General features: G+C 35.4%; 1 protein-coding gene and 1 non-coding gene across 2 annotated transcripts; both read left to right on the top strand.

The window, feature by feature from the left end:
- Window positions 1–2,989: 2,989 nt before the first annotated feature.
- LOC114578875 lies at window positions 2,990–3,096 on the top strand. The gene has a single exon (XR_003699798.1). It is a non-coding gene; the product is annotated as a small nucleolar RNA R71 (small nucleolar RNA).
- A 23,341-nt stretch (window positions 3,097–26,437) lies between these two features.
- On the top strand, window positions 26,438–55,664 carry LOC110094123 (DNA polymerase epsilon subunit 3). The gene is made up of 3 exons (XM_020819285.2): window positions 26,438–26,720; window positions 26,947–27,065; window positions 55,233–55,664. Exons 1-3 carry the CDS (start codon window positions 26,479–26,481, stop codon window positions 55,361–55,363), a joined length of 492 nt encoding a protein of 163 aa, XP_020674944.1. The 5' UTR covers window positions 26,438–26,478; the 3' UTR covers window positions 55,364–55,664.
- The last annotated feature ends 16,425 nt before the right edge of the window (window positions 55,665–72,089 follow it).

Here is a 72,089-nt window from a genome sequence, read left to right on the forward strand (position 1 = left end):
CCTATTTGTTATAGAAGAAGAAGTGTAAACCAGATACATTGATCCTTCTAGGTGATATCACAATCTTATATTTTTTATCTTCCATGCTTTTAATGAAAATGAGTTTGCTTATCTTTTCTTCCATATCTTGTTAATTCTTTAGTTTTGGATAGATGATGTAAATAATACATTAAATACTAATGATGATTCTTATGTTATAAATTTAAATGATATTTTACATATTTTTCCACTCTTTATTTAATTCACATAGTGGCCATATGTGCTGTTAAAACCTAATGTTATATATAGCCTCGACAGAGGAATGCAAGAACAACCAGGAATATTAAATTATTATCTTTGCATAACTAACATAAAATGTAAAATATGATAGGTTCTTATGGAGATGATATAACTTTAGGAGGTTCATAAATATCATTTTCACCCCCATAAGCTCGATAGAGATCTGGAGATATATATGCTATAAATCATTTATATATATAAGAATTCCATTATGAATAAAATACAATTTATACTCATTAATACAAAAAAAAAACTTTTTTTTAAAAATAGTATATCAATTAGATTTATTATTTCATTCTATGACTTGATCTCCACAACTAACTTTTTTATTTTTAGGAGGATAGGTTTACAATTAGAGTAAATGATATTAGTTGATTGCTAGAAATCATACTCCCGCATGGGTTCTACACTCTACTCTATTACTTTATTACTTTAGTTGTCAAATATACTTGCATATATTAAGTGAGATTTATTATTATTTTTATACCAAAGAAAACCTAAGCATTGTTTAGCGGAGATAGAGTCTTAAGTATTTTAACAATTCAAAAAGGCACTCCATATCCACCATCAAGAGAAAAATATTAGGAAGTGCTACTACTCCCCAAGATCACCCAACACACCAATGAAGACACATAAATTGTAAACTAATGTGAGGTGTCTTATTTAAATAGAAATGGAACCTCTAATCATATATATTGAAATAGTGAATAAGTTTCGCAACATTTATTGAGTGACTCACTTGAATAGTAAAGTTGAGAAGGGCCTGATCTTTGGTCACCTCATAATTTTTTGGCCATATTAATTTTCTAAGGATCTTCTGAGGGTCAATACTTTATAAAATCACATATGTTATGGTACTTAAGACAAAAAATCTATTATATTACATGACCTATTATTATGGCACCAGTTTAATTTAGCACCAATCTTTTAATTCTTAGGAAAAAAACAATCAAGAATCAGAACCATAACACATGTGCTGACAATAATCAAACACATAGAATCTAAATATGACTATAATAAACTAAATACAAACTAACACAAACTTGAATCTTACATAAAATAATACAAAATTGAATTAATTTGCCTCCCAAGTAGAACTAAGTTTTCATTTATTAGCTAGAATATATTGAGATATCATTTTGGATGAGCTAGATCATCAATGTTCCTAAGTTGAATGGCTTTAAAGTGCTCCTTTTCATTCTCCTTAGGATTAACTTTGGTGGTACTAGGCAAAACTCCCATGGGTCTACTATTAACTACATTGTCTAGTTTCTCTAATTAGGTTTCAAAGTTTTGAATGGAAGCAACCAGGCTCATTAATTGGGCTTCCATCTGCAATACTAATTCGTCCAAAGATGGTTTCTTACTCTTAGGATGATTATTAGAATTAAAACTTTGGTAAAATTGAGCCTACAATTTCCAAATCATTGTTAAGAAGGGTACAAAGATTCTACAAGGTTTAGCTAATTAGGATTCCCATGAATTCCACCATTATTAGTATTATTCAAAAATTTGGGTGGTTCCTCGAACCTAAATTTTATATATTACAATAGGGGTAACTTTATATACTAATAATAATTTTAATTTATGCCCCTTAGACTTTATGATCAATAGACGGATTGAATAGATTCTAACCTATTGGAATAGATGATCAAAAGGTAGAACTAACTCAAAGATTATCCCATTTCTTAGCCATGGCTACTACTTTGTCAGTCAAAATGGAAAAGCACTAGACTTATAAACACTAACTATCCTTTTAGGATTCACCATAGCTAAATTCCAATAAAATTTATTGGTTATCATGATTAAAGTGTAAGATTCATTTAAAAAGTTTTGGCATTGATGACCCTCCCACAGCTACATCGATGATAGATCTACCATAGTAGAAGGAAGTCTAGTCCGAGATGACATAAACCAAAAAAGTCTGCCGGTTTGGGTGAATGGGCAAGAAAGAAGAACTTCTGAGAGTGCCATCATTGATGGACAAACCTTCTCCTCTTGATATAGTAGTAGAATCTCATGAGTGAGCTACTATCGTTTCTCTTAGATCTTAGATTATGAAAGAAGCAACACGTCGGGAAACTGAACTAATTGAATTGAGAAGCACATGCCCAATAGGTGAAGGATCAGATCGGGATAGAAAGGAAACAGATCGGGCATACTCCTCTTCATCAGATCATTTCTTAGCCTTTTCAGCATCAGCCAAGTAAGGGGAAAAGAGGCACGGGGTTCAACTGCTTGAAAGAGGGCGGAAAATTGCTCTGAAAGCACTGTGGTAGAGTCGTAAGATAATGAGCTCTTTCTCTTAGGGAAGCAAGAAACTTAGAGTTTAGTCACTTTCGAAAAGAGACGGGTCAAGGATAAGTTCAGGGAGAAAGATAGCTTTTAGATAGAACAAGCCTACTCTTAAAAATCTCAATTTTTAGCCTGCGAACATCACTTCAGATATTGTCCGACCTTCTGAACCTGAAGTGAAGGCTTCATTTCTGCTTTCAGGCAATTAGTGGTCTCAGCGGGATGGCAAGCGAGAGAGAGAGAAGTGAGTGTAAAGCAACTTTACCGAAAACTTTAGGAGAAAAAAGGTCAATAACCATTCAAACACTCAAAGGGTTATATGATATATCAGGTGTAGAAGTAGGCCAAAATTTATATTGGCAAAATAAATCATACCAATCCATTATAAAAGGTCTGAATAACCAACTTGCTTGGTATGGCATGATGAGGGCACTTCCTAAGCATCTCTTTAAATATTTCCTATACTTCATATATTGACTCTCCATAAATTTGGGAAAATGAAGATATTTCGTTCCTAAGCTTTATTATTTTTAAGGATGGAAGTACTTAAATAGGAATTTATGGGCCAGATCATTCCTTGTGGTTAAAGAAGCTAGGGGTAAGAAATTTAACAACACTATTGTCTTATCTTGTAAAAAAAAGGGGAAACAAATAAAGTCTAATAGATTGAATGCTTTGTTGAATTCCAATGTTAAAAAGATCTTTATGAAACTATCTAAATATAGGTTAGGATACTCAATAGATGTTCGCTCGAACTATGAGATCTTAACTATTTGGATAATAGTGAGCTAAAGATCTGTGTTATTTGCTTGGATTTTTGACCTATAGATGCTCTTATAAATACCTTCTACCAAGGTATTATTATGCTCTTTAAGACATTTAGGCGAATCATGCTCTAGGTTTAGTTTGTCCATTACTAAAGCTTGGTTCTTTCTGTGTTTTCTAATTTTTAAAAGGATCCTCTCTATCTCTAAGTCAAACAATGTGGTTCCCTTACTAGGATCTATAATGTAAGCACAACAATAAAATAAGAATTCAAAATGATATGTGCTACAAAATTAAAAATACATAAATTTGAACATAATTTAAAAGACTTCATAATTTTATAACTAGTTCACACAAAAAAAATTGAAGCAAAAAAACAAAATGACATGACTAAATATAAAATTATTGGAACAACATAAAACTAATAATAGTATAATCAAAAGATTTCCAATATTGTTCTAATATAGATGCTAAATGAAATTATTTAGAAAATTTAATTACTTTTAAACTTATGATGGTGGTAACCATAATGTTTTCCTATGTTGCCTCTTCATATTTATTATGAATCAAAAAATATGCACTCTTAGATCTTTGTATAGCTTATAAGAGTTTAAAGTAAAATTTTCAAATTACTAAAATTGTTAAATCTCAATAGATCCCGAAAACCTAACCACCCAATGGTAGCATAGTTGTTCTCTATTCCAAGACTCCTAATTATTCCATCATTCCTTTATCAAGGCAATGAATTACACCATATTTTATATTAGAGCATGGTTATTAAACTAACAAGATAAAGTATAGGAGTAATTTAAAATAATATTCAATATTTTATGTTTAGGAGTCTACTTAACTTAAACATACACTATATCATAATATAAGTCATAAATAATACGTTTAGACATCCATGTAATGATATTCACATAAAATAGGGTTCATTTACTCAAAAATAACAAAATACAAGAGTGTGTTATTCAAGATATCATTGGAATCATTTTTTTTAAGAACAAACATATACTGGGGATTTCAAGAATGATTAACTTAAAGGAAATACTCTCCTTCCATTTTACTCTTACGCACACACTTTTTTTTACTAAAAAAGGCCCTATTACAAATTGAAGATTAAAACTATTTATGCTGCGACATCGAACTATTATAAATTTTATAAAGGTATGCATCGCAACACTACTAATAAAATTAACAATACGGCACTCGTTGAGGTTGACTAATATGTTGTTGGGTTGAATCAATGTGATGCTATAGTTGTAAACCACTTCAACTTCCTCATCATCGAACTACATGAGACTCAATACTGGGGTTCTCTAGAAGATGTTGTGCTGGTGTTAAATTATTTATGTATTTTCCCAAATTGAGTGGTGCAATAATACTCCAATTTATATAGTTGTGGCATTACGGATGCTACAATGCTTTAAGCTTTGGTGCTAGGGAATTAAGTTAATTTGTGAAATTCCTAAACATAGTTGATCCTAGGTGCATTAATGCTGCATTGGGGTATTACTGAAATTGTGGCATAAATTGTATAAGTGTTGCACCGCATGAGCTAAATTTCTATTTTGATGACTTTTTTCAAAATTTTACAACACACATCAACCAAAATAAACATTTTTACATTAAAATATGCAAAAAAAATATTAGCATAATTTTCACTTAGCAATAACCTTGGGATGAGTTTATAAAAGGTATAAGAATGATTTTGAATACTTGGAATTAAAATCCATATTTTAGGTGACTAAGTTGACAAAGGGTTTGAAGTGGAAAAGATTTAAGGACAAAAAAAATCATTTTGAATTTTATGTTCAAACTCTATTAACCAATTTTGACCAATGGTCTTGGATGAGTTAAAATACATTAGGAATGAGTTTAGGTTGGTTTGGTTTAGCTTGTAGGTTCTCGGTTTAGGTCTAGCTTGAAATGCCTCTATGAGTGGAATTTATGGTGATCAATGGGTAAATTGAGTTTTTCATTAGATTTAGGTTTTAGTTTTAATCTTGGATTGAAATTGAAGACTTCTTAAGGCTAGTAAAAGTTATTTAAAGGAAAATCTAGGTCATCTAAATTTTTCCAAGACCAAGTCCTTGAGTCTCTCCTGGGGTTCCTCTAGGCTAGGTCTTCACTTAAGTAAAGGATCCATATATAATAAAAGTACATGGTAGAAGGGCTTTGACCTTATTCAATAACAAGGTCAACAATTTAATTTTTTTTTTCAACATTTAAGTCTAAATATTACATGTACGCCTCTATACGTACAGCTGGAATAAAATTTTTTGATAAATTATGTATTACTAATAAATGTGCTAACGAGGTTAAGCAATTATGTTTCAATATTTACTCCCTGACTATGAAAATTTTTGTATGCAACCTAATGTAACAATATATGGCATGTATACCTATTAAACAAAAAATATTAACTCTTTTTCATTCTAAAGAAAATTGGCAACATAGAAAAGGTAAATAAAATTCTAAGATGCTTGCCTGAATCTTAAGATGATAAGGTGATGGTGATTTATAAATCTAAAGATTTAACTACTTATTCTATAAATAACTTGCTTGGTTCTTCAATATAATATAAATAAAAGGTTAGGACAAGATTGCTAGTGTAGGTAATAAGAGAAAGGAAAAGACTACAGTGTTGAAAGCTAATAATTTTGATAATAATTATTATAAAAGGTATTGCGGATTAGTTTTTATGAATTAGAATTTTGATGATAGCTAAAATTCATGATTTTCTACAACTGCCTTGCCTACTAACTTTGCAGGTCCACAAGATCGAGTGCAACTCAAGCCAGCTCAAGATTGGGTAGATTAAGTCTGAGTTAGTTTGTATTTTTTTCCCTTTCTTGAGTCTACTTTAAATAATGTGGTTCCTGATGCTAAGTAACCTTGCACCCACACACCTTACGAGAATTTCTGACTGTTTCTTAGAGTTTATTGTTTTTGGTAACATTGTCAAGGATGATATTTATATTGGCTTGTACGATCGGTTCAAAAATAGAAACACTAATTAGGGCATACTTATTAAGGCAGATGTCATTAAGCACATCGTCCTAGATGATTTTGTATCAACCAGGATGATAGGCTCAAATCAGAAAGAATCATCCGTCAAATCTATTTTGGTATTACTTATTTTTGGACATCGTCCCGAGCATCGACCTAGCCGATCCAGCATAATTTTTCCTAAATTAATCTGGTATATATGGAAAGTAATTAAGGCTTATTGCACGATCACATTGGTTGGGCCAATCGCAGGATTGTCCAGGACGATGTAACTAAAAAATTGCCTAATCATCCCAAACCGACCAGGCTGATTAAGCAAAATTTATACTGATCAACCAAGTCAATATTCATATCAGCCTGGAGGATAATGTCAGTTTTGAAAATCTATTTAAAGACCTCTTTCTTTATCATGAAAAGTGTCTTTGGCAGACATTATAGCTTTGCTCTTTTGGTGGGAACTTGAAAAGAGAACTTGAAATGGAGAGAGGAAAGGGTGGAGTTTGAGAGAGGGAGAGTATCCTTAGAGGGTGTTTTAAAGGAGTGTGAGGGGGATTCCATACAGTTGTTTCGATGAGCTTGCATTTTAGTACCATAGGATTCAAGGCTTGTCTTGAAGGAAGTTCTGGGAAGAATAAGATCTCTTTGGTGTCAAAGGACCTCCGAGGAGTGGACATAGGTCAAGGTTTGACCAAACCATTATAAATCTCGTGTGTTTTTTCCTTTATTATTTTCGTATTTAATTCCTGCATTTTGGTTTTCTTTGTGGTGAATCTTGGTTGTGATTGTGTTTTGATTGTTGAAAGATTTTATTTATTATATCAGTTCACCTCTCTCTTGGTTAGCCTTTGGACTAGTTCATAAGGGCTTAACATCCCTAACAAACTTTCAAGTGGTATCAGAGCAGGATTCATAAAAACTAACTTTGAAAACTTTTTAAATTTTGATTCATGGCTAATTTTTATAATCGTAATATTGCGGAAGGTTTTTTAATCACCAGACCACCTTTATTTGAAAATATTACTTTTGATTTTTGGAAAATCCGCATGTCTACTTTCTTGCAATCATATGAATTTTGAATATGGCAAATGACTTTAACTTGTTATTATGTACCGTCGCGTACTATAGATAGAATAAAAACTGAGATTTCTTTTAATCAATGGAGTAAGGAAGAACTAATCAATGCTCAATTGAATGCAAAATCATTAAACTATTTATTTTGTGCTTTTATTTCTAAAGACTTTATATTTGTTTTCACGTGCACTACTAGTAAGAAAATTTTAGATAAATTACACACTTTATATGAAGGCACTAGTGAAATCAAGCAATTCAGATTGAATATTTTAATGCATGGTTATGAATTCTTATGCATGAACCTTATGAGGCGATCTTAGATATGTATACTATGTTTATTCAAATTGTGACATCATTGTATGCCTTAGGTAAAGAATTTTCAAACTTTGAAAAAGTTAATAAAATTTTATGTTGTCTACTTGATAAGTTTGATGCTAAAGTTGTTACTATTTATGAATCAAAAAATTTGAATGAGTATTCTATTGATAATTTGATTGGCTCACTCATTGCCTACAAGCAAAGTTTGGGTCAAAGACTTTTGGATGCAGGTGAAATAATAGTGTTAAAAGCTAAAGACACATAGAAAGGTAGCTTAATTAGTGAGGAAAATGATAACTTAACAAGTAAATTAGAAAGCTCGCTAAAACATAAGCATCAATAAAAGTGGGATAAAGGTAAAGAATGTTAAGATTTCATCTGATGTTATTTGCTTTGGATGTAGAAAATCTGGACATATGAAAAATCAGTGCCTTAATTTGAGAACTCTTCCTGCAAAGAAAAGGGTAAAGCTAAGCAAATTATAAAAAAGGAAAATAATGAAGAGCAAAACATCTCCTAGGCAGACCTAGCTTCTGAATCATCAGACCAAGAGCAAGATGATGTTTAAACCATTATTTGTGTGCTTTATTTTTCTGTGTTTGTATATTTTGTTCATTTTTGTGCGTTTTTTGTGTTTTTTTATTTATTCTTTTTTTTCATTAAAATTTTTAATTTTGTCTTTATTTTTTTTTCTTTTTATGTAATATTTTCTCTGATTAATACACACATCACCATCATTTTAAAAATAAATAAAATAAAAAAAAAATATTAAAAATGAAAAATCAACCTCCTATTTTTTTAAAATTCTTATGTAAGTTATGGTTGACTTCACTAAAAACAGTCAAAGGAATGAAACTCATGATTTTGACTATCAATCTCTGTTTCCTAAAAGAGGTTATTCTACTTTTGATTTAAAATCTTCATCATATTTTAAATTAGATTTTGAAACTAAACTTTTTCATCTCCTTATTTTTTATTTATCGCATAGGAATCTTTTGCAAGTTTTGAATCTACCTTATAATTTTCTTAATCAAGTATTTCACTGTGTCAATAGAATGGGTTTACTTGTATTTTCAAAATTTCAAAAAGGTAACATATTTAAAAAAAAAATTTGGCCAATGACGCCAAATCAAAAAAAGTGACTAATGATGTCAAATCAAAAGATGCACAATGATGCCAAATTGAGAAAGATACATAAAGTGTATCAAAAAGTAAAAGATGCACAAAGTGCGCCAAAAATTGATAAGAGGCATAAAATGAGCCCACAAAGAGTATGCTTAGTTTTTCTGTTTTACTTAAAGCTTAAGAAAACCCTTGATATTTTTTATACTTGATCTTGAAAATCATGATTCTTGATTCACCAATTTTTGTATTAATCTTCTATTAGATATGTTTCATGAAAGGAGTTTTGAAAAATTAGCGTTTCTTTTTCTAATTTATTCTTTGATTTAGATATTGGATTAAAAAGTTTTTGAGTCTTTAAAAGAACTTGAGCTTGGATTAACAATTTCTGAATTTCTTACATTTACTGGATTATGCATTGTCAATCCATTCCTTACAAAGTTTTTGAATAAAATATGAGGTAACTTTTTCTTTTTTAAGACTTTTTTGTCGTGCCTCTTCTCTTTTTGATAATGTCAAAGGGGGAGAACGTACTATTGTATTTGTATCTTTTTTTATAAAAATTAAAAACAACAAAAAATTTGATTTTCCCTATTTTTTAAAGTTTTATTTTAGTAAGGGGGAGATTAGGAGAAAATCTTCTCATTTTAGCAAATTCAACTAGTAATGTTTGTCATCATCAAAAAGAAGGAGATTATTGCGGATCTTTTTTCATGGATTAGAATTTTGCTGATAGCAAACATTCATGATTTTCTACGACTACCTTGCTTGCTAACTTTTCAAGTCCACAAGATCGAGTGCAACTCAAGCCAGCTCAAGATTAGGTAGGTTAAGTCTGAGTCAGTTTTTATTTTTTTCCTTTCTTGAGTCTATTGTAAATAATATGGTTCTTGATGCTAAGTAACCTTCCACACATACACCTTGGGAGAATTTTTGACTGTTTCCTAGAATTTACTATTTTTGGTAGCATCGTCTGGGATGATATTTATATCGGCCTGGACGATCAGTTCAAAAATAGAAACCCTAATTAGGGCATCCTTATTAAGGCAACTGTCATTAAGCACATCATTCTGGATAATTTTGTATCAACCAGGATGATAGGCTCAAATCAGAATGAATCAGCCACCAGATATATTTAGGTATTACTTATTTTTTGTCATCCTCCTCGACATCATCTCGGGAATCAGCCTGGCTGATCCAGCATAATTTTTTCTAAATTAATTTGGTATTTAATGAAAATAATTAAGGCTGATTGCACTACAATATCGGTCGGGCCAATCGCAAGATCGATCGGGATGATATGACTAAAAAATTGTCTAATTATCCCAAATCGACCAGGCTGATTAAGCAAAATTTACGCTGATCGTCCAGGCCGATATTCATATCGGCCTGGACAATAATGTTAGTTTTGCAAATCTATTTAAATACCTCATTCTTTCTCATGAAGAGTGTTTTTGGCAGCCATTGTAACTTCATTCTTTTGGAGGGAACTTCAAGAGAGATCTTGAAAGGGAGAGAGAAAAGGGTGGAGTTTTAGAGATGGAGAAGATCCTTGGAGGGGGTTTCAAGGGAGTGTGGACGGGGATTCAACACGGTTGCTCCAGTAAGCTTGCATCTTAGTACCATCGAATTTAAGGCTTATCTTGAGGGAAGTTCTGGAAAGAAGAAGATCACTTTGGTGTCAAAGGACTCGGCTACTCCGTAGCACCAGGGAAGGTGGAAGTGATTTTGTAAGGGCTTCTCCACTTAGCTGTGGGGGCTAAAGGAGAGACACTGAGTTTAGTGCAATACTCAGAGGGTGCCCCCGAGGAGTGGACATAGGTCAAGGTTTGACCGAACTACTATAAATCTGGTGTGTTATTTCCTTTATTATTCCCACATTTAATTTCCACACTTTGGTTTTCTTTGTGGTGAATCTTGGTTGTGATTGTGTTTTGATTGTTGAAATATTTTATTTATTATACCAATTCACCTCTCTTTTAGGTAGCCTTGGGGCTAGTTCATAAGGGCTTAACATCCCTAACAAACTTTCAAAAGGAGGTGAGGAAGATGATATAAGCTTAATGACCAAGCACTTCAAAAGTTTTCTTAGTAAAACATAGGGAGGCAGAATGATAAGTTGATAAGCAAACATAAAAGGTTTAATAAAGTTACCATTAACCTAATTTGTTTTGAATTTAAAAAATAATAAATTCACATAAAGTTTGTTTGCCCTATTGCAAATATGGATTCAAGTATTATAATTTTAATGATAGTAAATATTTCTGGCTATTATGTTTCTCTACTATTATTCTACCTACTAACATTAAAAGTTTATAAGGTCAACTGTAAATCAAGCTAGCTCGAGATTAGGTAGATTAAGATTGAGTCATTTTGTAAGTGTAATTCCAATGCTTTTACCTTTTCTTAAGTCAAATATAATAATATGGATCCTGATTCTAAATAACTTTTCACACATACACTCAGCGGGAGAAATTCTATAGGCTTAAGAGTTTTTCTATTTTTGATCATATCATATATAATGATCAAAAATCATCCTTGATGATCAATTAAAAATAAAAACCTTAATTAGGTCATCCTTGTTAAGATAGCTAAATTAAGTAAATCATCCTAAAAGATATTAACTTCATCCTTGACATAGGCTCAAGTTAGAAAGAATCAGCCACCATCCCTTTTAGTCATATTATTATTTTTGGACATCATACAGGATGATCCCATATCATCCTGTAGAATTCATTATAATTATGCCTAAATTAGTCTGGTGATTAAAAAAAGTAATTAAGATTTGATTGATCAATTATATCATCCTATATGATTGCAAGATAGTCCTTGATGATCAGTGAGAAAAACCTTAGTTTCTTCTTGAGTCATCCAGAACGAACAGAATGATATGCTTGATGATATTTATTATTTTAAACTAATCATATGATTAGTTATTATTTCATCATCCAACATGTAATTCCTGGATAAATAGAATGATATTTTGGATGACATTATTATTTTGAACTAATCGTATAGGAAAATCCAATAATTGTCTTAGATGATATATTATTTTTTCATTATCCAAATAAATAAGTTTTGGATGACATAATGATGTTCTAGATAATAGTTATTATTTTGAACTAATTATACATCATCTGGGCAATCAAAAAAATAAGGCTTCCAATCGTTTAGCCCTCCAAAATTGTCCTGATGAATGAGCTAAAAATATACTGATCGTACATGATCTGTCGATCATCATGGACGATCCTTGATGGTTAGTTACAAATTAGGGCAAATTTTAATCCCTTCTATATAAGATCTCTTATTTATTCAATAAGGGATCTTTTGTTGTTGTCCTGACCTGAGAGAGCCAAGAGAAGGAGAGGGAGATATTGGGAGAGAGAGAGAGGTTCTTGTGAGGGGGAGGTTATGAGGGGTTCACAAGGTTGCTCCAAGTAAGGATCTGAGTCATCTTCTCTAGTCATCATCCCTAGTTCCTTGAGGACTCTAGAGAGGTCCTCTTCAGGGATCGATCAAGGTTCTCTGTCTACTTCAGGAGGAAGAAAAGGAGGTCGAGGTTCTCTACCTACTTCGGGAAAAAGAAACAGGTGGTCAGGTTCTTTGCCTCACCGGAGTCAGTGGAAAGGAGTTTGTAAATGCTTCTCTACCTTGCTATGGGAGTAAAAGGAGAGTCACTATATTTTAGTGCAATACTAGGAGGAGAGGCTCTAAGGAGTGGACATAGGTCATGTTGATTGAACCATTATAAAATCTTATGTGCTCTTTCTTATTATGTTTCTACATTTTAATTTATGCACTTTATTTTATGTGGGTGCTCGAATGATTCGATATTTTAAAATATTTCAAAAGATCATGATTTTTGTTTAAGACTTTTTTAAAACTACCAATTCAACCCCCCCCCCCCAACTCTTAGTTAGCCTCGGGATAGTTCATAAGGGCTTAACAACCCTAACAAACAAGAGGTATCAGAGTGGGATTCATAAAATCTAGTTTTTAAAAACTTTTGAATTTTTATCCATGGTTACTTTAGTAACCAAAATACTATGGAAGGGTATTCCATTACCTGACCACTATTATTTGATAATATACCTTTTAATTTCTGGAAAACTCGCATGTCCACATTTTTATAATATATTGACTAGGCATATGGATGCTTATTAAAGAAGGTTATTCTCCACCAACTCGTGAAGTCAATGGCATAAAATTTAAACTTCCGTTTACTGAATGGACTTTTGATGATAGCGATCTAGTACAACTTAATGAAAAATGCTTAAAATATTTTTTTTTGTGCCTTCAAATCTAAAGATTACATGCGTGCCTCAACTTGTGCTAATGGTAAAGAAATATGTGATAGATTATGTATCACTTATGAAGCACAAGCAAAGTTAAACAATCTAGATTAAATATTTTGTTTCATGACTATGAACTATATTTTACATGAAATTTAGTGAATCGATATCTAAAAAGTATACTAAGTTTACACAAATTGTCACCTCCTTGCATGCCGTAGGAAGAGTGCTCACTAATTACAAGAAAGTTAATAAAATTTTGAGAAATTGTTCTTCTTCTTTTGATGCTAAGATAACTGTAATATTTGATTCCAAGGATTTGAATACTTATTCTATTGATAACTTACTTGGATCACTCATTGCTTACGAGCAAGGAGTGAACAAAATATAACTTGATGTAGGTGAGAAAATGAAGTAGAAAACTATGCCATTGAAGGATAATAATACAGATATTGACCCCTCTGGTTCTAAAAGTGATAATGTTGCCTTAATTACTAGGAAATTCAAAAGCTTTTAGAGAAAGAATTAAAAGAACAATTATAAGTGGAATAAAGGTAAAAGTAGTAAAAATTCTAAAGGATCTTCTTATATAATTTGTTTTGGATGGAGGAAGTTGGGATATATTAAAGCTGATTTTCCTACACTTAAGGCTTAACCATGTAAGGAGAAGGGTGAGGAGAAATCCAAGTTCAGGAAGGACAAGAAGCGAATTCAAAAGGCTTTCTCAGTAGATTCTGCATCGGACTCCTCTGAGATATAAGCTGAAGAGGAGACTATAAACTTATTTTTTATGGCGGATAATCATCTTGGTCAGGATGGCTAAGAAGATGTATGTGAACTAACCTACGATTAATTACTTGAAGTTTTTGAAAAAATTCATGCATCTTATAGGAAACTTAAGAAATTACATACTAGCCTGAAATTGGAATTTTTAAATTTATAAAAAGAGCATGAAGTTTTATTTAAAGATCACACTACACTTGATAGCAATCACATGTCATTTCTTAATGAGTTTGATGAGTTAAATAAAAAACATTCTGAGTTGATCATTGAGCATGATTCATTGAAACCATCCCATACTGCACTTGAAAATGATTTTAAAACATTTATAGATGACTCAGGGAGTAGGGAGCACTATTTAAAAGTTGATAATGCTATTTTTGAAAGTGCTAACTCATTTTTTAAAGTTGGATTAAAATCACTCGAGGAAAATAGGATTCCACCCTCACTTAAATAAGTTTTTAAGCCAGATCTAAAGCTAAAAGTTCTGAAACCTAGGAAAAGGTTCTATAACCCTAATAGATTAGTAAACCCATTTCTTGGTGTTAGATATTTTTCATTTTACATGATAGTACACATCTCTCATAGTTACATTATTCACCGAAGTATATATTGGGTATGGAGACCAAAATTACATGATTCAAAATATAACACACATGCATTGCACTCTTTTTTCCATTAGAAGGGACCTAAACTTATTTGGGTTACTAAATTTGAAGTTTGATGATATTATAGGTGTGCTCTCATACAATACCATGTTAAAGCATGTGGTATATATACAGTAGATTCTCATGACACGTGATTGGAGGCACCAATCAATTCATTTCATTGGAGGCCAGGAAAAGAGGTAAGGTCACTCTTGGAGACAACACTACTAGGAAAGTGGTGAGTGTAGGTATAATTGAAAACTCCAAGAACCTTTCGATTGAAAATATTTTACTTGTAGATGAATTGAAACACAACTTGCTTAGTATTAGTAAACTATGTGACAAAAGTTTAAGCATTAAATTTTTCTCAAACACATGCATCATTAGTTTAATAACAACATAGTTTTACAGGGAAAGAGGATCAACAATATTTACATGCTTGATTTAAATAATATTCAATATGCTGCTTCATTTTGCTTAAAACTACTATTGATGAGTTGTGGCTATGGCATATGAGGTTGTGTCATGCCAGCATGAAAACTCTTAGGAGAGTGACCCAAAAGGACCTATTTAGAGGTTTCCCCAAGCTTAAGTTCACTAAGGATCATATGTGTGATGCCTGTCAACTAAGAAAGCAAGTCCAATCCTCTTTTTTATTCCATTAAGGACATTAGCATCTCTAGACCTTTAAAATTCCTTTAGATGGATTTATTTGGACCCATTAGCACTTCCAGATTATGGGGAAAAGTCTATAGATTTTTTATTATCGATAACTACTCGAGGTTCACTTGGATTAGATTTTTGTCATATAAAAGTGAGTCTTTTGATAAATTTAAATCCTTCTCCACTTGGATTCAGAGAAAGCTAGGTTGTGAGATCTTGACCATAGTGACCATGGTAGAGAGTTTGAAAATGAGAAATTTGGAAACTTATGTGATGAATAAGAGATTAGTCATAAATTCTCAGCTCTTAGGTCCCCTCAGCATAACGGGGTAGTTGAAAGAAAGAATAGGACCTAAGTATAACTGCTAGAGCCATGTTTGCTAAGTATTCACTTCCAAAATACTTTTAGGCTGAAGCGGTAAACACAACTTGTTATGTATTGAATATGGTGAATGTTAAATACAAATTCGATAAGACACCCTATGAGATCATTAAGGGAAGGACACCCAACCTTTCCCACCTTCATGTCTTTGGTTGTAGGATTTTCATTCTTAATAATGAGAAGACTCTTAAGAAAATTTGACCCAAAATTTTATGATTGAGTGTTCTTAGGATATTCAAGTGTGGGAGAATCCTTTAGGGTGTTTAACAAGAGGGCATTATTGGTAGAGAAAACTACTCATGTAGTGTTTAATGAATCTGATCCTAAGAAGTCAAGACTTAAGGAAGAAGATGAAGTGGAAAATTATCCAAGGAGTAAAAACTACAGATATGGAGAAAAGGGTAGAATCTCAAAACATTGATGGAGTAGGTGAGATTACCCAAGGAGTAGAAAATGTAAATCTGGAGAAATGGTTAGAACCTCAAAACAACTTGCCTAGAGATTAGAGATACTCTTCAAGCCATCCTATAGAATTGATCTTAGGAGACCCTTCTGAACATGTTAGAACTAGGCATAGACTTAGGAAGGAAGTAAACTGCTCTAACATAATCTCAATGACTGAACTCAACTTAGCACATTCCTACTAGAGATGGATATTGTTAAGGGGAGCGTAGATACCAATCTTTTTCTAAGAAAAGTAGGAGATGAGTTACTCATTATTCATATCTGTATTAATGATATATTTTTTAAATCTTATGATAAAAAGTTATGAGATGATTTTTCTAAAATAATGAGTAAGGAATTTTAGATGAGTATAATGGAAGAATTATCCTACTTTTTGTGGTTTAGCATAAGATAAATGGATGATGGAACCTTTCTTAATCAATCAAAGTACATTAAGGACATCTTGAAAAAATATGAAATGCATAAAGCAAAGCCAATAAACACTCCCATGAGCTCCAGTGTTCAGTTGGATAAGGATTCAAATGGAAAATCTATTGATAAAATAAGTATAGAGGAATAATTAGATCACTGATTTACTTGACTGCTAGCCAACCTAATATAGTGTTTAGTATTTGTCTCTATACTAGATTTTAAGCTGATCTTAAAGAATCCCACCTGATAGCAGTTAAGAGAATCCTTAGATATCTCTTAGCGATCTAAAACTTAGGAATCTGGTATCCTAGACACAACACTTCTTTTGAGATTATTGAATATTCGGATTCTGATTTTGCAGGGTGTAGGGTGGATAGAAAGATCAGTTTTAGAACTTGCCAACTCATAAGATGGTATTTAGTCTCTTGGTCTAGAAGAAAATAAAACTCTGTTGCACTTTCTACTGTTGAAGCTGAGTATATTACCTTAGGAAGTTATATGGCCCAAGTCCTTTGGTTGATGCAATAAATTCAAGATTTAAGATTACCCGTATGAACAATTTTAATTCTATGTAACAATTCTAGCGCCGTCTACATCTCTAAAAATCCTATCCAACATTCAAGTACAAAAAAAATTAACATAAGGCATCACTTTATCATGGATCATGTTACCAAAGAAGACATTGTGTTACATCATATAGCAATTGAAAAATAACTAGCTGACATTTTTACTAAACCACTAGCCTTTGACACATTTAGTACCTTAAGAATCAGATTGGGTGTGACTGACATAAACTTATTGAAGTCTGAACTTTATATTTTTTAAATTTTTGTTTATTTTTCTTTTTTTGATATTTCCTTTATTTTTTTATTTTAATTATTGATTTTTTATTTATTTAATGTTTTTTTGTGGTTTCATTTTTTATATTTTTATTTTCTTTCAAATTTTTTTTGGTCACTACTGAAATGGTATTTTATGCCTTATTTTTATTTTTAAAATTTGTAATCAATGATTCACATCCCTAAATTAGTTAAAGGGAGAAACACCATTGATTATTTCCCTTCCTTTAACTCCTTTTAATGTTGTACTCTTCTTTTATAAACAAAAATCTATCTCGAATTAAAAGCTGGACTGTGCCATTGAGGTCTTTTCTATCTTGTTACAATAATCTATCATATAAAAATAATGCTTAAAGTCATTAAGCAACTTTTTAGCTTTCTTAATTTTGTTGTTGTATTTATCATATGAATTTGATTCTTCTTTGTGGTTTACTCTTTCTTATATTAGAGTGTAAGTTTTTCTTCTCTAATATCTGAAATATATTCTCACAATTGAAATTATTTAAAAGTTTTGAAAGGGAGCTTGCTTACAAAAATAATAAGAGGCATAAATGATCCCAAAAAGAAAAACTTAAAAGATGCCCCATGATCACAAAAAAATAAAAAATACACAAAATGTATCAAAAATCAAAAGATGCACAAAGTGTGCCAACCAATTGATAAGATGTATAAAATGAGCCAACAAGAAAGCAAGCTTCATTCTCTTCCAAACATTTAAATCTTAGAAGAATTCATGCATCACTTGATACATTCAAAAACTTGATTTTGAAAATCATGATTGTGGCTAATTACTTTGCTATATATTTTATAAGATATTTTTCTGGATCAAAGTTTTGAATGGATCACTTTTTCTTATCTAATTATTTTTTCTGAGTTAGATCTTTATTTTTTAAAAGATGATTTGTCCTGTAAGAAGTTCGAGCTAGGGTTAACAAAATTGATTGTTCAACCATTTTGCTTAATGGAGTATTCACAGCAGTAGAGAAATATAAAGTTTGATGTCTTAACATTGTACGAAAATTTGGCACGCATACAAATAAAGAAAGAGGATGTGTCATCCACTAGAGATCCCAAGATTTTTATGTGGAAAACTCCTGAAAAGGGGGAAAAATCATGGGGCCTAGCCCAGTTTGAATGAATCCACTATTATTTGCGATTGATTACAATTGAGGCCCTTCCTTAGGGGGAAGACCTTTGCTTGATGTACATTATATGAAATATATAATGAGAATACAAAGAGTCACTGTTGACTTATTTTTTTCGTCACAAGGACCATAGTTGATGGGCGACGTAAGTCGGCAAATTGTAGTTGGCGGGTGACGGAGGTCGGAAAGACTGTAGTCGGTGGGTGACGTAAGTCAGAAGGACCGTAGTCAATGGACGATGGAGGTCAGAAGGACTGTAGTATGTGGGCGACGTAAGTCAAAAGGACTGTAGTCAATGGGCGACGGAGGTCAGAAGGACTGTAGTCGATGGGCGACGCAAGTTAGAAGGACAGCAGTCGGCAGGCGATAATGGTCGGAAGAATTGAGTCAGGTAGAAATCTAGAAATTGATAGAAATCAAATAAAAAGCAAGAAGTTTGGCATCGGATGGAAATCTACTGAAGAGAGAAGGTCCGACGTATGGTAGAAGTCCGACGTTAGTCGACGGCCAGGGAGAACTCCAGCATTAGATGATATTCAGATAAAACTCCAGAGTCACTTGGAGATCGCACAGAACTCCGATGTCACTTGAAAGTCGGGAGGAATTCTAGCATCACTTTGGCGTCCTATAAAAGTCAGGCAGAATTTCAGCGTTACTATAGATGTTAGATAGAATTCTAGCATCTTGTGGAAGTCAGGTAGAATTTTGGCATCACTGTGGAAGTCGGTTATAATTCTGGCATCTCGTGGAAGTTAGGAAGAATCCCAGCGGTGGTTTAGGAGTTTCTTCCTTCCTATCTTCCTTCTCTTATCTTCTCCTTCTTCTCTTCTTCATCTTGCTTCTTCCTCTTCCCCCCCCCCTCTTTCTTCTTCCCCCCCCCCCCCCCAATCCCCCCCTCTCAATGGAAATGAGAGGTCTATTTATAGTTTTTTTTAGGATGGTGTGACTCATAAATAGGAAGAGGATCAAGGGAAAATGTGAAGTGGTTCATATGGATGGTCGAAATTGAATCCCTTGATCATGGACCATTCGTCAGACATTTGGAGGTATTAATCATATTGGAATTTGGTAATCATGGGCTCATTAGATTTGTCTCGTCAGGCCGCTCCATTCAACTATAAGTATGTCATGTTTGGAAACCATTTGGTAATCTAAATTATGGTTTAAACCTTACAACAATGCTTCGAGTCTTTGATTCAAACTCATTTGGGCTTAGATTGAGTTGAATTTGGTGTCGTTGGGTTCGTCTTTTCGAGATGATCAGTTCGATTATAAGTTTGTTAAAATTAGAGATCATATGATCCCAAATTTAATTTTTGAAGTTCCCAATTTGATTTTTGCCTCGAGATTCATGTCCAATCAAGATAATTTTTTGATGATATATAAGTTCCCCCCTATTTTCGGACGTTGATGCTCCAGAAGTCTGAAAATGCTTGTGTCAAAATTTTACTTTGGTCAAATTACAAAAAATTGCATTTCAAAAAATAAAAGTTTGCTCAAACTTGATTATAGAGGCCTTGTCGAGCTCCGAAAGTATTAAAATTGAGTCCAGAACGTCAAAAAATGTGTCTAGGGACCCCAAAAATGTCCGATTTTAATCGTCCGAGGACCTAAAATAATTAAAAAATAAATAAAATAAATTCAAAAAATTTTGAAAATTCTGGAAACTACTCTCTGCCCCCAAAAAACTCTGTAATAGCTGACAAGGCTAGGGGAAACTTGCACCTTCTCCTTTTCTCCTTCTGGCTTTCTTACAGTGGAGGCATTCCGCTATTTTATGTAGGTTACTTTCCCTATTAAATTTAGCTCCTCTCCTCTTGAATAGATGTTAGATTTTTCTTTTCTTTTTTCCTTCTTTCTCTCCCATTTTTCTTCATGCTCTAGAGGTTTCCACTATTTTTAATAGGTGACTTTCCCTACTTAAATTGACGCTCCTCTTCAGTGTAAAAAACTTTTTTTTTCCTTCCACTATCTTCTTACAGTTGAGGCATTCTGTTGTTTTTCGTAGGTGACTTTCCCTACTTAAATTGGCACACCTCTTTAGTGCAGAAGAAAATTTTTGCAACCTTTTCTTTTCTTTCTCCTCTAGCATTCTAACTTTCTAACAAATGAGGAATTCCACTATTTTTTGTAGGTAACTTTTCCTACGCAAAATCAGTGCCCCTCTCCATGTGTAGAGGTTGAAATTTTTGCAACTGTTTATTTTCTTCTCCTATAGTCTTCTTCTTACATTGGAGGCATTTCACTGTCCATGATATGTGACATTCTCCTATCGAGCTTTAGTGCCCTCTCTTATGCAGAAGGAGATATTTTTTCTTCTTATTCTTCACTTGTGTTCTTGTTCTTGCATTTGAGGCATTCCACTGTCGAAGATAGGCAACATTCCCCTATCAAGTTTTAGTGCCCCTCTATTATGTAGGAAAAGTCATGATGAGAGGCTATCTTCTTAATATATAACCCTTGATAAAATAAGTTCCATTGCTGCTTGTATTCGAGGGTGATTTGAGAAGATCTAGCAATACTTGTATTCGAGAGGAGAACCAAAAATGATGAGTAGACAGTGAGAATTTTGAAGCTGCTTGAGCAAAAGTTTGTTGGTGATGGAAAATCGAGCTAAAGTTTACTAGCAATCAATAGTCGAGTGGAGAGCTGAAGGAGAAAGTTCGAGGATGCGCTGCAAGTAGCAATCGAGCAATAATCAGATGATGGCAGAAGTAAAGGATCACCGGCAGATATCAGATGAAGGACTGATAATGGCAGATGTTCAATGGTATTTTGCTAAGGCAATATACATCCATATTGAAAAGTACGAACATCAAATATCCCGTATGAAGTGGCGTACACTATAAGCATTCTAGAGATAGACTAATAGTGTCAATTGAGTTGAGGCATGATGAAGATCAAATTATAATCTTTCATTGAAAAAGAAATTATAGGAGATTCATTTATATGTAGTAGAGAAGAAATCACTTATTTTTTTTAAAATCCACTAAGGATAGTTTACTGTTTTGAAGTTGCTTGTTGCTTGATGATTATAACTTATACGATTGATGCCAATGTACTTTTTAATTTCAACTTCTGATGAGAAGCAAATATACACATGAATATAATATATTAATGAATTATATATATATATATATATATATATATATATATATAACTTCATTCATATTATATAAGAAGTTGAGAACTTGTTCATCAGAGCAAGCTAAATTATGATTGCATCTTTGAGGCATGCTTTGTTATATTGCCCCCACCCCCCTAATTTTATAAGGGTATTTTAGACTACTAAAATCTTTATATGAGTGATGAATTTATTAACCACTTGCTTTCATGAAATCTTTATAGAAAGAATATTATTTACTAAGAGCATTGCTCGATGATGTTGATCTATATGAAAGAGGTTAAGAGAATCCACCAATGATGTAGGACCTTATCCGAGATTCTATGTAAGAACCTTTATTCGATGACATTAACCTATTTGGATGAGGCCGAGAGAATTCACCAATGATGTGAGACCTATCCGAGGTTGTATGTCAGGGCACTACTCATTGACATTAACATATATGGAAGAGATCAAAAGAATCCACCAAGGATGTAAGACCTATCTGAGGTTGTATATTAGAGCACCACTCGATGACGTTAACATATGTGAAAGAGGTCAAGAGAATCCACCAAGGATGTGAGACCTATCCGAAGTTATATATTGGAGCTCCGTTCGATGATGTTAACCTATGTGGAAGAGGTTGAGAGAATCCACCAAGGATGTGAGACCTATATGAGATTGTATGTTAGAGCACTGCTCGATGACGTTAACTTATGTGAAAGAGGTCAATAGAATCCATAAAAGATGTGAAACCTATCCAAAATTATATATCAGAGTACTGCTCGATGACGTTAACATGTGTGAAAGAGGTCGAGAGAATCCACCAAGGATATAAGACCTATGTAAGGTTTTACATTAGAGCACCACTCGATGATGTTAACATATATGTAAGAGGTCGAGAGAATCTGCCAAGGTTGTAAGACCTATCCGATGTTATATGTCAGAGCACCGCTCGATGACGTTAACCTATGTAGAAGAGTTTGAGATAATCCACCAAGGATGTGAGACTTATCCAAGGTTATATGTTAGAGCACCGCTCAATGACGTTAACATATATGGAAGAGGTCAAGAGAATCCACCAAAGATGTAAGTCCTATATGAGGTTGTATGTCGATGCCTTTGATCGACGACGTTAACATGTGTGGAAGACGTCGAGAGAATCCACCAAGGATGTAAGACATATCCGAGGTTGTATGTCGGAGCCTTTGCTCGACGATGTTAACCTGTGTGGAAGAGGTCGAGAGAATCCACCAAGGATATAAGACCTATCCGAGGTTATATGTCAGAGTACTACTCGATGACATTAACATATATGGAAGAGGTTAAGAGAATCCACCAAGAATGTGAGACATATTCGAGGTTGTATATTAGAGCACCGCTTGATTATGTTAACCTATTTGGAAGAGGTCAAGAGAATCCACCAAGGATGTAAGACCTATCTGAGGTTATATGTCGTAGCATTTTCTTGACGACATTAACATATGTGGAAGAGGTCGAGAGAATCCAGCAAAGATGTAAGACCTATCCGAGGTTATATGTCCGAGCATTTGCTCGATGATGATAACCTGTGTGGAAAAGGTTGTAAGAATCCACCAAGGATGTAAGACCTATCCAAGCTTACATAACAGAGCCTTTGCTCGACGACGTTAACCTGTATGGAAGAGGTCGAGAGAATCCACCAAGGATATAAGACCTACTTGAGGTTGTATGTCAGAGCCCTTCTTAATGATGTTAACCTGTATGGAATAGGTCAAATCGAATCCCCATGAGTTTGATTTTGCCTTGATTGGGATGGGGAGAATGTCATATGTATCCCGAATCAAATGTAGAGAATGTCCTATCTGTAGACTGTTACTGCCTTTTTGAGGTCAAGATTAAGACCATGTCTAAAGAGTAGAAGTCCAGTAAGGGATTGTATATGGTTTGAAATTTATTGGAAGCATCCTTACATTTGCTGGGAGTTTCCTTATATATTGTCTTGGTTTCAAAAGTTTTGGAGGGATCTTCTTGACTAAAATTGTAGTTAAGGTTGCCCTCAATTCTAGATCTGATTCCCATGAAATTGATGCATTAATAGAAGTTGAAAACTTTTTAAGGTTGGAGTAATAATTGCCCGTCAGTCGGGAATCACTTTCTCACATACGACGCTAAACTGTTGTGTCCTGGAGTATTCGCGGCAGTAGAGAAATATAAAGTTTAATGTCTTAACTTTGTATGAAAATATGACATGCATACAGATAAAGAAAGACAATGCGTCATTCACTAAAAATACCATGATTTTAATGTGGAAAACCCCTGAAAATGGGGAAAAACCACAGGGCCTAGCCCAATTTGAATGAATCCACTATTATTTTTGGTTGATTACAATTGAGGCCCTTCCTTAGGGGGAAGGCCTTGGCTTGATGTACATTATATGAAGTACATCATGAGAAAACAAAGAGTCACTATTGACGTGTTTGTTAGGTCAGAAGGACCGTAGTCGATGGGCGATGCAAGTTGGCAGATCATAGACGGCGGGTGACGGAGGTCAGAAGGACTATAATCTGTGGGTGATGTAAGTTAGAAGGACCGTAGTCGGTGGGCAACGGAGGTCAGAAGGACTATGGTCGGTGGGCGACGTAAGTCAAAAGGACCGTAGTTGGCGGGCAACGAAGGTCGGAAGGACTGTAGTCGGTGGGCGACGTAGGTCATCGTAGTTGGCGGGCGACAGAGGTCGGAAGAACTGTGTCAAGTAGAAGTTCAACAATTGACAGAAATCCAACAACTGGCAGAAGTCCGACGTCGGATGGAAATCTAGTGACGAGTGGAGGTCCGACATCGGGTAGAAGTCTGACGTAAGTCGGTGGACGAGGAGAACTCTGATATTAGATGGTGTTCGGACAAAAAGCCAAAGTCACTTGGAGATCGGACAGAACTTCGGCTTCACTTGAAAGTCGGGCAGAATTCTAGCGTCACTTTGGGAGTCAGACGGAATTTCGGCGTCTCGTGGAAGTCATACAGAAATTTGGCGTCTCGTAGAAGTTGAGGAAAAATTTCACGTTATTGTAGAAGTCGGATAGAATTCTTGCGTGCTATGGAAGTCGAGCAGAATTTCAGCGTCACTGTGGAAGTCGGATAGAATTCCGGCATCCCGTGGAAGTCGGACAGAATTCCGGCTGTGGTCGAGGAGTTTCTTCCTTCATATCCTCCTTCTCTTCTCTTCTCATTCTTCTCTTCTTCTTCTTGCCTCTTCCTCCCCCTACCCCCTCTCAAGTGAAATGAGATGTCTATTTATAGTTTTTTAAGGATGGCATGACCCGTAAATAGGAAGAGGATCAAGGGCAAATGTGGAGTGGTTCAGATAGACAGCTGAAATTGAATCCCTGGATCGTGGACCATTTGTCAGACATTTAAAGGTCTTAATGATATTGGAATTTTTCGATCTTGGGCTCGTTGGATTCATCTCGTCGAGCCGCTTAATTCGACTATAAGTATGTCACGTTTGAAAACTGTTTGGTAATCCAAATTTTGGTTTGATCCTTCCAATAGCGCTTCAGGTCTTCGATTCAGACTCATTTGGACGATCAATTCGACTACAAGTTTGCTGAAATCGAAGTTCATATGATCCTATATTTAATTTTAGAAGTTTTCAACTTAATTTTATTCCTCGAGATTCATGTCCGATCAAGATAATTTGTTGATAGTATATCAATTATTATTTATTTTTTATAAATATTATTTAAATTATATAATTGACCTATCAAATCTAAATTTTCATTGAAACATGTGATATTAAAAATAAGAAATTAAAATATGACTTCCATTATATATTCTTTTTTACTTATGTATTTGTTTTTTAAATAAAAAAACTGAATTCATATATGGTCTTGCTATAATATTTTTATTTTTTTCAGAGTTTTATTTATCACAAATATTTTGTTAGCTAGAGAAAAGAGGGAGGTTAGTTTGGTAAAAGAATTAAAGGCTGGAAGGTTTTCATCCTTTCTTTTAGCTGCCAACGCCGTACCAATTTGGCTCAACCCAGCGAGAGCTCAGAACCAGGGGCTAGAGGAACAATTATTATGTCCTCTGACCTGACGTAGAGGTACGTTCGGCCGCTAATAACATGTCGCCACGTGCTCTTACTCTTTACCGCGCGGCCCGACGACTTGACCCGGAGCGGAACCCGGGAATGCTATGTTCGCGATTTTCTCGGTATTGCTCGGTATTGCTTTGCAAAAACGAGAAATACCGCTCTGTGAAGACCAAAACTATACAAATACCGAGTTGTACCGAGTTTTTCTACAACTCGGTACAACTCGGTACAACTCGGTATTTGCTCAGGATTTGCTCGGTATTGCTAGGGATTTGCTCGGTATTGCTAAGTATTTGCTCGGTATTGCTAGAAAAAACTAGGTACAACTCCGTATTTGCTCAGGATTTGCTCGGTATTGCTAAGGATTTGCTCGGTATTGCTAGGTATTTGCTCGATATTGCTAGAAAAAACTTGGTACAACTCTGTACAACTCAGTATTTGCTCGGTATTGCTAAGGATTTGCTCGGTATTGCTAGGTATTTGCTCGGTATTGCTAGAAAAAACTAGGTACAACTCGGTACAACTCAGTATTTGCTCAGGATTTGCTCGGTATTGCTAGGTATTTGCTCGGTATTGCTAGAAAAAACTAGGTACAACTCGGTATTTGCTAGGTATTTGAAATATATCGAAAAGGTGATGAGATGTTGTTCGGCTCGTCAAGGATTTAAAAAAATGCATGCGTTAGAATCCAAAAAACAGCGGGTCGGGTCGGCCACTTTTCTTCATGCTAAGTGTATTGGTGGCCCAAAGTAGAGTAGCTTATGTTCACCGGAACAAATAAAAGTTTGGGGCTAGAGAGGGAGTGAGATCCATGGCGAAAGGTGAAGCTTGGGATGGCACGGCCGCTACGCCTGCGACATCTACCGTAGTTGAGGAGCTACCGAAGACTATTGTACGGCGAGTGGTGAAGGAAAAACTCTTCCAACTTTCGTCAGCCTCCAGCAAGAAGGCCAAATCCGGTGAAGTTGGAGACGAGGAGATGATGCTTCACAAGGACGCGCTTATAGCCTTCTCTGAGAGTGCCCGAATATTCATCCACTATCTTTCGGCCACGTAAGCCACTTGCTTCCATCTCTATCCGCTTTCAGCTGGGTTTTTCTAGGTTTATCCTTTCGGACGGTTTCTGGATTTTCTTTAGCTCGAAGCATTCTCAATTTAATTCTTTGTTGCGATGTGCCTCTGAAAAAAGGAATTTATTAGTTATTGTGTATTTGACTACATCAAAGTGAAAGTATATCTGTGTTCTTCCCTGATTTTTCTTGTGTCCCATTTGGTGCAGGGCAAATGACATTTGCAAGGAATCTAGGAGACAAACTATCAACGCAGAGGATGTTTTTAAAGCACTTGACGACATGGAATTTACCGAATTCATTCAGCCACTAAGAGATTCTTTGGAAGGTCGGGAAGCTTTTTGCCCTTAACGTATTAAAATGGATAACTAAACTTGGTATCCATGCAAGCCAATGCGCTTTTCCTGATGTTAATTTTTTTTAAGTTGACTAAATTTTCCGAAGCATGAGCCTTGAGGATATCACCCAAAGTTATATGGATCTACATCATAAGTCTCACAACTGCATTCTTTCGTTTTTAAACTCAACTTTTCTTGATTACGACCTAATTTTGATAATGCTTAGGTGCTGTTTGGTATCTGATTTTATTTAATTTAGTGGGATTTAGTAAGTATTGTAAATCTGGATTTAGTAAATTCTAAGGGTGTTAAATCTAGAAAATTGTTTGGTATGAAATATGCTAAATCCCGATAAATCCTTATAAACTATTTGACAATGTAATCAAGGATTTAAGGTAGTTCGTTCATTTAGAAATTAAATTTAATGTGCTTTGAATTTAATTTACATATTAACTATGAGTTACCTATTAATTTTAAATTTAATTATCTTTAATAAGTTATAATGATAAATTATTTAATTAAAAATTAGCTTAATTATTACTAATAATCAAATTAATTACTTAGGTGTTGATTAGGAAATTGTTTCTTCTATTACTAATTATCTAATTATATTCATAAATTCTAATTAGTTAATTAACTAATTTTTGAAATTGCAAATTATTTAACTAATATTTATAACAATGATTTAATTAATTATTTAAGTATTAAATAATTTTATTGACAATTATACTACCATTAACTATAATAATCAATAAATTACTAATATTAATTAAATTAATTTAATGATAATTATACTACTAATTATTCAATTAAAACTAACTAATCTAATTTGGGAGTCCATTTAGGGTTTGCTTTTCATCTTATTCTCCTGCTAGGTTGCTTTTCCTCATCTCCATTTTTTTCCTAGCTGCTTCGGCTTCGCGTGTTGTGCATGCTTTGCACGACGAGAGCTCGCTCATTCGCTGCTTCGCCTCCTTCGAAGCCATTGGATCGGAAGTCACAACAGGAGCTCGCACGCTGCATATTGCATATGTAACTATCTTTGCCTCCTCCTTCCTTCAAGACTTTCAAGACGGGAGCTAGCTAGCTAGCTCGCTCTCAAGCTCCATAGTCAGTAAATTCATAAATCTACCGAACAATGAGATTTAGTAAATCCTGAATTTACGCCGTAAATCTTGGATTTACGTGGGATTAGGATTTACATGGCGCTCTGAAACTGTTTGGTAGTATTTACTGTAAATCCGGCGTAAATCCGAGTACAAATCCGTTACCAAACAGCCCTTAGAGTTCTTTCATTATCTTCCTGCATGGATTTTTTTTTTGGTTGATCGGACTATTATGTCTTTACCCATTTATCCAGCGCTTTCTCCAGATTTTGTACTATAATTTGTTAGAAAGAAAACCTTTTCTCTCTAATGGTTGTTGAACTCCTAACACCACAAGCTTGTGCTTTAGGTTCTGGACCTGAAGTTCATATGTATCTGATGATTAGATGGCTAAATTATGGCATTTAACTACAAATCAAAAGGTTATTCAAATTCTTTTTGTGCTTGATAATTGTGATATTACGTGGCTAGCTGAATATAATATAGTTGAATCTGATGAGTAGGAACTGGAGATTGAAGATATTGAATTTAATACGTACAGTAGAGATTCAGTAATAGCTTGGAAACCCACCATCTCTCACAAAGGCTTAGCTAATTATATGTTGGAAGGGTGGAAAGCTATATATTTCTTACTCAGGCTAGTGTAAAAGCAAATTTTGTTTGGTTTGAACTATTCTCTCATTTTTTGTTTGAGCCTGCTGTTTTTGTGGGACTTCTTAACAATTTTTCTGGCAAGTGATTGATTAGCAGAAACATGCACAACAGCATTTGTTTAGGATAACCAAAAGCAGGCAGATCTTTGAATTGAAAAATATTTAACTTGTCAAAAAAAAAAAAACTGAATTTTATGCTGGTACTTACTTTGTATTGACGGCAATCCTAAACCATCATCCTCTAAATCCGTTCTTCATTATGGTCATTGTAAAATAAAAGGTTACAATGTAGAGCAATGTTGAAAATTTCATCCAAAACTCTACTAGAGAAGTTTAAAGAAGGGGGTGACGGAAAAAATGTAGCTATTTCTCTTGAAACATTAAAAAATTTATAGTTTGTTCAATATGTAGACCCAAGTATATCCTTGATGGAATGGTTGAAGGGGACAATTGTTAGATGTGAACATATTTTATTGTATCCTAAGATTGTACTATTATAGTGTGAAGCATGGTCTACAAACATGACATACCAATATATAAATATAAAAGTCTACTAGAGAAGAAGAAGAAACTTAAAACATTTCACATCGACAATATAACTTGCAGAGCACAGCGATACACCTTTTAGCAAAATAAAATGCAAACCAAATGATTTAGCCCAATTGGTCTATACATATGTTGCAAGTACTATTTTATTTTTATGATCCCACTTTAAGTTTTTTTTTAGACATGCCAGTTTTTTATTGTAAAATTGGTCTACACAAATTAGTATAAATATCTCTCATGTTGTAATAAAAGATTTATGAAATTAAAATTAGTTATTTTTCTTCCTCTTCCTCTTTTGCAGCCTACACCTACTCTAAAAGTGCCCTACATTCTTAGATGCTAAGAAGCTTATCAATGATGCTCTTGTTGCTCTAATCCCAAGCACCTACAAGAAACATCTCTAGCTGTTCACTGCCCCTTTCCCTTCCATGATGATTTCTCCACCAAATAAGTTTTCTTCCAACTGCTCTCTCCACCGCCAGCCTCCAGCAAGTTTGTTCTTGTTCTTACAACGAGACCTCTCTTTCCCATCCCCTCCCACCCCACCCCCCCGCCCCCCGCACCTAAAGCTGGCAGCTGTTCACATCAAGAATGGTGGGAAGTTAAAAGTCTTCCCCACCGAGACTTTTTTTCTTCCACCCTGCTCTCTCCTCCGTTAACCTTCTACACCTTCAGCCTCTTCCTGTTCTCTCAACGAGACCATCTTCTTCCAAACTTTCAGCACTTGAGGACGGCAACTTCCTTTCATCTTCAATCATCAAGAACCGGGTCATACATCTATTGCATTCCACAAAAATGGCTATTACATGGCTTTTCAATTGACACTTCTAATTGCAATTCATTCTTGATTGTATCAGGTTCTCCATTTTCTTGGGTTTTCTTGTTGTTTTTCTATTTCTAAAGTCATCTTTCTACTAGTTTCTTTTTTATTTGTTACATGTATCAGTTCTTATTATCAAGACCCACTTCTTGCACTATTTCCTACAACCCTCAAACATCAACCATCATGAAAGATAAAATAATTTGAAGTAGGTCGTGCAAGTAAAAGTTCACATAGTGATTAATAAAATATAGGCTTAAAAAAGGTAAAATCAATTTAAGAGAAATTTTTTTTGAGCATTATCTACTATAAAAGCAATTTTGTGTTAAGAATGTTAATAAAGCACATAGTGTAAGGAAATGATCTTCATATAACTTTATCAATCTTGAGAATACATATGATCAATTATCAAGGGATTTAATTTAGTGTTTTTAAGGAAGAAAAATAATTTTCAAAGATATGTTATGATATTAATAATATTTATGAAGGAGCACTAACTAATATTAGAAATAGTTGTGAAGTAACCCAACAATTTTTAATTACTAAATTTTATATCAATGATCAATATTGAGTCCATGTCTTTTTGTGTTTATTATGAAGGTGCTTACAAAGAATTTTGAAATCAAGGAGCCTTGTTGAATACTTAATGGATATGATATAATTATAAGTCTTGAGGCATCCACTGGAGTAAGTTTAAAATTAGTATAATAGCAAAAATGTTGAGAAGATAGAAGCTTCAAAATTAGGAGAATAAAGATCGAGAATGTGATTTATAATTTTAATTCCTATGTTGTTAATAATTATTATTTAATATTATTAGAAGATTAGGGGATACCCAAGTGCGATAGGTTTAATATCTTAGATCTATTATATAAAAGAGTGAGATGTATATGATATAACTTCTCGAGTTAAGGCTAGATGTTTCGAATAGTGAAACACCTCAAGAGTTTTATTTAATAAGATGATATAATAAAGGCTTATAGATAAATTGTATAGAGCTATAAATAAGCTACTGATGTTATAAATCCAAATGTTAGTTTGTAAAATAAAAATTAAAATCTAAGCTAAATATGGCATAAACAAGAATGTTAAGATGGATGTATGAAAAAATTAGAAAGAATAATTTTAAAAGAATGATTATAATATTGGATATTGGAATGACATATAAGTTAAGATGGTTAAAGAGAATAAAGTAATAAACAAAATAAATTTTAACTTGATAAAATGATGAAATCTAAAAGATGAAAGAATTGTTAATCTTTAAAGATAGATTGCTATGAGAGACAAAAGAGACAAATTGATTCCTAATATAAGTTTTTTCATATTGTTATATCTTTTACAATTCTCTTGCTTGGTCCTTATGTCACCTATTTAGGTTAATTTTAATTGTTGTTTTATAATTTATATTCTCATTTCTACTGCCTGGTTAATTTTCAGTCTATCTTAAATCATGCTCTTTAAATTTCCTCCTTACAGAAGTATATATAAATTCTTTGATTGGTGCCAAACAAATAGTGGTAAAGATTGAGTGCAATTATGTCCATAAAACAAGAGACTTCTATTGAATGGTCTCTGCAAGGTTCTTCCCACGGGTAAGAGTTTTTCTTCATTTTCAAGAAACTTTTATCAAGTGTCTACTATGAACATTTGTGGGCTCCGAAAATTCGGCCCCGACTCCCCGCCGCGCATTTTTAGCTTTTCTTTTGGGCGAGGGAGTTTTAATGGAATAAGTTCCGGGGTAAATTTTGGGAAGGCAGATGGGTTTGTTGTGGGCTCCGAAAATTCAGCCCCGGCCTCCCCGCCGCGCATTGATTTGCTGCTTTTTTGTTTTGATTCGGTGAGAGAGTTTTAACAAAATAAGTTCCGGGGTAAATTTTGGGAAGGCAGATGTGTTTATAGATAACTACCCAGAGATTTCGCCCTCATTTTGCGAGGACTTTATGATCTGAGTTCTGGTTTCCTGTAGGCGCAAGCCCCTATAGTTAATTACCCCTCCCGATAGCGAGAGAGAACTTTCGATTAAGGCTAGTCGTCAATCAGATATGTAGATAATACGTGTTATCTGGCATATAGTAGCACCATGGGTTTGGATTTGAAAATCAAGAAGCGGATGGTGGGGGAATGGATGATGGACCCGATCAAGATCCCATGGTTCCGTCATCCCGGGCCATCGTGGTCCCTGGTCTACTTAGTCAGAGGAGGTAGTCGACCAAACCTGACAGAAGGATCATTGTCGGCAGCCATGGGTTGCTTCGTCCAAGGGGATCTTGTAGACCTGGGATAGATATTTGCCTAAGGGGACAAATTTGAATTCACCTTAGCTAACAGAGGACTTTGTGCCCTATCGATCATATCCTATTGATTCATATCTCAAGGATTTGATACCACTAGGGAACGTATTGGCTCTGGCCATAACTGGTATTTTGTGGTGCCATTTGGCGGCAAAACCACTCGGTTCAGAGGGCCCCGGGTCATAACCGTTTATCCTACGGTGCCATTTAGCGGCTTTTGTTAGAGGACACGTACCACGTCCTTACTGGCAGGAGATTGTTTGAGAATGGATCATAGTGATATTTTCGATTAGGCATTAGCTCTTTGTGAGCTGAAGTTATATTTGAATTTGTCCACCTCGGCAAACTGTTGCGGAGGATGGATGGATTTTGCTTTGAGTGATTGATGGATGAGTTCGAATTTAAATATCTGGAATTGGAATTTGTGGAATTTTTGGATTTTTGGATTTTGAGTGAATTTTTTGGAGGCATTTAAAATGTTTGGAATGAACCCTTCCGGTTGAGATTTTCGTTCAACGCAGTCATCATCGGGGTATTTGGGGTCATTTCTATTTTTGGATTGAACCTTGTCGACTTGGCTGAGCTGTTGTCCGAGGATCGGGTTTCTCGTAGGCTGTGCCTTTGTTTGTAAATTTTCTTTGTTAATGGCCTTGAAGGCCTAATATGAATGTATAAAATAAATATTCCGGTGAAATTCATGACCGCATATTTATCCGAGAGTTTGAACCCTATCTACTCCTATTTATCTGTTTTGGAGGATCGGGTTTTGTAGGCTTCATGCCTTTGTTTAGTGAATTATCTTGATTATAAGCCTTGAAGTCTTAATATGAATGTATTAAAACAAATACACCGGTCGTCACAACCGTGTATTTGTTTGAGAGTTCGAACCCTGTCGACTTCTATTGATCCGTATAGAAGGATCAGGTTCGAACTTGAATTTATTTATTGACCCACACAGCATCCTTAGGCGTCACGTGTGTACCAATAACACGCTCGTCCGGGCCCATACGGGTGCTAAGAAATTTCATTGATTTGATATACCCCTTTGTGTACCTATGTGTATACAAGCTACGGTGCACGTGCAGGGTAGCTTGAAATAGTTGTAGTTGTGTAGGTAATTGTCATTTGGATGCACACTTCTCATTTGAGATCATATACACGCTTTCTGTATGCTAATACGAGTGTTGCGGATCTGGTGGCGATATGATCTTGATGTTATGACGCATCTCCTCATCTTGATGTTGACTCCCCTTTTCTCATTCACCGGGGAGGGACTTCTAGACTTTGAAATCAGTTATTGTTGCCTTGAAAAGAGCTCTTTTTCAGGATCTTTAGTGTAGTAAACTTGTTATTTCCAGTGTTTACGGGCACTAGAACTATTTTCTTCTTAAGTATAAGACTAAGAAGAGGCTTGGGAACATCCCTTTCTTTCTGCCAGGGGGTGTCCTTTTTCATATATATAATTATCTTTATGCCCGACATGCTAATGGATCTTGATCACCGTTGTCGTAGGCGATATATGTGCTTATTCCCACAGTGGTTCGTTGTACCCATGAGGTATCCACTATTGTTATCCACAAGTATTCATTTGCAGGGGACCATTGTATTCACTACGACCTCTTGGAATTGTTTGTAGAAGGGTCATTTACATCAGTATCGTATCCACCTTTCACCAATCTCAGGTGTTTTTGCTAATTGTACTTGTTTACAGGGGACGGTCCTCTTTCATACACCGGGTTGCCCTTGTACCCGACGTACTTGAAGATCTTGATCACCACTGTCATAGGTGATATCCATACTCGTGTCCACAGTGATTCATTGTACTTATAATACACTGTTGTTATCCATAAGTATCCATTTGCAGGGGACCGCTGTATCTACTACGACCTCCTGAAAATGTTTGTAGAAGACCCATTGTTTCTGCATCATATCCACCCTTTCACCAATCTCGGGTGGTTTGCTTTGATGTATTTGATCTTGCTTGTAGGCATGAGTCTTTGATTGCTATATATGGGTAGGACTCGTACACCTTACAACTGTCCGTTGATTCTTATAAGTATGGTGCATTGACTTTGTGGGGACTATTGTAGGAATTCGTTACATTCATCTTTCGTGTGCCTCGGGATTTCATCTTCCACTTGCAACTTGTTGTTAGCTTAGAGAACTGTGTATTTAGACTTTGATTTGTTCATTCATCCAAAGCCTAATCTTATGTGTTCCATCAGACTTGAGTTCAAGGTTCAATTTATGCTTGAGTCTTGTATGTTGTTATGGGTTCAGCTCTTTGTATCCCATTCAATCTCAAGCTCCTTGAATCCTTTGTTGTGATTGAAAATTCAGGTTCTTTATTGTTCAAATCTTCTTGTATATGATTCAAGCTTGAGTTCTTTATATATGTTCGAGTTCGAGTTCAGTTCCATTCAGACTTGAATTCAAACTCAGTATGAGTCTTCCACATTCATTCAAGTCTTCTACTGTCATGATTAGTTCATCAATATTTGAATCTAATGCTCGCAAATCCAAATTTCATTTGGTGTCATACAATTTAAGTCCAAATACATAAGTTCTTGTTGTCTACAACTTGTTCTAGTTTTGAGTTCAGAGTGAAAGATCAAGTGATTGTCCAGGGTCCTTTGAAGTCCTTTCAGTTCAAGTACGAGCCCTCTGTTGTCCTTCGGATTGCTGCTCAAATGATATCTTCAAATTGTTTATGTCTTGTGTATTTCAATGAAATTTTCGGCAGCACCCCGGCATATCCCCCGTTTGGGGGAAATGTAGGGGAGCTGGGCCTTCCCACCACGCTACTCGAGTGTACATGGTAGGTGTCCTTAGACACCGCGACCGTACAAATTTTCATCCCACCACGCTACAAGAGCGTGTATGGGGCCTTCATAGAACCCGTACCAGAACACCAGTGACTCCCCACCACGCTATAAGAGCGTGTATAGGGCTTACCCACCTCGTCGTATGCATCGCACCGGGCTCCCTCCTACCGTGCTACCAGAGCGCGTATAGGTGGTTCTCCAGTCCGCTGCAAATGTCGAAAATGGGATTTGGAACATCATACATTTGCGTAGTAGTCGTTGGCATCGATGTTGAGGTCGAGGACAGTCCCCACCACGCTACAAGAGCATGTATAGAGCTTACCCGCCTCGTCGCACCTACCGCGTCAGATTTCCCCCCACCGTGCTACAAGAGTGCGTATAGGGGATCCACCGGTGCGTCAAGCGCATTGAGTGCAGGATTTAAGTTAGATATTTATACCTTGGGAAAGTCGTCAGGATCGTCGGCGGTGGAGGGTATGGAAACCGAGGCAAGGGCATTTTTAATTTTATTATTATTTAATTTAATTTAATTAATTAATTATAATTATTCATAATTAATTATATTAATTTATAATTATTTATATTAATTAAAAATAATTAATTATAATTAAATTTAATTAATTATAATTAATTCATATTAATTAAATTTAATAAATGATAATTAATTAATACTAATTAATAATAATTAAAAATTATTAAATAAAATTAATTTCAATTAAATTTAATTATAATTAATTATAATCATTTAATTAAAATTAAATATAATTAATAATAATAAATATAATTAATTAAATTAATTATAATAAAAAAATAAAAAAAATTACATCTCTCCCTCTCCTCTCTCTGATTTGGCGGATACACAGGATCGAGCCGACGGAGCGCGTGTTAGGGGAGAAAGTTACTGTCACAGGCGAGCTCCCGTCGCTTGCTCCTATCAGACAGAAGGGAAAGTTGACGAAGGGGCAGGGTCGAACAGCGAAGAGGGAGCCAGAGAAGCTGACGAGAGGGAGAAAGTTACTTCATAGTGAGTGGGCTTTCTGTTGCTATATCCGATTGAGAAATGCCGTAACTTCCGATCCAACTGGACTGGAATGTAGTCGTTGAAGCAAAGTCGAACGCCACGAAGGGCCGGAGAAGCGACACCGAGGTAGAAAGTTGCCTTCGAAGCTGTGAGCTCCCGTTGTCGCCTCCGATCAAAATGTCATAACTCCGATCCGATAGAGAAGGGAGGCTAGCGGGTAGTGAAGTCGGACGCCCAGGAGGGAGTCGAAGAAGCAAAGGGAGAAAGTTACGTCATAGTGAGCTCCCGTCGTCGCCTTCGATCAGAATGTCGTAACTTTCTCTCGGACAGGGAAAAGAAATTGCAGGAGCGAAGTCGAACAAGGGAGGGAGAACGAGTGAGAGCTTCTGCCTCTTTTCCTCTCATTTTAACGACATAAGGGTCGTGCGAAGGACGTGCATGAGGCGACATCGACGAGTGCTAGGATCGTGGCCGCACGTCCGAATAGGTACGTGAAAAAAAATTTTATTTCATTTCGGCTATCATATACATGTCAACAAATGCCCTCCAACAAATGTGGTACGAGTCTGGAGCGAAACACGTTTGTTGTATGCTAATTGACCTTATGGATCTCTAGATATTTATTTTAGATGTCACATTAGGGCTTTCATTTAGCGGATCTCCAAGAGTTTTCTTGGATGTCACGCTATTTTCTTTTAGTGGATTTCCAAAAGTTTGTTTGGATGTCAGACTGGAATTTTCGTTTAGTGGATCTCCAAAAACCTGTTTGGATGTTACATTAAGATTTTCTTTCTCCATAGATCTCTTGGATGTATCAATAGATTGTTTGAGATATTAATTTCTTTTACCTTGTGCTTTGTGTTATAAACATTGACGGAGAATTGCCTGATTTGTCTTCACTGACTTGTCAGGTGGATTTTGTACCTTCGGCCCTACGCTTTTTTTCTTTAGCTGGCTTGTTGAAGGAGAAGATATCGGTGACCTAAACCCTTAGGTTTATATTAGGTCAGTGGCGAAAAGTCATCGGTCTAGAGCTTTATGCATATCAGATTTGTTGATGACGAATCCTTTTAGTTCAGCCTAAGGATTTGTGTGAACTTTGGGATAATTTTCTTCGGTCCTTTGCTTTGTGCTTTGATGGATTTGTTGAAGAATAATTTCATCGATCCTTGCTTTATGCTTTACGGATTTGTTGAAGGATTTGCAAGTTCTGAATTTAGTTGATAGTACGAACGTAGGTAGTATCTCGATCCTTAACCACTTGAGAAAGCTTTAATCTCAATCACTTGAGTTTATCAGATCGGGAGAGCTGGGATTTGACAGCTCTTTATTCTTTGGTTGTTGAAATGGGGGTTCCTCTACTACGGCCTTTCTTATGGCTTGTTGAGTAGATAGAGCTGCTAGCGATCCGGCCATATTTGGGCTTATTGGATCCGACCTCTTACACCCATTCAGACTTTAGACTTGAGCTATGAGAATTGCGCTTCCCAATGCTGATTTTGCTGAAGTTGGCAAATATGGAGTCATCCTTTGTGGTTGTAGATTTGGGAGCCTACGAACATTTGGTAGTTGCTCGAGACTCAGCTTCCCATTGGAACTTTGATTCTCTAGTCATTTAGGAGAACTTAATAGACTACGATCATTTGAACTTGTCGAGTCAAATTGGCCTTCGTTCTTCCTACAGTCCTTACTGACGGGTTGATGGAAGTTGGGGTTCCACTACTATGGCCTTTCTTATGGCATGTTGAGTAGACAGAGCTGATAGCGATCCGGCCATATTTGGGCTTGTTGGATCCGACCTCTTACACCCATTCGAATCTTAAGCTTCAGGCTGTTTAAAGATTTCAAGCTTTTCCGGCTCAATTTGTAGGAGTGTGTAGCCATAAAAGTCCCTTTCTCGACTTTTGTGCTTGGTTTGTAGGAGAAGGTGGTGTCTTTAACTTTTTAAAGATCATCTGCATATACTTTGAAAAAGAAATTTTTGTATTCTTTAGCATAAAAGAGCATTTGAATTGATAATTTTAAATATTTATTCGGGGATCTCGGCATGCAGCGCAATGTCGATCCGAATAAATATTTAAAATGCCCCCTGTCTCGCAGGGACATTTTAGAGTAGAATAGATTTAAAATTTTGAAATTTTAAATATTTATTTGGGGATCTCGTCACGCAGCGCGATGTCGACCCGAATAAATATTTAAATTGCCCCCAGTCTAACAGGAGGATTTTGAAATGTATTCTCATAACACAGGAGAATTTCAAAATATAAAATGTACATGCTTATAAAATTTGTACAAAAATATAACTCATTAAGCATAATATTTTTTGGGGCGATTTCATGCATAGTATTTCTTCAAGTATCGACCATTGATCGGCGGCATGGGCCTCTGACCATTCAGATCGATGAGTTGATAAGCACCTCTCTGGTATTCCTTCTCGATGACGAAAGGCGCTTCCTAGTTGGATACGAATTTGCCACCAATTTTTCTATACGGGATGATTGGTCTTCTCTGCACCAGGACCAATTCCCCTTTCTAAAATGATCGAGGACGCACTATATGATCAATGGACTTTATCATTCTTGCTTGGTAGATCTCCAGGTTCTGCTGAGCTTGCAACCTGATTTCATCGAGTGCATCAAGCTCCTCTATTCTTAGGCGAGCATTTTGTTCCTTAGTCAGCTCATTCTGGATAGCGACCCGAAGTGATGGAAGTTCAACTTCTAGTGGCAACACTGATTCAACTTCAAAAATTAGAGAGTAAGGAGTGGCTTTGGTCGGCGTTTTGTAAGTTGTACGATATACCCACAACGCCTCTGCCATTTTCGTATGCCATTTTCTTTTGTTCTTTGTGAGAATCTTTTTTAGCGATTTCACCAGCGTTTTGTTGAAAGCTTCTGCTAGGCCATTTTCTCTTGGATAGTATATAGACGAGTATCGCCAATCGATTTTATGTCGATCAACGAACTTATAAATTTTTGTACTTTTAAATATAGTTCTGTTGTCTGAAATTTTCTGGCGTGATACTTCAAATCTATAGACAATATTATGCGTGAAGAAGTTGATCACGTGCTCGGATGTAACTTCTTTAAATGGAGCCGCTTCTGCCCACTTGGAGAAATAATCAGTTGCTGCCAAGATAAAGCGAAGTCCTGCTAATGACGGTGGATCTATCGGTCCGATAATATCAGTACCCCAACATTCAAATAGTTAGGATGCTATTGTAGGGTGCAATGGATTTGGCGGTTGATGTATAACATCACCGTGAATCTGACACTCGTGGCACCTCTTAGCATGATTGATACAATCCTTTACCATTGTCGGCCAGTAATAGCCCATTCTTTTGATTTTGACTACCATCCTGGGACCTGATTGGTGCACTCCACAGAGTCCTTCATGAACTTCTTCCACCACTTTATCAACTTCTCGAGTCCCTAGGCATCTTAGCCACATTTGATCGAAAGCCCGCCGATACAATGTATTGTTGACAAATGCATATCGTAGCGCTCTCTTCCTGATTTGAGCAGCTAACGACTTGTCCGTTGGCAATATACTTTCTTTAAAGTAGTAAATGAAAGGCCGCCTTCAGTCTTCTTCTTCGATATCTGGGCAATGCCATCATAATTCTGAAGCTTAACTAGCTTTACGTCTTTTTTTAGGAACTTGCTGTCCTTCAGACTGGTCTTCAAGATCAACTGGTTGGGGAGGTTGAGGATCAATCGGAGTTGCATCCTGCTGGCTTGAACTTGGTATTCCCTCTACCTGCGGGAATTGTAATAATGCTGGCTCTAGGACCCACCGATTGTGTATCATGATTATTATAGGCTATTCGTCATCCATATTCGCCATTTCTTTAGCCAATTTGGCAAGAGAATAACTGTCATTTTAACCTCGGGGAACTTGAGTTAGTTCAACAACTGGAATTTGTTTCATAAGCTCAAGAACTCGGCGATAATAACAGGCCAACTTAAACTTGGTGATTTTATAAACTCCCAATACTTGATTTACATCAAGTTGAGAATCACCGAAAATTTGGAGGTTTCAGATTCAGACATCGATTGCAATCTCCAATCCTGCTATTAGGGCTTCATATTCAGCCTCATTATTGGTCCGAGGTTTAGTTAAGCTAAATGAGAATCTCATTATGCCTCCCTCGGGCGTCACAAAAATGAGTCCAATCCCAGCTTGAGCTTTTTCCAAATTCGGAGACCGAGCATGCTTAATTGATGATGCCCCATCAAAGTACATTTCTCATACTCGTAGCATCTCCTCATCTTTGACATTCATGATCTGCTCGTCAGGTAGATCATCATTGAGTGGTGAATCCGCGGGGATAGGATATGCAGCAAGAAAATCTTCCAGTACCTGCCCTTTTACTGCCTTCTACGGGATATGTGATGTCAAACTGTAGGAGTATCACTGCCCACCTAGCTAAACGACCTGTCAACGCTGGCCTTATCATCAAGAACTTCAGCAGATCGATCTTTGATATCAAGGTGATTTTGTGAGATAGCATATAATGGCGGAGCTTCTGAACTGCGAAGATCAGGGCTAAGCAATGCTTCTCAATTTGAGAGTAGCGAATTTCTGCTCCTATCAACCTTCGACTGATATAATATAACGCATTCTCTTTTTCTTCTTCATTATGCTGGGCCAATAATGCTTCGAGGGACTCTTCTAATGCTGCCGTGTACAGTATAAGAGGCTTCCCCGGAATTGGTGCCGCGAGAATAGGAGGATTCAACATATATTTTTTAATGCTGTCAAATGCTTCTTGGCACTCTTCGTCCCATTTAAAACGGACATCTTTCTTCATTAGCTTTGAAAACGACTGTCACTTACCCGACAAATTTGATATGAATCATCGAATGAAAGCTAGTTGTCCTTGTAAAGAATGGAGTTGTCGTAGATTCTTTGGAGGTGGCATCTACATGATTGCTTTGATCTTGTTGGGGTCGACTTCGATGCCTCGATGTCGAACAACGTATCCCAAAAATTTCTCTGAGGATACCCCAAATGCACACTTGAGAGGGTTCATCTTCAGGTCATATTTTCTGATCCTCTCGAACATAATTCTCAAATTACCTAGGTGGTCTCTTCTATCTATGCTTTTGACAACAAGGTCGTCCACATAGCACTCGACCTTTTGATGAATCAAATCATCAAATATACGAGTCATCGCCCTTTGATATGTGGCACCAGCATTCTTTAAGCCGAAGGGCATAACTGTGTAGCAGTAAATGCCTATAGGTGTTCTGAACGATGTATGTTTTTCAACTTCAGGTGCCATTTTGATTTAATTGTAGCCTGATGATCCTTCCATAAAGGATAACATATTGTAATTGAATGTGTTATCCACTAAAAGTTCTGATACTGGGAGCAGAAAATCGTCTTTTGGACACGCCTTATTGAGATCCCTGAAATCGATGTAGATAAGAACCTGGCCATTCTTCTTCTTTACAGGGACGATATTGACAATCCAGTCGGCATATTTTTCTTCACGAATAAAGTCTGCATCTATAAGCTTTTTCGTCTCTGCAATATCCTATTCTTTAATCTCCAATCTCATTCTCCTTGGAGCTTATTTGATGGGTGCCACATCATATTTAATGGCTAATCTGTGAACTGCTACATCAGGGGATAAGCCGGGCATCTCAGCGTATGTCCAGGCAAAACAATCTCTGAATTCACAGAGAAGTTTTTTCATTTCTTCCACTTGATCTTTTGATAGAAGAGAGCTAATGAAGGTTGGGCGAGGGTCTTCCTCAGTTCCCAAGTTGACTTCTTTTAGCTCATCCATTGTAGTAGCCTGTCCACCGTCTTCCAGTTCTTCTGGTGCAGGCCTGGCTTCTACAGGTTGATCATCATATGTATCAACTTTATACACCCCATAAGTGCCACCATCATCGGATTCAATTTTCATGCATGTGATTTTCTGACAAGTCTCTTTCCGGAGGAATTTTCGTTTAATGAATCCGATAATTTGCATCTATATCCTTCCGTCATAATGGACGTGGATTCCTTCCATATCAGATGCCCAAGCTTGTATGAAGTTGTTTAGTGGTAGGAATATTGATTTGCTTTCATAGCATTCTTTGAATATTTTTGGTATTAAACCTAGGTAGCCTTGTAGGAAATAATTCTTCAGAATCGATGAGCATATAACACCAATCATTATTCTCCTCTTCACGTACTCCCATGGAATACAATACATTTCCAGGTGCAGTCCCCTTTTTCAGAGGGGGCAGATAAAGAGTGAAGAGTTCTTCAATCTTATACACCTCGCGTGAAATGATTTTCTTGAAGTGTTGTAGGGGGATATGTGTGATTACGAGTACGCTATCTGAGATTGACAGGCTGCTTATTCTTCTGGAGAATACCTCCTACACTCAATTCATATAGATAGAGTCATAATCATAATCATCGTTTGAAAATTCAACCTCTCTACTCCATTCGTCTATGAATTATCATCTTTTTCGAGATTTTGTAGGGATGATATCATCTTCATCTATATCACTCCCTAGGTGAGGTACATATTTTTTTTCTTTGGAAATGGTCAGTGCTTTGGGAAGAACCGGCGTTGTCTTCTTTCTCCTTACACGCTTCTTCTCACCTTCTTGTTTAGGTTTCTTTGTAGTCTTTGAATTTGATGCTTTAGCCTCAAGAGAACTCAAAAGTTTTTGCTTCTTTGGCATGAAGTACTTGGCATATTCATATATCGTTACTTTATGTACTGCAAAGGCCTGAATATTACCAGAGATCCTGAATTCTTCTGCTTCCTTCAGATTTTTTATACACTGATGTAATGTTGAAGGGACGACGTCATATTCATGCTGCCATGGGCGACTCAGTAACGCCTTAAATGAAGTATCCGCATCAATTACATGGAATTTGGCTTCTGTATGAAGTTCCTCAATTACACTATAAACAAACCAAAGGTTTTATGCCCTTTCTCATTGAAGCCGTGCACCATCAACTTATCTTGTCCAAGATGTTCCACATCGAGGCACAATGATCTTAATGCTTTAAGGCTCATGAGATTTACGGAAGATCCGGGATCGATCAAAATCCGACTGATCATCATATCGTCACTCTCTGCCGTAACATACAGCAGGCGATTGTGATCTGCTGTTCCAACCATCATATCATCCTCCGCAAAGTAATGATCGGCTCATTCCGAGCTTGCAAGACTTCGGTTAGATTACGCTCAGTAAAATATGCCTCATATCTTTCGGGGTCCTTGAGAGCTTGAATCAAAGTCTCTCGAAGGTTTTTAGATATCATGAGGGCATCGTATATGCTGTGTTGTGCTGGGATCTTTCTCAAATGGGACAAGATATTGTAATCTATCCCCTTGGATGAAGTATTATTTTTCTTGGGATCTTCAGGAATAATATCTTCATTTATAATTATCTCTTTTCCCTTATCTTTATTAGAAATCCCCTTTTTTGGTGGTGATAGTACTTTGCCACTTCTTAATTGCACTTGGGCCACCTCATCTGATTCGGACTTATTTGATGAAGCATTCTCCTCAGATTCAACCATTATCACGTGTGGGGATCCATCTGTAGACTCAAAATCGTCTCCCAATTTCACCTGCTTCATTTGCGATGCTACGCTTGGGTCTGAATCTTCATCATATGGAAAACATAGATCTTTTTCTGAACTATACTTTATTGATGACACCATTAGACAGGATTCCAGAGCCGCTTCTTCAGCGTATTTCTCCCTATCTGTTATCTTTGATGTCACAAAGATGGCTCGTCATGTCTTTGTAGGTAGAGATTCATTTTCAACTTCTTTCCTTTCATCTATTTTGAGCTCTTTTATAAAATCACCGAGCTTGATAGGCTTCCTGACAGTCTGGTAATGTTCACCCAGACTATCAATAACATTTTGAGTTGTAGTCTTTTTCGCCTCAAGCTTCTTCAATTTTGCTTTCTTCTTAGAAGCCTTTGATTTTGCTTTGCCAGGCTTTGATGAGCTAGCTTGGCCAGGTTGTTGTTTGGAGGTGGATGCATGGGACGCAGGCAACCACTTTAAGTTTAGTACTGGCTCAGTAGGAGACTTCCATTTGACACCAGGAACTCCTAACTGTTTCAACATTTTTGTTGTCTTCTTGGAGACCAAAGTCTCCCATTGTTCTTCTTGAATATATTTTTTTGTTGTTATTTCTTTAGGCAGGAGTACGGAAGATGACGTAACTACCCGGGTGGATTCCTTTCTGGGATGAACTAACACATTATATGATAATTTCAATTCTCCCATTTTATACTTCTTCTCTACTCAATCTTTGAAAACGTAGCAATCTTCAATTGGATGGCTAACTCCCCGATGATATGGGCAGTAGTTTGAGTCTCTGCTGTGTTTGGACTCTTCAGGTCTTTTGCATTCTGGCAACTCCAGACCGTTATTGAGTGCTTGTTGGAACAGTTTAGCGATACTCTCCCTCTTGAACGAATATTCTTTATTCATTTTCTCTTTGAGGGAAGGGAACGTTCTATCACCAGTTCCCGTGGGTTGCCTCTGGCGTTCTCCTCCACCGGGAAAGGCTCGAGGTTTATCATTTCTTCCAAGTACCAGCTTCGATCGAGGATTTGGATTGTAAGTCTGTTTTGATTTTTCTTCATACTGTATTGGCTGCTTTCCTTTATCAACATTATATACTACCCATTTACCTTTATCAGGTCTGGGAGGGAGTATGGAGTACGCCTCATTCTTCCTAGCATCAGGCGTCGTCTTTTTGGGCCTATCAGGGAGGCTTTCAAATTTTGACAAGTTTAAATTTTTAAACTTTGTCATCCTATCCAACAGATCTTGGAAGGTCGTGATTGAAGCCATCTATAAGGGTTCATTTTATCATCAATGTTTCCCATCAGTAGTTGAACTGCATGTTCTTCTTCTAGTTGTTGCTCGCACATCATATTGAGATTGCGCCAGCGTGTTATATATTTTGTCACTGACTCATCTTTTCTCCTTTTATCTAGAGCAAGATCAGCAATAGTAGCCTTCTATGTTCCACTGGCAAATCTTTTCACGAACAAGACCTCTAACTCCGCAAAGGTCTTTAGTGAATCATTTGGCAGCTCGGCGTACCATTCGAAAGCAGTTCCACTCAAGTTGCTCATGAATTATTGGAATAACAAAGCATCATTGCCTCCCGTATTCTCACAGATAGCTTTAAACTGTGCTAGGTGTTGTATGAGATTTTTATTTCCCTCAAAAATATTAAATTTCGGCACAGAATATCCTTTTGGATACGGCACTTGGTCGTACTCTGCTGGATACGGACGACCTTTTCCTACCAACTTTTCAGCTTGTTCAGCAGCTATAATGACTTTAATCTTTTCACTGATTAAGCTTTTTAACTGCGCAGTGGTTACAGGTTCAGAGGTATCTGCCACATTTTGCGGAGTACGCTGGCGGGTTAAATTATCATTCTTATCACCACCTTCAGGTACGCCTTTCACTTCTGAGGCTTGCGGCACTTGGAGATTTTGAGGATTTGCAGCTTGGTTGACAGGTGAGCTGGTGCAAGACCTACAGAAGTGGCATTCTGCATTATCTCCATCAGCGCCGTTATCTGAGTCATCATCTCAGTCATTTTATCATTTAACTGAGAGATTTCTTTATCTTTCTTTCGCATCTGTGGCCTCATCTGATTTCTCCTTTTAGCGAGTGTGATGTCTTCGTCAACAAAGGGGTTTTCTCCAACCTCTTCCTCATCCTCTCCTTCTTCTGAGGAGCGAGCACTTCGACTGGCAATGGATCTAGCCCAGTGGCGACGTCGATAAACACGTACACATGGCTGTGATTGCTGGTCATCTTCATCGCCATCATCATCTTCAACATCAATATGGCTGACCATATGAACCACCTTGATCCCCATAGTATCTTCATCACTATAGTCTTCTTCTTCTTCTTCTTGTACCCAAATCTCTGAGCAGCGTCGCCACTGAATTTCAGGTTCTTGGCTTGGAATGATTACTTATTCGATCCGCGGACTGCGATCGAAATGAAGCTCCTCTTTGAAGTAGGAGAATGACGGGATCTCCTGGAAGACTCTTCAGGATGTCGACCGTCACTATGATTGTCGTCGTTATGGGCCTTCTTTTGGACCCATCTCTAACGAGTTTTGTTAGCAGGGGGGGGATCTCCGGTAGACTGTTCTGGATGTCATGCTTAACTTATTTCTTTCTTCAAAGACCTTTTCTTTTAAAGGTTTCGGCCTCCAAACTTATTTGCCTTTCCACTGGGCCCTTTCGACGGAGGATTCCTGGACACGTGGTCTAAGTGTCTTGCCCCGATGTGCTTCCTGCCGAGCTTGTCGTTGATAACCTCTTCTTTCAACTATCACAACATATGATAACCTCTCCCTTGGAGTTCTTCGGGCCTCAACAATCAGTGTCCTCTGGGACTTCTTTTTCATTAGCTTCTTTCCTTAACTGTCTTCAGAACTCGATGTACCCGGGCAGACATGCGTTCAGTCTCTCTTATATTCTGAGGGGTTGGAGCTTCAGGTCGATGCTCCCAGAAAGATTTCTTGAGCTCACCAGAAGAGCTATTTCTCTTTACCTACTTCAGGTTAGTGAACCTGTTTTGAGTGGGAATATTGATCTCTGATTCTTGTGCTAGAAGGTTGGAGGGATGGATTGGTACAGGCAGATGTTGAGCACGTAGCTCTGCATTTCTCTTCCTCCTCTTCCTTCTATTGATCCTTTCTCTAGATGAGAAAGCTTCAGTATCATATTTCCCATATTCAACAAGCTCTCTAGGCAGAGTAGTGGTGTTGGCAGTCACCACAGAAATTTTTCTTCCAGTAACAACCCTCTTTACAGTAAGGGCCTTAGATTGGGACAACCTTTCAAAGACAGAAACTCTTCCTTGAGTAGCACCTCTAGCAGCAGTCCTTGCAGAATAGGACCTTCCAGAAGGTTCTTCAGGGTTTATGTCGTACACAGGGACGGTTGCAGCCCTTGCAGTAGCTGCTGAGAATTCAAGCCCACCAAAGTGTATAGTGGCTCCAGTGTTTGCAGTCTCTATGACAGCATTTGCTAGCTGAATCCTGGCTCCTCGTCCTAATTGGACGGTCATCGGGGTGTCCTGCATTTCCATTTTGCAAAAATGAAAGGGAGGGGTTGGTGATCAGAATTGATACATCACCCCACACTTTCAAAATGTAGAAATAACGTAGAACAAAAAAATAGAAGCAGGTAAATTAAATTACATTAAAAACTTTACTTAACAAATTTCCAATAAATCTTATTTAAAAGATTAAATTTTAGGAAATTTAAAATTTTGACCCATATGGATTTGATTGCTACTATAGCCTTTTAGTGACTAGCCAGAGATGGAAAGGGAAACCATACCCCAGCGGAGTCGCCAGAAATCTATGGGCTCCGAATATTCAGCCTCGGCCTCCCCGCCGCGCATTGATTTGCTGCTTTTTGTTTTGATTCGGTGAGGGACTTTTAACGGAATAAGTTCCGGGGTAAATTTTGGGAAGGCAGATGGGTTTGTAGATAAGACACTATCCAGATATTTCGCCCTCATTTTGCGAGGACTTTATGATCTGAGTTCTGGTTTCCTATAGACACAAGCCCCTATAGTTAATTACCCCTCCCGATAGCGAGAGAGAATTTTCGATTAAGGCTAGTCGTCAATCATATACGTAGATAATACGTGTTATCTGGCATATAGTTGCAGCATGGGTTTGGATTTGAAAATCGAGTTTGAATTTGGGCATTGGGAAGAGTTTGATATTTAAAATGGGAAATTTCACCATCTCACACTTAAAGCGGATGGTGGGGGAATGAATGATGGACTCGATCAAGATGTCATGGTTCCGTCGTCCCGAGCCATCGTGGTCCCTGGTCTACTTAGTCAGAGGAGGTAGTCGACCCAACCTGACAGAAGGATCCTTGTCGGCAGCCATGGGTTGCTTCGTCCAAGGGGACCTTGTAGACCTGGGATGGATATTTGCCTAAGGGGACAAATTTGAATCCACCTTAGCTAACAGAGGGCTTTGTGCCCTATCGATTATATCCTATTGATTCATATCTCAAGGATTTGATACCACTAGGGAACATATTGGCTCTGGCCATAATGAGTATTTTGTGGTGGCTTTTGGCGGCAAAACTACTCGGTTCAGAGGGCCAGGGTCATAACCGTTTATCCTGCGGTGCCATTTGGCAGCAAATCGCCTGTTAGAGGACACGTACCACGTCCTTACTGGCAGGAGATTGTTTGAGAATGGATCCTAATGATATTTTCGACTAGGCATTAGCTCTTTGTGAGCTGAAGTTATATTTGAATTTGTCCACCTCGGCAAACTGTTGCGGAGGATGGATGGATTTTGTTTTGAGTGATTGATGGATGATTTCGAATTTAAATATCTGGAATTGGAATTTATGGGATTTTTGGAGTTTTGGATTTTGAGTGGACTTTTGGGAGGCATTTAAGATGTTTGGAATGAACCCCTCCAGTAGAGATTTTCGTTTAACGCGGCCATCATCGGGGTATTTGAGGTCATTTCTATTTTTGGATTGAACCTTGTCGACTCGGCTGAGCTGTTGACCGAGGATCAGGTTTTTTGTAGGCTGTGCCTTTGTTTGTAAATTTTCTTTGTTAACGACCTTGAAGGCCTAATATGAATGTATAAAATAAATATTCCGGTCAAATTCATGACCGCATATTTATTCGAGAGTTTGAACCCTGTCTACTCCTATTTATCTGTTTAGGAGGATCGGCTTTTGTAGGCTTCATGCATTTGTTTATTGAATTATCCTGATTATAAGCCTTGAAGTCCTAATATGAATGTATTAAAACAAATATACCGGTCGTCACAACCGTGTATTTGTTCGAGAGTTCGAATCCTGTCGACTTCTATTGATCCGCATAGAAGGATTAGGTTCGAACTTGAATTCACTTATTGATCAGCGCAGCATCCCTATGTGTCACGTGTGTACCAATAACACGCTCATCGGGGCCCATACGGGTGTTTGAAAATTTCATTGATTTGGTATACCCCTTTGTGCACCTATGTGTATACAAGCTATGGTGCACGTGCAGGGGTAGCTTGAAATAGTTGTAGTTGTGTAGGTAATTGTCATTTGGATGCACACAACTTCTCATTTGAGATCTTATACACGCCTTCTGTCCGCTAATACGAGTGTTGTGGATCCGGTGGCGATATGGTCTTGATGTTATGAGGCATCTCCTCATCTTGATGTTGACTCCCCTTTTCTCATTCACCGGGGAGGGACTTTGAAATCAGTTATTGCTGCCTTGAAAAGAGCTCTTTTCAGGATCTTCAGTGTAATAGACTTGTTATTTCCGGTGTTTGCGAGCACCAGAACTGTTTTCTTCTTAAGTATAGGATTAATAAATTGCTTGGGAACATCCCTTTCTTTCTGCCAGGGGGTGTCCTCTTTCATATATAGAATTATCTTTATGCCCAATATGCTAATGGATCTTGATCATCGTTGTCGTAGTCGATATCTGTGCTTGTGCTCACAGTGGTTCGTTGTACCTACGAGGTATCCACTATTGTTATCCACAAGTATTCATTTCCAGGGGACCGCTGTATTCACTACGACCTCCTGAAAGTGTTTGTAGAAGGGTCATTTACGTCAGTATCGTATCCACCTTTCACCAATCTCAGATGGTTTTTCTAATTGTACTTGTTTATAGGGGACGGTCCTCTTTCGTACACCGGGTTGCCCTTGTATCCGACGTACTTGAAGATCTTGATCACCACTTTCATAGGTGATATCCATACTCGTGTCCACAGTGATTCATTATACTTATAATACATTGTTGTTATCCACAAGTATCCATTTGCAGGGGACCGCTGCATCTACTACGACCTCCTGAAAATGTTTGTAGAAGACCCATAATTTCTGCATCATATCCACCCTTTCACCAATCTCGGGTGGTTTGCTTTGATGTATTTGATCTTGCTTGTAGGGACGAATCTTTGATTGCTATATATGGGTAGGACTCGTACACCTTACAACTATCCATTGCTTCTTATAAGTATAGTGCATTGACCTTATGGGGACTGTTTTAGGAGTTCTTTACATTCATCTTTCGTGTGCATCGAGATTTCATCTTCCACTTGTAACTTGTTGTTAACTTAGAGAACTGTGCATTTAGACTTTGATTTGTTCATTCATCCAAAGCCCAGTCTTATGTGTTCCATCAGACTCGAGTTCAAGGTTCAATTCATGCTTGAGTCTTGTATGTTGTTATGTGTTCAGCTCTTTGTATCCCATTCAATCTCAATAATCTAAGGCGACTTTCTCTAATCTAATCTGTCACTAGAGCTACTCCAACCTTTTCACGAATAAGCTAGTTTCATATCTTGTCTCTATGAGCAAATCCACTCATCCACCTGAGCATTCTCATCTCAGCAATACTTAACTTAATATTATGCTTCTCTTTTGCACCATAAAGCATTGAAGGTCTCACCACCATCTTATAAAATTTTTTCTTAAATTTTAGTGGTACTTTTCTTCCACTTGAACCATCCAAGTTGAATTCTACTAATAATATCCACATCTATTTCACCATCACTTTGAACAATAAACCCAAGATATCTAAAACGAGTATACTTATTAGTGACTTGATCGTTCAAAGTCGCAAACCCTCACTAGATCTTTTATTACTAAAATTACACTACATGTATTCAGTTTTAGATCTTCTCAAACGAAAACCTTTAGACTCTGAGGTTGACCTCCATAATTCGAGTTTACCTTCAACTCCCTCTCTAGTCTTCTCAACAAGAAGAATATCATCAGCAAAAAGCATACACCAGGGTACATACTCTTGACAATCTCTAGTAAGAACATCCATGACTAAAGAAAAAAGATTAGGGCTTAAGGCTAATCTTTGATGTAATCCAACTGAAATTGGAAAATAATTGGTCAAACAACCTTTTGTGTTTGGACACAAGTAGCAAATCTTGCATGCATATCCCTAATGATTTGAATATACGCATTATTAACCCCTTTTTTTTCTAAAACTCTCCATAGCACTTCTCTTGCAACTGTATCATGTTCTTTCTCTAAATCAATAAATATTATTGGTTGATCCTCCTTATACTCTCTAAACTTCTCCGTCAACCTTCTCAATAAATGAATAGCTTCCATAGTAGACTTATCCGGCAAGAATCTAAATTGATTTTGAGAAACATTAGTATGACGTTATAACCTTTAGTCCACAACTCTCTCCCAAAGTTTAAAGTATGACACATCAACATAATTCCTCTATAATTTCTACAATCTTTTGTATCACCTTTATTCTTAAAAATAAGAATCAACACACTCAATCTCCACTCATCTGACATCTTTTTAATCTTCAAAATTATATTAAAAAGTTTATTAAACCAATAAATTTCTTCTATCTCCTAAGCATTTTCACACCACTATTGAAATATTATCAAGTGTACTAGTTTTTTGACATTTCTTTTTCTTTAAAGCCTCACAAACTTCACTTTTACTATTACGCTGATAAAAATAAAAATCTTTATTTTCATTTAGAGTGCTAAGGTCACTAAAGTCAATTGTATTCTCATAATTTTTATTGTAATCCTCAGCTAAATATTTCTTTCACATTTGTTGAATATCCTCTTCTTAAAAAAACACATTTTCATCTTCATCCTTAATGCACTTCACTTGAATTAAATTCGTACTACTTCTATATCTTTGTCTAGCTAACTTATACATATATCTTTCGCCTTTAGAATCTAATTTATTTTATAAATCATTAAAAGTTAAAATCATTGCATTGTAGAATTCTTTCTTAGATATCTTATGAGACTTTTTATATCTTTTTCAATTTTTAGAGTTTTGCATCTAAACAAATTATTATAACAAAGCTTCTTGTTTTTATCTTTTCTTGCACAATTTAATTCAACCACCATTTATTTTTATTATTAGGAGTTTTTCCTTTTGAAACTTCAAACACATCCTTTGCAGTATTCTTAGTTTTACTTGTTATTTTTTTCCCAATTAACATTCACTTCTTCATGCACAAATAAAATCTTAAGATCTCAAATCTTATACTCAAAAATATTTTTGTTATTATTCTTTAAATGTCCCATCTATTCTTAGAATAACGTTTTATTATATTTTTCATATTCTGCCCTTTCATCTTAAAGTCTAAAATTAATAAGCGATAATAGTTACCTAAACTTTCACTCGGAATAATTTTACAATCTTTGCAATCTAAACGATCAATTTTTCTTATAAGAAAATAATCAATACAAGTTTTACATATCCCATTCCTATACGCAATGAGATACTCATTTCTTTTCTTAAATAAGGTATTAGTAATTACAAAATTATAAGTTAGAGAAAAATCTAATATAGCTTTATCACCTTTATCAGTCGCTTCAAACTCAGCCACCATGAATACTTTTAAATACTCTACCTCTCTATAAACATGTTCATTCAAATCTCTTCTAATAAAAACTCTTTTTTCAAGAGATATCTTTTGAATTATTCTATTTTTTTTCAAAAGATTTTCATTTTTTTTAATTTTTTTTTTCAAATTTTTTATTTTAAACACATATCCAAACCTGCTTGAGAAGTATAAGCACTTATAATATTAATATTTTTAGCATCAACAATAATCTTCAGAGTTATAATTTTGACTTAAATTTTATCAAATTTTATAATATTATTTTTCAAACTCTTATCTATAATCACACATACACCATATCTAGTACCACTTCTATCAAAATGTCAAAGTTTAAATCATAAATTATTAATCTCCTTGGCCTTCTCTCCAACCCATTTAGTTTCTTGAAATCATAAAAGAATTGTATCATTCTATGAATCATAATATCATTTAAATCCATTAATTTGCATGTAAGAGAACCTACATTCCATGATCCTATCTAAATTCTAGTTTCATGTACTAGCTTCTTTGCCCACTTCCGCCCATGTTCTGGGAACTCTTGCCTGTTTAAAACTGCACCCGGGCACCGCTGCAACAACCCTTATACACTTTTTGTTGTCTTCAGGCCATACAACGCATCACTTCTAAAGAATGCTCTACCATTAGCACACTGTATTAAAGGATTTATGTCATGATTTTTGTACAATTTTTATGCTAGTTGTTGACCACCTCTACTTTTCTCATTCAGAACTTGGGACTTGACAATAGTTGTCTACTATGAATATTAAAATCAATATTCATGTTGCATAGAACTGAAAGATTAACTGTCCCTGGGTTTGCAATGTGTATTGAATTTTTACCAAAGCAACTCATTATCATTTCCCTTGAGCAGAGTAATCTTGGCAGTTTATCATTTAGGAAGAAATCATAAAATTGATACTGGTGTAATGACCACGCATCAGCATCCACAACGCAAAAGTATCTACATCTCTTATAACTTCTTGATAAAATCCCATTCATATCACTATACAATTTGAGGTTTGCAGAGTGAGATATTTTGGCAAAGGACCAATCAAACATGGGATCTGGATAGAATTTTCTTTATTACGAGACAGACAATAATAATCTTACCTTAGGTCTCTTAGCCCTCGTTTGTTTGCCCCATTGAGGTTCTCAACTAGACCTTATTCTCAATTGATAGGATTTTTGTAAATTCCTACCCAAGAACACACATTGTGACCCTTTTCATCTCGTATAGTTATCTCATTGTTTTATTCTTCTCGAAAACTCTATATGTAATGAGAAAAGGCTAAGAAAAGGATCCATTTGGGAAGGGGTAAGAGAATTGGTAAACAGGAGGGAGAACTCTTTTATGGATATTAGAGTGCACCCAAGAAAGTGAACTTGACATTTTATTTAAGAGGAAATGACTAGAAAAGCTTATTAGAGAATTAGAAAAAAATTCATTGCAATTATACTTGTTACAAGAGAAGAAATTTTTTGAGACATCAAAACAACAAACATTGTTTTTTTTTTTTCATAAAAATGAGGATTATAAACTACAACAAAGCTTTAGGCCTTGGTCATTTCCTTTATACGAGCGGATGGTGTAGTGGTTTTAAGTTTGGGGGGGGGGGGGGGGAGTTTGGGGGGGGGGTGGGGTGTTCCAATTACAAGTTGATAAAGAAACTCCCTTCATTAAAGATGCATGAAAACATTAATATGAAGTCAAAGAGATTTATCTCCTCACATTAAAAGAAGATAAATATAGTTCTTTAGGAAGGAGAAAGATGCATGAAAACATTAATATGAAGTCAATGAGATTTGTCTCCTCACATTAAAAGAAGCATAAATATAGTTCTTTCGGAAGGAGGGAGTAAGAAATTCTAAAATTCAAGGTCAATAAAATTCTACGAGTACGAGTGTATGATTGCCTAAGGTACAGGCATGATTATACATGGCAACACATCTCAAAAATAACTTTTTGTAGGTATCGAGATCCTGCATTTCCAATTGGCAAGTGGATTCACTCCCATGAATCTAATTAATGAAGAGATGGGTACATAAAAACACAATTTATATCACGGTATTGATGATTGTGACCTGTTACATCATAGATTCTATGGATTGATTAGAGAGAAAACACTTTTCTAATCCCTTATAAAAAATTAAGATAAATGAAATAATAATATAATAAACTTCTTAAAATAAAAATTAGGCTCCAAAACTAGTAGCTAGCATCGTATAAATTTTCTCTTTTAGATGCGAAGAGCTCATCTATTTTTAATGCCATTCGATAAAATCTCCCACCAAATTTAGCGATTTTGGAACATTGCTCTCGTGTTCCGTCTTACCCCTGATTGTTTATGTCTGATGACCTTTGTTGTTAACAGACGATTGAGATGCCGTCTGGTAATTTAAAGTCCGTTTTATTTTATTATTATTCATTCGTTGGTATGTAACTGGATCTGACCCTGTACGTTATTTTCTCCAGAGTTCAGAAAAAAGAATGCTGGAAGAAAATCTGGAACTAAAGGGAATGGGGGGACTAAGAAACGAAAATCTGAGGAAGAGCTTCCACACAAGGATGAGAATGAAGGCAATGCTTATGAAGAAAACAACTAAGCATTAGTTTTATGCTGCTGCTTTGAATTTTTAAATCCAGTAGTCTTAGCATGTGTGTTCTACGGTGGTATTTCTTTGGAAGCGTATTTCTCTAAGAGCTCTTCACATTGCTGAATCGTTCTAGTAATTTTGCTATTGTACTTCGGTAAGAATCTGCCAAGATAGATTACATGTTTATTTAAATATTTATGTTTTGTATTTGTGCACTCTCCCTATCAAGAGAATTAGCACTTATTCATAGGTTTAAATTATTTAGTTAAAAGTCGATTTAATCACTATTTTACATGGCATAACTTTAATCTTCCTTTGATTCCCTCCCTAACAAGTGATATCATAGCCGAGAATTGGATTGAGATTGAGTGGTTTATGTGGTTTGTAGTTCGAATGTTATATTGCTTTCCAATGTGGTTGAGCAAGATTCAGAAGTGAGTTACTCGCGAAGCTTCAATAAGATTTAGTAGGCTTTTATTGCATAATATTAAATATTATTGGAGTAATTATGTGAGATTGGAATGATGGTTTTATTTGAAAAGTTCTCATGCAAAAAAGAAAATTATTAAGACAAGTGAAATTATGAGTTTAGATTTCTATTACATAGCTGGAAAAATATATTATTATAAATTATCAAATTTATCCACCATTATTTATAGGCTTTAGCTTGATTTAAAAAATAAATTGATTTCTATAAGATTTAACTCAACTTTAATCTCTCTCCAATCTACTTATTAATTGAAAATAACTTATGAATTAATTTCATCTTTAGTAACAGTTTTGTCTTTCATCAAGCCTGAAAATAAAAGACCAAGGATGATTGAATGATATGTACAGTTTATCATAAATATTTGTTATTTATCTAGTAAAATCAACAAATATATTTTAAATGTTATCAATTAGATTATGTATTTAATTAAGCCATAAAAAGCTAATCGTATAAGTGCTGGTTATTTGTTCTAATTGAAATGAGTACTTTTAGAAAGCTCTTATACTTATGAGCAATTTTAGTTCAAGGTTTTTAATGAGCATAAGCTCTTGTACTTATGTACACCTCCCACTAAATAGAGAGAACTTTTGATAAGAAGAAAGTCAATATTGACGACCCGTGAGCTCTAGGCTAAGAACTTATTAACATCCTCAATGGCATTAAGTTGATACCTCTCCACCAATTAGCACCTACCCAGGCGCATTCATTATTAGATGGGTCTCTCCCTTTGGCTTTTGCACTTCCCAAGTGTTTTGCCCTCACTTAGTGGGTTGTATAGACCTAATCTAAATAATCACCATCCACATTCATGTGTAGGTGAGCATAATCTATCTAATGTCTATCAAAAGATGACATGTGTCCTTCACAGTTGATCATTTAGCATTAAAATGCAAAAGCATCCCCACATCCTTTATAGAAGTTGTAGTAGCTATTCAAGGGAGATAACGAGCTTATTTTATTGCGCTTATAAATACATATGGCTTGGGCTTTAGAAAGGAATCATCCCACTCTTGCAAAGGAGTATTACATTCCTCCCTTCTATTTTCATGTCCCTTATTTCCCAGCAGGTCAAGATGTTGACTTTTAAACTTTCATGCACATTCTTGACCCACATTTTCTTATTAATCTTTTGGAAAATAGCCAAGTTAAATGTATTGACCACACACTGAGAAGCCACCAAATAAACAACTAGACATATCGAACTCTTGCTAGTCACTCGATTTTACTTTCCATATTAATTACATAGTTCACCGACCAGCATTTTCCCACTGACATATCTTCCAATAGTTGGCAACAACTTATTCTTTTTTCCTTCCAAAACTTGACAATATTAATGTTAATATTTGGTATTGTCAACGTCTTAGGAGATATCGAAGGCATTATGGCATTCCTATCGCAATCCAAGATCTCGAGCATATGATTTCGATGATAATAAACATTATTGGATTTGTACTTTATTTCTCCTTATATTATTATTAGATACTTGTTTAGTGCACACTAACATTTCAATTACGTCGTCATCGTGCAAAAGGATGGACTCAAGTTTGTGTAGAATATGTTTGACATTCTTACAAGAGTATGTATTTTGATTTATTTATTTATATATTTCTTGAGTCAATAGTCCTATAAAGGTGTATATAAGTTTAGCAACTGTGCACACAAACACACACTGGGCAGGAAAATTAAGTGTTTTAAATTTTGAGAAGATTGTCAAATATGATATGGATTGTATTGTACGACCTAGATTGTATTGTACGATCTAAGTAAACCAAGGTTTAATAAAAATATTTAATTAATAGAATTTAAATTTGCATTAATTGTACCGTATGATCTGTTAAAAGAGTTGCTATTTGCATGTTTTACATTCTTGCAACTTGTATAATTTTATCTCCTAACACTTTTTGGAAGAGTTGTTTTAGCTCTTATGTGTATTAACATTTCAGGAAAATCAAACTCCAGACTACAAAGACTTCAAATCAAATTCAGCATGAGATACTTTGTGTATTTAAAATCTTGTATTTTTCTTTGAATTAAATTTGAGAGTGAGTGATTGTAATTGAGTGAATACACACACACACACACTTTAGGAGATTTTGAAAAATTTGTACTGATCGTACAGGACGAACATAGTTCATACAGGACGATCATATTAGTTATCTCCTCGTAAGAGCAATGGAACGAACAGGAATTGAAGAAAATTTTTCTAAGTCCTGATCGTCCAGGAAGAAGTGTATTCGTTCAAGGACGAAATGTTCTCTGAAAAATTTTCATTCAAGAACGAAGTGTATTCGTTCCAGGACGAGTTGCTCTCTGGAGTACAATCGTCCAGGACGAAGTGTATTCGTCTCGGGATGATTTGCTCTGTGTAAAACTTTTGTCTGGACAAACGTTAACTTCGTCCCAGGACGAAGTGAACAGACTCTGAAAAATTAAGTGTCATTCTGCAATTTTTGGTAACCGACCTATGGAATAACCATTTGTACCAGATGAACCTAGTTCGTACGGGACGATGTGTGTGTACGAAGTTATTTCGTACCTATATACATTAGGTTCATTTTTAAAGCATTTAAGTAAAATCGTCAAGGACGATCCACGATCATACGGGACGATCCACTTCGTATTGACTTGAAAATTTACAGTTTTTGGACGGTTTTTTGTATCTTTCCTATAAATAGTCCAAACTAAATTGCCACATAATCTTTTTACTTATTGATCTTCATGCCTATTGAAAGAAGAGTCAAGGAGATAGTGTGAGAGAGTGTTTGAAGGAGATTTCTTTCCATTGGAGCGTGGAGGTTTTACTTGGTACTCAAAGGTAAGAGTCTTTACTCTTGGTTTGTGATTACTTCACTCTTTTCTCTCTTCCTAGAATTCTTGTGAGAAGATCTGTCAAGGAGATCTGGTTCTTTGCCGACACTTGGAGAGTGTGAACAGCCGAAGTATTCTCTGCCCACACTTAGAGAGTGTGAACAGTCGAAGGGTTCTCTGCCCACACTTGGAGAGTGTGAACAGCCGAAGGGTACTCTGCCCACATTTCGAGAGTGTGAACAGCTGAAGGGTTCTCTGCATACACCGGGAGAGTATAAAAGGATGACGGTTCTCTGCCAATATTGGGTATAGTGTAAAAGGACGAAGGTTCTCTGCCAACACTAGGGATAGTGTAAAAGGACGATGGTTCTTTGCCGCACTGGGTAGTGGTGGAATAAATGTTTGTAAAGGCTTCTCCGCCTTGCTGTGGGTGCAAAATGAGAGTCACTATTAGGATTAGTGCAATACTCGGAGGGTGCCTCTGGAGAGTGGATGTAGGTCTGGTTTTGACCGAACCACTATAAACCTCGTGTCTTTATTTTTCCGCTGCCTTTTTATTTTTGTGTTTTTACTTTTAAAAACTATGGTTTAAAAATCTATTTCTACAAAACTCATTAAAATTTATTTTTTGGTTAAAAAATTAAAAAGAGGGATTAATTTTTAATTACCAATTCACCTCCCCTCTTGGTTAGTCGTGGGACATAAGCTTACATTTAACAACCTAATTCATAGTGAATGAGTTTCAACAAGTGGTATCAGAGCCCGGTTTCAAAATCATAAGTTTAGACTACTTTTTGATTAACGTAGATGGCTACATTTGGAAATCGAAATACACCCGAGGGTTACTCTATAACTAGACCTCTACTGTTCGACAATATACCTTTTGATTTTTGGAAAACATGCATGTCTACATTTTTGCAATCACTTGATTATCGTATGTGGAACTTAGTTCAGGAAGGGTATACAAAACCCAACTAGATTAGTTGATGGAGTTAGAGTTGAAACCACCTTTTGCGGACTGGACAATAGAAGAACGTGACTGCAAAACTAAATGTCAAATTGCTTGAATAGTTTCTTTTGTGCTTTAAAATCAGAAGACTACATGCTGGTTTCCACTTGAAAAAGTGGAAAGGACATATGGGATAGACTTTGTATAACTTATGAGGGGACTAATGTGATTACGCAATCTAGACTTAATATTTTGTTACATGATTATGAATTATTTTGCATGAAACTAAATGAATCCATTTCTAATATGTACACAAGATTCACACAAATAGTTACCTCTTTGCATGCACTGGGTAGGGAACTAACGAATGCTGAAATGGTTAATAAGATTCTTCGTTGTTTGCCTACTGCTTATGATGCTAAAAATTATTGCAAATTACAGAGTCTAAAGATCTAAATATTTACTCTATTACAATCTTCTTGGTTCTCTAATTGCTTACGAGAAAGGATTTTGTTAAAGAAAGATTGATGCAGGTGAACCACGTAAGGAGAAGAACATAGCACTAAATGCGGAAGAGTCTGAGAGTGAACACTCACAACTTGAGGATGAAGACCGACATCGCATTGATGACTAACAATTTAGAAGCTTTCTAAAGAGGAAGTAGAAGAGACGCTAGTAATTAGAATAGAGATAAATTAATAGAAATGCCAAGGTTTCAAATGAAAGTGATTTTGCTATGAGTGCAGGAAACCTAGTCATATCAAGACTGATTGCCCAAAACTCAAAGCTACTCCTAAGCAAGGAGAAGGTAAAAGAGAAAACCAATTGTAAAGAAGGAAAAGAAGAAGTTTCAAAGAGCCTTCTAGGCGGACTCAGCTTCAGATTCATCAGAGACTGAGAAGGAAGAAGAAGTCACTAATTTGTGCTTAATGGCCGATAGTCTTGATCAGTCAGATCAAGAAGAGGTATGTGATTTAACCTATGATAAACTTTTTGAAGTTTCTGAAATTATGCATGATGTATATAGGAAAATAAAGAAAATGTATGTTAGTCTAAGTTTAGAGTAAAAGGAATATGAAACCCTTAGGAAAGATCATGCTTTAATTGATGACAACCACATGAAATTACTTGATGAGTTTGATGACTTGAATAAAAAACATGAAAATTTAAAATCATCATATGCTGAACTTGAAAAAGATTTTAAAAATTTTAAGGTTGAATTGGAGAGCAAAATTTATAGATCAAATTATACAAATTGAATTTTAGAAGATATGAATTCATTTTACAAATTAACGATAAAAGCTCTCGAGGATAATATGATACCCCTAAACTTGAAGATTTTACTAATCCTATTATGTATCCTAAATTTATACAACCTATGAATAGACAAATGAATGTTAGAAGCCTTAGAAAACTATTTCCAAAAGTAAAATATAATAATTGTGGATTGTTTAGACATATAGCTCACACTTGTACTTTGAAGATGAAAACTTATTTGGTGTGGAGACATAAGATGTATAAACCTAAACATATCATACATGCATCTGATTATAAATTGTGAAAAGGAGAACCTAAACTTGTTTGGGTTCCCAGGTCTAACATTTGATAATTTTGCAGGGACGCTATCACACAAAACCTCATGAGAGCATATGGTACCTGGACAGTGAATGTTTAAAGCATATGACTGGAGATACTGCATAATTCATATCGTTGGAAGCTAGGAGTGGAGGCATGGTAACACTTGGAGATAACACCACAAAGAAAGTGGTTGGATCAGGTATGATTAGAAATCTTAATAAATTTTTCATTGAGAATGTGTTATTAGTATAAGGCTTAAAGCATAACCTATTAAGTATAAGTCAGCTATGTGATAAAGGATATTATGTAAAATTTTTTCCTACTAGCTGCATATTAAGCCTAAATGATAAAGATGTTTTGAATGGTAAAAGGGTAAATAATATTTATATACTATACTTGAATTATATTCAATCTCCTACTGCTTTTTATTTGAAAATTATATCTGATGAGTCATGGCTTTAGCATAGGAGACTTTATCACTCTAGCATGAAAACCTTAAAAGGATTACCCAAAAGAACTTAGTGAGAGGTATACCAAAACTAGACTTTACTAAGGATCACCTTTGTGATTCATGTCAATTAGGAAAGCAAGTGAAGTCCACTTTTCAGTACTATAAGGATCTTAGAACTAGTAAATTATTAGAGATTTTGCACATGGATCTTTTTAGACCAGTAGGAACAGTGAGTCTAGGAGGGAAGGTATATAGATTTGTAATTATGGATGATTACTCAAGATTATTATGGGTTAGATTTTTATTTCATAAGAGTGAATCATTTGAGGAGTTTAGAACTTTTCAACTTATATTCAAAGAAAACTAGGGTGTGAAATTATTTCTATAAAAAGTTATCATGGAGGAGAATTTGAAAATGAGAAATTTGATGAATTTTATAAGGAGAAGAGAATTGATCATAATTTTTCTGCACCTAGAACCCCTCAGCAGAAAAGGATAGTCGAATGAAAAAAACAGAACATTAATAGAAGCCGCCCGAGCAATGTTGGCATAATACTCACTTCCTAAATATTTTTAGCCTGAGGCGGTTAGCACTGCATGTTATGTTCTGAATAGGTTGAATGTGAGATCTAAACTAAATAAAATATCCTATGAGTTGCTAAAAAGAAAAACACCTAATTTGTCTCATATGCATGTTTTTGATTGCAAGGTGTTCATTCATGACATTGAAAAATCTACCTTAGAAAAATTTGATCCAAAATCTGATAAGGAAATTTTGTTGGATACTCAAGTGTTGGAAAATCTTATAGAGTATTCAATAAAAAAACTTTGGTAATTAAGGAGACCACACATGTTGTATTTGGTGAATCTTGAAATATGAAAGAGCCAAATATTGTAGAAGATGAGATTGAGATTAACTCCCAAAAGATTGATAAAATAAATTTGGAAGAAAATGTGGAAGAAAATTTGAAGATAGAAATTTGAGATTTTCTAAAAACCACACAAAGGAATTAATTATAGGTGAACCAAGTGAAGGTGTAAGGACTAGGCATGAATTAAACAAAGAAGTCAATCATTCTGCCTTCATTTCAACTATAGAACCCACAAATATTGATCAAGCACTTACAGATGAATTTTAGATTTTGGCCATACAAGAAGAGTTGAATCAATTTGTAAGAAATAAAGTTTGGGAATTAACTACAAGGCCAAAGGATCAAAGTGTAGTTGGAACTAAGTGGGTATTCAAAAATAAAATGAATGACTTAGGAGTAGTCATTAGAAATAAGGCTAGATTAGTTGCTAAGGGGTATAATCAGATTGAAGGGATTGATTTTGAGGAAACTTTTGCCACTATAGCTAGACTTGAAGCAATTAGGATTTTGCTAGCTTTTATCTGTTTTAGAGGATTCAAATTGTATCAAATGGATGTAAAAAGTGCCTTTTTAAATGGGGTAATTCAAAAAGATGTTTTTGTAGAACAACCACTAGGATATGAAAATTCTAAATACCAAAATCATATTTTCAAGTTGAAAAAGACATTATATGGATTGAAATAGGCACTTAGGGCTTGGTATGAGAGGTTGAGCACCTTCTTACTTGAAAGATCTTTTGAAAAGGAAGTGTGGATACAACTCTTTCTTTAAAAAAATGTAGAAAGGATATACTCATTGTTCAAATTTATATGGATGATATCATTTTTGGATCTTCAAATAAAAATATTTGTGATGATTTTTCTAAAACAATTAGTAGTGAATTTGAGATGAGTCTAATGAGATATTTGAGTTACTTTCTAGGATTTAGCATTAAGCAAATTGAGGAAGGTATATTTCTTAGTCAGTCAAAGTATGTTAAGGATATCCTCAAAAAGTATGAAATGGACAATGCTAAACCTGTTAGTACACCAATGAGTTCCTCAGTTCAGTTGGATAAAGACCCTAAGGGAAAATCTATTGATCAAAAGAAATTTAGAGGGATAATTGGATCTTTACTTTTGACTGCTAGCCGACCCGATATCATGTTTAGTGTTTGCTTATGTGCTAGATTTCAATCAGATCCAAAAGAATCACATTTGACAGTAGTGAAAAGGATTTTAAGATATTTGTTAGGAACTCAGAACTTAGGAATCTGGTATCTTATGTTTAGCTCTTCATTTGAAATAATTGGTTATTCAGATTCTGACTTTGCAGGTTGTAGAGTGGATAGAAAGAACACTTCTGAAATATGTCAATTTATTAGAACTTCTTTAGTATCTTGATCCATTAGAAAACAAAATTTGGTAGCCCTATCAACTGCAAAAGCTGAATACATTGCATTAGGAAGTTGTGTGGCACAATTACTTTGCTTGAAATAACAGTTGATTGATTTAGGATTAACTATAGACACTATTCTAATTTATTGTGATAACCCTAGTGCTATTTATATTTCTAAAAATCCTATTCAACATTCAAGAATCAAACATATAGACATAAGATATCATTTCATAAGGGATCATGTATTCAAAGGAGAAATTGATCTCACTCATGTTTCGACTGAAAATCAACTTGCAGACATTTTTACAAAACCTTTAGCCTTTGATACTTTCAGTGCATTAAGAACAAGGCTTGGTGTGATTGATTTGAATGCGTAAATAAAAATGTTTTTGCAACATTGATGTTTGTTTACTAAGTTAATGTGTTTGTGTGTTTTTATGTGTTTATGAACTTGCATGTGTGATTTTCTTTATTTAGAGTTTGTGTTTTTTCGTTGTTTTGTGTTTTTATGTGTATGCGATTAAGTTTTTGATTGAGTATAAAAATTTGAAAATTTTGAGTGACAATCATCCGGGATGAAATATTTTCAGACGGGACGAAATATTTTCAAACGGGACGATTTGTGTAGTGTGATAAACTATCAAATTTTGAATCGTTTGAGTGCAGCTTTTTAGTGTTTTAGTGTCACTTCGTCTGTACGATTGTCATGATCGTCCGGGATGAAATGTTTTTCAAATGATAGGACGAATGAATAAAGCGGTTGAATGGATAAGGTAGTTTTTAATACGAACTTCGTACCTACGAACCTTTGGTTCGTCCGGACAAACACATGTCGGTTCAATGTAGGGGACGGTTTCAACTGCCATTAAAATGATATAAGTTCTGATCCTCCCAGGACGAACACGTGTTCATCTGTACTATCAGTCTGGTCAAAAGTCTGTACGAAAGGATGCTTCGTAAGTTGTGTTGATTACGAAAAACCGTTTCATTTTGACGCATTGGATCGTCCATACAAAATTTTTTCGTACATGACGAATTGAAAATTTTGTACGGGATGAATTTTTTTTTCTGGTACGAGCGTATCATTTTCAATAAATAGAATGGCTTTTGAACTCAATAGTTACACTCAAAACTTCACTTTCAATCTCTTTCGTACTCTAGATCTTCTTTCAAATGGCGAGTTCAAGTAAGAGACAAAAGGTTCTAGCAAAGAAATCTCATAGAAATTCCTCTGAAAACTTCCTTTCCAAAGCAAATGAGGAATCTTTTTCTAGGTTTGCCTCAGCGAAGATCACACACTCCCGAATCCTAATCCAAGAATAACTTACCTTTCATGTAATGAACTGATTTACCTCAACACAGTTTGGTTTTATCCTTACCCTCGTCTACCTCTACAATAAGGAAACCTTCCACTATTTCCTCGCCAACATGTCCTTTAATTCTGACCACTCTATAATTTATTCCTTTGTCTTCAAGCAAAAAGTTGAAATCATCAAGTTGAAATCATCAAGCATGACTTAAGAGCCTTTTTGAATTTAAGGACAGTGGGAGCCAGAGCCCATCACTTGATCAACACTCATGATTATGCATGGTATGAACTTAATAAGTTAATTAGAGGAAATAATGTGAATGAATATGTGGCTAGAGTATCCGGTCTAGTTCGTAATGCACGAATCATCTAGCATGTCCTTAGAACTTTCATAATTTCTAAAGCTGGTGATAGGATCAACATTACTCCTCTTCTTTTTATGGCGACCTTCTTGATCATGACTAAAGAACCTATAGATGAAGCCCAACTTATCCTTGACTATCTTTCTGGGCTGTATGAAATTGTACATGTTGATCATAAGAGAAAGAAGAACATCGCCTTAGGACATCTTGTTGCATACATTCTGGAGAAAAAATACAATTTGATTCATCCTAATCAAGAGTTTTAAGAACCGCTCTACTACAACAACGGATCATTTAGAGCAATCTTCAAAGAAGAACCAAGTAAAACTCATGTCATTAGTGATACAGAGGAAGAACCAGAAGCTGCACCTGCACTCACCAATGAACCAAATTATCAAGATTTGGTTTAAAGATTTGATCCCTTAGAGACTCATTTTGATCAACGCATTGATCAAATGGAGACTCATCTTCAGCAGCAGGCCACAGTATCAGCATGACATGAATTTTATGAGTGATTAAATGAATGAAATAAGTACCAATGTGCTTATGATGAGTACTTACTTTAACATCTTTGGTGCTGCACCTCCTCCTCCTCCACTAGATCAGGGTCCTTCTCAGTGATTGTTGCACTTAGTTTTATGTTTTTTCTGTAGTTTGTGTTTTAGATGTGTTTTAAGTAAGTTTGTTGTCTTTTCTTTACTTTAGATGTTTTGTTTCTATATTGATATACTGACCTTAAATTGTAATATCTTCATAGTGATATCAATATATGTTCACGTGTTTTGGATTTAATTGTATTAAAATGTGTGTTAGCCTTTATAACAATCATTAGATTTTTGATCTTAATGGTGCTATACTTTGAAGTGCAAATCTAAATTAAATTTATTAGAAAATCTAATTTTTTTCTAAATTTAAGTTTTGCATATAACTTGATATAATTAGAATTATCAATTTTATGTCTCTTATTTAGACTACATTAATTCTAATATTATTATTGCAACTATGATATTTTCTTATTTTATATTTCACTTATCAATAAAAATTTATGCTCTTAGAAAAATTTGAAATTTTTTATTATTGATTTTGGAAAGATCAAAATTACTCTTGAAAAAATGTACAAATGTATAAAAATCAAAAGAAATGCACAATGGTTCACAAGTAGAAAAAGAGGCACAAAATAAGCCCAAAAATAAAAAGATGCACAGAAATGTGCCAATAATTTGAAAAAGATGCGCAAAGTGCCACCTGTGGTAATTATTTCTTTCAATTATTTTTTAATTTCTTAATTCAAATTGATCTACAGTATATTTATATTCTGAATTGAAATTTAAAATATACAAATTTTCTATTCATCCTTTTTGTAATGATTTTCTTTATCTTAGTGTCTAAATTGACTCATGCTTTTGATATATTCTTTCTATTATAAATGTTATATCTATTCTTAAATTCTATGAATTAATATGATTTGCCTAATGTTTTAATTTTATTTACATAACATATTTTAATCACTTTCAAGAATTAATTATCAAAGGATTTTTATATGTCTACTTACATTTTAAGTCTTTTTTTTTCTTCTTTAATTTTTGTTGTTGTTAGAAAGGGAGAGAAATTGTTTGTATCATGTTTTTTGGTTTTGTTTGATCTTCTTTATTTTTTGTTTTGTATTTTGTGATTATTATATAAGTTGTGTGTGTTTGTTTTATCTGTATATTTCTAAAAATGACTACTTATTTACACGTGCTCATCAATTCAGGGGGAGTTTAGAAGATTTTTTGAATTTGAAAATTATACAAACAATAATTGTTTTGCCATCAAAAAAAACGGGGAGATTGTTAAGAGAGTTGCTATTTACATGTTTTACATTCTTGCAACTTGTATAGTTCTGATGATTTCAAATATTATAGTTTTATGTTTAGTTATCTCCTAACACTTTTTAGAAATCATTATTTTTGCTCTTGTATGTACTAACATTTCAAGAAAATCAAACTATAGACTACAAAGACTTCAAATCAAATTCAGCATGTGATACTTTGTGTATATAAAAACTTATATTTTTCTTTGAATTAAATTTGAGAGGGTGTGATTGTAATTGAGTGAATACACACACACACTTTAGAAGATTTTGAGAAATTTGTACTGATCGTACAGAACGAATATAGTTCGTACGGGACAATCAGATCAGTTATATCCTCGAAAGAGCAATGGAACGAATAGGAATTGAAAAAAAAATTTAGGTCCCGATCGTCCAGGACGAAGTGTATTCGTCCTAGGACGAAATATTCTCTGGAAAATTTTCGTTCAAGAATAAAGTGTATTCGTTCCAGGACAACTTGCACTCTGGAGTACTATCATCCAGGATGAAGTGTATTCATCCTGAGACGATTTGCTCTCTGTAAAACTTTCGTCTGGATGAACCTTAACTTTGTCAAAGGACGAAGTGAACTGACTCTGAAAATTAAGTGTCGTTCTGTAGTTTTAAGGAACCGACCTATGGAATAACCGTTTGTACCGGACGAACCTAGTTCGTATGGGACGATGTGTGTGTACGAAGTCATTTCATACCCATATATATTAGGTTTATTTCTAACGCATTTAAGTAAAATTGTCTAGGATTATCCACGATCTTACGGGACGATCCAATTCATATTGACTTAAAAATTTGTAGTTTTTGGACAATTTTTTGTGTCTTTCCTATAAATAGTCCAAACTAAACTGCCACATAATCTTTTTACCTACTGATCTTCGTGCTTATTGAAAGAAGAGTCAAGGAGAGAGTGTAAAAGAGTGTTTGAAGGAGATTTCTTGCTATTGGAGCGTGAAGGTTTCACTTGGTACTCAAAGGTAAGAGTCTTTACTCTTAGTTTGTGATTACTTCACTCTTTTCTCTCTTCCTTCTAGAATTCTTGTGAGAAGGTCTGTCAAGGAGATCCGGTTCTCTGCCGATACTTGGAGAGTGTGAACAGCCGAAGGGTTCTCTGCTAATACTTGGAGAGTGTGAACAGCCGAAGGGTTCTCTGCTAATACTTGGAGAGTGTGAACAGACGAAGGGTACTCTGCCCAGACTTTGAGAGCGTGAATAGCCGAAGGGTTCTTTACCTACACCGGGAGAGTGTAAAAGGACGATGGTTCTCTACCAACAGTGGGGATAGTGTAAAAGGACGAACGTTCTCTACCAACACTGGGGATAGTGTAAAAGGATGACGATTTTCTACCGCACCGGGTAGTGTTGGAAAGAGTATTTGTAAAGGCTTCTCCGCCTTGCTGTGGGTGCAAAAGGAGAGTCCCTTTTGGTATTAGTGCAATACTCGGAGGGTGCCTCCGAGGAGTGGATATAGGTCTAGTTTTGACCGAACCACTATAAACCTCGTGTCTTTATTTTTCCTCTGCCTTTTTATTTTTATGTTTTTACTTTTAAAAACTGTGGTTGAAAAATCTATTTATACAAAACTCATTAAAGTTCATTTTTCGGTTTAAAAAATTAAAAAAAGGGATTAATTTTTAATTACCAATTCACCCCCCTCTTGGTTAGCCGTGGGACATAAGCTTAGGTTTAACAACCTAATTCATAGTGAACGGGTTTCAACATGATCTAAATTATACAACACGAACTGTTGAACTCAAAATTCCTACTACCAATCACAAATTAGGCAATATTTTAAAATTAAAAAATTGAACTAATCATATTAAATTATTACCATCATATGGCAAGATTCCATTAAATCTTGCCTAATCTAATCCTACAATTAGACAATCCAATCAAGATTAATAAATACTTCATATCATATTATATGATGGCATGTATTGTGTTGTATGATCCGATATGCTCCTAAGGTGATATTGAATCGCCACTAGTCATACTGGACAAAAATCCTATTCGATTGAACCAATCGTACTGGATGATCAATTCAAGTATTTAAAGTAATAGTATAACTTATTATTCTTCATATAGTACTATTGACCTCATTTTTGTTTGTGGTCATTAGGACCAATCTAGACTTTAGGATTTATTTACACTCAAAGATTTATCCAGACCCTAGGATCATTCTAGACCCTAAACTTCTTCTAGATTTTAACCCTATGATCTATCCAAGCCGTAGGACTCTTCTAAATTCTAGACCCTAGAGTTCCTCTGGATGTTAGGACCAATCTAGACTTCATATCAATCTAATCATCTAACCAATATAGATTCTAGAATTTTCTAAACTCCAGATCAATCCAACTTCTTATCAAACTCCAACCCTATTTAATCATATACAATATTTCAAATGAGTTTCATTGATTTAGATAATCCAAAATTAAACATTCAAATTCAAAACCCAGTTCAAATCCAGATTTTCAAATCAAAATCCAAGGTTCAAAGCTAAGACATGAAAGCCTTTTTTAGTGACTTTTCAAACACTTCAAATTCCGGTCAAATGACCCCCTATAAATCTAGGATCTATCCTCATACTTTGAGCTCATTCTAAGAGCTCTAATCCTAGAAATGGAATCTATTTTTAAAGGTTATAAAACAACAAATATTTATGCCTTATACCACTAAACTACCACGAGGTGGATTTGTTACCTTAGAGCTTTCCCCAAAGCCTCTAATCACTTCCATACCCTTGATTATGTCATGTTGAGAAGTAAACTACATTTTAGTAGACTCACTTTAACTCTCAGCTGACCAGAGGTCAAAATGATCAAAATGACCCTTTAGGACAATTTTAAAGTTTTCTTTAAACTTCAACATAGCATTTTCAAATCAAATCCTAAAAATTCTTCCAATGTATCCTATTCATCATTTGGAGTGCAATGGACTTAAGCCTTGATCTTGGTCAACCTAAAATGACCAAAATACCCCTTAGGGGTATGAATAGTTATTTTGAAACAAATAACCCATGAAAATTTGGATGAAACCACCTCCATTTGTATCTAAATGTCATTTCAAATAGGTTGAACCCAATCCCAGACCCAGGGTTAACTTGGTTGGCCAAGTCAACTAGGGTTGACCCAAAATGCCGCTTTAGGTTCTAATAGGTCATTATAATCAAATTGACCTCCCCATACCTTGGGACCACCTCCAATAGACTCAAAACATCAAATTAAACCTATTGAGCCTAAACCCAACCCTTGGGTCAATTTGGTTGACCAAGTCAACATAGGTAGACCCAATGGCCCTTTAAGGGTCTAAATGGTCAATTTGACCATTTTTACCACCCAACCTCTAAAAATACCTCTACCAAACTCCATTTTCCCTCTCAAATTAGTTTAACTTGATTGAGCCAAAGATCCCATAAGGGTTAAAATGGGTTAATCCAACCAATTTGACCAAAATTAAATCCTCAAGCTCTCAAACCTATTCTAAAAGATGTTTCAAACACACCCAAACTCATGTAGGGTCAAACCATATTTGATTTGATTTGATTATACTATAAAGTTTGGTAAAATCCTACATTCCATACAATTAAATATTGAACCCATGATTTTAAATGTTTTTGAAATCCTAAACTTCATTTAATTCATTATTTAAATATGTTCAAACTCATTTAAATCACATCAAGTTTAACTTGGTTAACTCAACAAAAGCAAGTTAACATACCCTAAATCCTAACATTTTCACTCAAGTTTAAAATCTCTAGCCTCAAACTGAATCTAAACCACTCTAACTAACTGGCCTTGACACTTTGCTGCTACCTCAATAATCAACATTATCATTTAATTAGTCAACACATGGTCAAAAAACCTTTAAATAACCATTTAGACTATCCCACTTTAATCCAAACTACTCCAGTAACTCTAATAATATCTACAATATTCTAAAAGCTATTTTTAGCCCTTAAATATTGATCAAATGGTCTTGATTTTTTCCACATGCTCACAAGGATGAAAGGACCTTTACACTAAGGATGTACCCTTGTCGTTGATTCCCCAATTTTCCAACCACTCCCTAGACACTTGGTAACCATCGAGGTTTTTACCCAATCAATCCTAGCCCTCCATTTGATTTGGAGGAGTCTGAATAGGACAAAAAACTCCATTTAAACTCTCATTTAATCTCAAAATCTCTCTCTCCACTTTGGCCTCCTCAAGCCCGCTCGACCTCCAGTTTGTTTTAGCTCTTTAACCTTTCCTCCTCACTTCCCAAGTGAAAACCCTCAAAACAAGATCCGTCTAGCTCAAAAATCTCACATTTGAGTGCATTTTGGGCCACAAATCCTTTAACAAAGTTAAGAGTGGACAAACAACAAGTTCAAAGAGATATTAAAAGGTTCAATCTATCCTTAAACCATGGTGAAATCTTAAACCCTAGGTTAGAACATTAAGAGAATTTAGCTTTTCATTAGGTGCAATTTAGAATGTAAGTTTAGTCCCCCATTAATTATTTATATGCACTTAATTTATGTTTAAAATTTTGTTTAATTTCATCCAGCGTTTAAAGAGAACAAACTAAAAATATATTCTAGGGTTTCAATTAAGCTATGCATGAAGGTGTATTTTCTGAACTAATTAAATCAAGGAATGTGATTGTGTCGTTCCATGGCTCTCATTAAATGTGG

This window comes from Dendrobium catenatum, unplaced genomic scaffold, assembly GCF_001605985.2.
Source record: "Dendrobium catenatum unplaced genomic scaffold, ASM160598v2 original_scaffold_197996, whole genome shotgun sequence".
Taxonomy (NCBI): Eukaryota; Viridiplantae; Streptophyta; class Magnoliopsida; order Asparagales; family Orchidaceae; genus Dendrobium; species Dendrobium catenatum.

What these genes read in the sequence shown, in the direction of transcription:
- LOC110094123 (XM_020819285.2), top strand. Translation starts at nt 26,479, where the DNA reads ATGGCGAAAGGTGAAGCTTGGGATGGCACGGCCGCTACGCCTGCGACA. An exon ending in ATCCACTATCTTTCGGCCAC is followed by an intron (nt 26,721 to 26,946) that starts GTAAGCCACTTG and finishes CATTTGGTGCAG; the next exon opens with GGCAAATGACATTTGCAAGG. An exon ending in ACTAAGAGATTCTTTGGAAG is followed by an intron (nt 27,066 to 55,232) that starts GTCGGGAAGCTT and finishes TATTTTCTCCAG; the next exon opens with AGTTCAGAAAAAAGAATGCT.